Genomic DNA, 72,089 nt, shown 5'->3' on the forward strand with positions numbered 1-72,089 from the left:
GAATGAGCAAATACTGTTACAAGTTTAAATTATGATTACGATCAGCCAGGCAACTTTACCTGCAAAACAATACCACAGCTTGGAAACGATTGTGCATCTGCTATTGCACTTTTGTGGTTGTTTTTTCGATTTGCTACAATCTCTTCGCCTTTCTCCCCCCTGTCCTCTCGTAACACTGTTTACCGCTGCATAACTGCCTTCTCCCTCACCACTCTACCCTGAGCAAATGGATAGGCGGCCGGCCGTTCATGTTCGACCAGGCTGTGTGCTAGTCAGAGGTGTAAATCTTGTACTTGGTCCTCATGCACTTCGAGACTACCGGCCGTGCTGGTCAGAACTCCTCTTACAATGGGGTGATGTGCTGCTTTACAATACATGCCCACGAGGGGTGTTACTCATGCAGTATTTGGGCTAATCCCTTATATCCAGAATTATAATTTGTATTTAGATTGGGGAAATCCGATGAGCTATGAAGCTCTTTTTCACAGATGTCCAGGTTTTCACAGGGTTTGACAGATGTCCAGTAGGCCAAGGTATAAAGGTTCAGATGATTGAAAAACATGTTTCGGATTAATCCTAAAATGTGCTACCACTTCCGTGCTTTTCCATTCACATGTAATCACCTTGGTAAAAAAAAACATATTTACATATCATTAATTTGTTTACTGATGCGAATTTATGGAAGAAAATAAAATGGTTACAATAAAATATTTACAAAATTTAATGTAGTGTATAAAAAAATGAAAAGACTTAGTATGTGTTACAAATTTAATCAGAAAATATAAAAATCCGAATTTAGGACAACAAATCTGAAAATCGAATAACCAAAACGTATCCCCAATGTATAAAGTATTTCAGTACAGTACTGTACTATGGTAGGATTGGCATTTCATTGTTTTGAATTATGCTGCCACCTTGTGGAAAACACCTGCCATTTAAAACCACAGTAACACGTTCCCAAAATGTGCAGTAGTGACAAAAAAAAACTTCATAAAAAATATGACCAAATTATTTTAATTTTACAAATAAGTTTCACATTTTTTCATGAAAGCAATGTTGAATTTGAAAAAGAACACTTTGTGAAAACAATGATTTACAAGTACAGTACATAAAACATAATTGGATATAGTGACGTCAAATTTTGACTTTAAACTTTTGAGACTACAGGAATTCATATTCTTTGGTTCTTTCGGTAAAGTCACGTAGATTGAAAAAAATAATAACTTGAATGAAAATAATAAAAAATAAAATAAAAACAAAAACCACGTTTCCATCGCAACACAAGCAGTCGTGATGACGCCCGGTCGTGATGACGACCGCTTGTGTTGCAATCGAAACGTCATGGTTTTTGTTTTCATTTAATTTGTATTCACTTTATTTTTTATAATTTCTCTATCTACGTGACTTTACCGAAACAACCAAAGAATAAGTAACTTCAAACATACAAGGTTTTTTTTGCGAAGAAAATTTTACGGTACATTACAGAGTCTTCAAATATTAATTTGGTGAATGCTAACCTTCACCCACATTGTAACAAATTAGTGTGTTAATAAAGCTATCTTTTATAGTACGACAGTTTTTTTCCCAGCATAAAACTGTTAACTTGCCAGATGTGAAGACAACCACAAAACTGTTCGCTACAACTGCACGAGGGCCAATGGGCCAGAGGGACCCAGGCGCTGGGCTACAATGAGAAGAAAATTGGACATGGGGCTCAATTTAATTCCTTGCACCATGGCCCATGCCAACCATGCTATGCCACTGATTTACTCTATGTACCCAAAGTTGGAAATGTCACGAAAGTAAACAAATGTTATCTTGTAAATTACTATTGGGTTCATGTTATATATTGCAAGGTTAAAACATTGAGAAGTATATTAAGTGCACCATTCAAATCAAGTTTTTCCACTTTCCATTGTAACAATGAGCAACTGATTGCAACACAGAAACATCTCACTCTGTAACTGACATTTTCACAATTTCAGCATCTGTTCTGAAGCAGCCAAATGAAATAGGAAGTTTTCTGTTGCTGGTGGAAATCGGCGTTCCCGCAGTGCGTCCATGGTTATCCTTGGCTTTCCACCTTCATCAGTTGGGGCAGCTAGTGATGTCAGATGAGCCAGAAGTTCCTTTGTTTTTTGTGCAATTTCCTAAGGATAAATAAAACAATTAAAGTAGTGTTATTAAAATTTTGATTTAAAGCTTTCGTGACTGCAGGGATTCATATTCTTAGTTATTTCGGTAAAGTCACGTAGAAGGGAAATAATAAAATAATACAAATATAAAACAATAAAAATTCTCACGACGTTTCGACTGCAACACAAGCACGTAGTGAGAATTTTTATTGTTTAATATTTTTATTATTTTATTATTTCCCTTCTACGTGACTTTACCGAAAGAACCAAGAATATAGTCACCATAGGAACATCATTTGCCAGTAAAAATATGATAATTGTTTTTTTACCCTTCTATCTGGCAACAAAACTGACACCTTTTTACAAGGAATCATGTTTGCATAGACCGCAATACCTACAGTCATAACGCCATCTGGTCCAACCCATGTGAGACTAGGCTCTAAGGAAAGCTGTCTCGGGTGTGGACCAATCAACTTCAAGGACAGTGCACATTATCAGTTATGTCTTTTGTTTGTATGACTGCAGGTATTGCGGTCTATGCAAACATGACTCCTTGTAAAAAGGTGTCAGTTTTGTTGCCAGATAGAAGGGTAAAAAACCAATTATCAAGAATATAGTGTTGTTTACTTTTGGCATGTAGATGTATATACACATCAACGTATGAAACTGATCATATTATTTTGTTAAAATGATTGCGGAGCATAGGCCCGAAGACTCAAGAAGCCTAATAGGGTTTTTCCCCTATTAGTATATTTTGGTACTGGCAAAAGAGGTCCCATGATGTAGCTGCTCAAGAAGCCAGCAACAACCAGCACTATAGCAATATAAAAAAGAGCATTTGTTTAATGTTGGCAACACTGACTGGTGTATGATTGATCCATGTGTGCATGCACATTTAAATCCCTGTCCTCATTTTGAATATTTAAAACATTATTTTATTAATATTTGAAATAAGTTATGAATTACAACATATGTAATAACTTTTTTCCAAAAGACGTTGAATATATGTGTACACCATATTTGAGGCAAGTAGCCATTGCCACAAACAAAACCACTCTGAATTATTTCTCATTTGGGAGTTTTAGGAAATGTATAATCACGTTTTACTTCATACGATGTCTTGTGATACTCACATTTGTCCATAAAACTACACTTTTAACAGTTACTAGCTTTTTTGCCTGTCCAAGGACGGGTGTATATTGCAGTAAATATGAAATATCCAATAGAAAAATTGTTCAGCTCATGATTATTAATTAAGGGGGGGGTTTCGCCATGTGGAGTGACGTCACCCATTAATGGATATTGTGGAGGGGTTTGGCATGTGGAGTGACTTCACCCACTCATGATTATTAATGAGGGGAGGGGTGCGGCATGTGGAGTGCGCGACCTTCTTGTGCGTTAGTCTAAATTTCCACGCGGGCATGAATATTAATGAAGGGGGGGAGGCCTCTTTTGCAGTGACGTCATGCACGGATGTATCACTGTGCTGCGTACATTTATTTTTTGCCATCACTTTCTGTAAAGAAACGTCATATTTGCAGCTACTTTGCATAATAAATTATTTAATTCAGCTCCACCTTCCTCTGCGTTAGTGTAAAAATCTACTCATGAATATTAATGAGGGGGGTGGGCCTCATGTGGTGTGACGTCACGCGGGGGTGGGCCTCATGTGGAGTGACGTCACACGCAGGACACACACCAGAGGTCGCAAACGGGTTTTGATTCCTTACCCGTACCCGGCCGCACCAGGGTTGCAAACGGGTACCTGTACCCGTACCCGGCCGTACCCGTACCCTACCCGTACCCGGCCGGGTACGGGTAGGGTACGGGTATCGGGTACCTGATTGCGACCTCTGGGATGAAGCCATGTTGCAGGTGCGGGTGGGTTGATTCTAGGAACTTGAATTGTGAGAAGAGACAAGACGTTGGGAAATGAGTGACAAACAGTTACTCACCAGTGACTCACGGCCTACCCGTACCCGGCCGCACCAGGGTCGAAAACGGGTACCCGTACCCGTACCTGGCCGGGTACGGGTAGCCGGGTATCGGGTAGGGTACGGGTATCGGGTACCCGGTTGCGACCTCTGACACACACACATTCTTGGCTCATATTCATAATGATCAAAACATTACCGATCACATATTGTTTCCTCTTTAGGGAAGTGTTATGGACAATAAACCATTAACCATGACACCTATATTGATGAATTACAAAGCTCACACATCTATGATTCAAGAGGTTTTAAGGAGCAGCTAGTTAGTCCCAAGCATACCTTCACTACTTGTGCATCACATTTTTCTGGGTCTTCTGCAGACTGCACGATAAGCAGCCCGATGTCTTTGTGCAGCTTTCCCATTGCCATGGATTCTGACATTACAAAAAGATATCAGAGTTAATTTATCACCAACAAATATGAAAACTTTTACATAATTTATCATGTTACAAAAGCCACACATCACCTTTGGCATGTTGTTCCACCAATATCTCAGTCTCTGGAAGATTGATGAAAACATCAAATAGTTCTGTCCGGTTCTCAATCTCCACCTCCAGAAACCCTGCCACATACCCTGTAAAAACACAATTGTTTTCCACAATTTATCTCGCTACAATATTTATTATTTATTACGGTTAAAATAATTAAGTATTTAGAAAATATCAACAAATATGCACACCTGGACACATTTTAAGAGCTTGTAGCTCATCTTCCTGCAAGTGAACACATGGGTAGAGAATGGACCAGTCTTGTCTGTGCCAAACCAAAGTTGGCAGTGTTCTGAGAAAACAACACAGAATAGGTCACAAACATCTTTTCAAGGCACAGACCTCTTTCTCAGCTTAAATCTTAATGAGGTCAGTGAAGGCCCCATAAAGTATGGTGTGCCTAAAGGGTAGAAAGCTTTACTTATTGTTTACAGCACCTGGTAAATTCCTGCAGCACTTGAAGCTGAGGGTGGTAAACAGCCACACGCTTCCGAAGCATCAGTGCGGTGTAGATAATGATTGTTTCCAACCCAAACTGCCGCACCACCTCTAGTGAAACATGAAAGACTTAATTAATGCAGATAAATCGTGAAACATTTTATAGGACCAGTCCACTCAACATTGGTGAAATAGATATGTATCTGGGGAATGCTTTAAGGAGCAAGATGAATTAAGTAATGTCATAAACATAAATCACATTAAAAATTTGCTTTATCGGATACACACATACCCTTAATTGATCCTGCTAAATACGTCTTTTTGGCCTGGTAATCCTGAACCAGGAAAGATCCATTCTCCTCCGTTTGACACAATCCTTTGGTAATCACAGAGAGGTATGCTTCCATCATGCTGGCAGGGCTACCATATTTGCAATATAACCTGAAAAATAAAAGGATATTATTTAAATGATATATATTTGGACATACATACACGCATACAGCGAAACTTTAGAAATGTGTTGAAATTCAAGGTGGCAAAGTGAATCAGGGTATTAAGCAATGATTGCTGATCCCAGCCGCCACCTGCTTAAAATTAGTTCTCAAGTGAACTTGATGGTCTCTGTTCTTGGTTTTTTCGGTAAAGTCACGTAGAAGGGATATAATCTTATTATGTGTTATTTTTATTATTTAATTATTTCCCTTCTACATGACTTTACCGAAAGAACCAAAAACATGAATCCACGCAGTCACCAAAGCTTTAAATCGAAATTTGATGGTCTCTGTCCATTAATTCGATAAAATAACAGCTTATAAAATTAAAAATACAACAAAGATTATGCTGAAGCGGGGCAGGAGGGAAGGTGTTGCCCCCTAGTGTAAATGTCGATAAGAGGTCACTTGAAGGAACCTCAGGTAGTTTGTAACATTTGGTTGGGTGATCCATTCTCTAAGATGGGAGGAGGGGGGAGAAGATGTAATTGCTTTACAAAGAGTTCCAAATAGATTGTTTATCTCATGGCATGATGTCAATAGCACAATCATGATGAAATTTGGAAATAATACAATATATTTTAAATAAAATATGACGTTGCAATATTACTTGCCTGCTGAGAATACGACTCAAAGCAGCGTACTTTTCTGGGTTAAAGTCTTTGGAGGTGAGCACAAGGCTGTACTGTCGAACCTGTTGAGTGAAAAATAACAGTGTCTTCCAATGAAATGCTTAAACTGTTTTCATTTTAGTAACAGCAGTCTTAAAGAATGCTCTACGAACACATTGCCTGCAATGACAACAGTGTGACATGTTTACTGGCCAAGTGATATATAGCGACATTAAACCTTATTGCACTGCAGTGAAAGAAAAGTATTTTTACTGCATTGTCAAAAGAGAAAAACGAGACTAACCAACCAAAAGTAGAGGCAATTTGTTCCACAAAATAGTTCTATTTACACATACAAACTCTGGAAACGTGCTCATCTAACAATTTACTGTACAAATCATATTATAGAAAATTGTAATATTCTCCTGAGCAATGATGAGAAAATGTTTTTAACCATTTTGTCATCTTGATTATGGCCGTACTTTGTTCATAGTTTGCATGGTACGCATCTTTACGTGTAGTGTTGGTTAAAAACAGGGTCCACAGACGTACCTTGGGCAGAACGTCTGGGATTGTGACATCTCCAGAGGTGATGTAGTACCAAACGCGGCGGTGTTGGCCAAATATAAAAGGGTCGCGTATCTTCCCGTCTGCCGAGAGTGGACATTTCCTAAGAAGCAATGTTCGGAGTTCGCTGCTCACAGACGGGAAACACCACACCCAGAGAACATCTCCGCTGCGGTCCTTTTCTGCACGTGACAAAAGAAAATACATACTCAACATGTGCTACATTTAGTCAGCAAAATTTTACGATTTCATTCTGCACGAGTTCGGTTCAACGTGTTACATTATTAACTTTTTTTATAGAGTTTCAATGACATTCCTGATCTGAAACAAGATAATCTGCAGTTGAGAACATTCAACAGACATTGTAGAATTTACTACTATAATGAGCCAAGAATGTCTGTTTCGCGCGTGACGTCACTCCACGTCTACCAGCCCCCCTCATTAATAACCATGAACAGGTGACGTCCTCCAAGTGGACACCCCCCCTCCATTAATGATAATTAGCGGGTGACGTCACTCCACATGAGGGGGCGAGGCGCCTCCTTCCCCCTCCTCAGCGTCAACTTACAACCCTCACTACAAAGGCAGAACCCTCACGTCACGCGATCTCCGTAACGCTGTCATGATGAACAAGGAATTATAACCTTAAAATGAAATTGGTCTGTGTCACCACGGCCTTACAAATTGCACACGAATTGATGCAATGAATATCACGTCGCGGTCTGCTTTTCGCTTGCAAGTTTCAGATTTACTGCAATAGACCCGTCGTCCTTGGACGGGCAAAAGGCTCGTGGCATAGGTTTAGAGAGTTTTAAGTCTCAGCTTGAGTCCTCCAACATCCATACATTGGCCAGTACTGAATACGATGATTTGTGTAATTAGAAATTACTCCTCTCCTGCCTCTTCAGCAGCACATTTTTGGCTGCGCTTAAATCCAATTATATTGCACGTTCACGAATTACACTAGTCTATACCCAAAATGCTTCCAAAATAAATGTATGAGAATAGGTTTTCCTCTTTTTTTGGCAACAAAACAGGTGTTAAGATGTAAAAACACCAAACTGAAACCTTTTGCAAGGAATCATATCTGCATTTACCACATAAATTTGCGGTCAAAATGCAAACAAAAAACATACTCTGATAGTATATGCATTGACTTTGAAACTGATTGGTCCAACCCAGAAACAGCTTTCTTTTAGACTGTCTCAATGGGCAATTTCTATAACGTGGTACAATGCAGTTCAATTCAACTTGCCACTCACTGCATTGTATCGGCAGGCTTGATTCTGCTGGTGAAACCCTAAAAAATTAAACCGGTCTATAGTCTGTGCTTGATTAAACCCTTCTGGATAAACATTGGTCCAAGAAAGCCTGTAGACTGATCATACTAAAATGCTTTTTTATATATATGTTAAATCACAATCGTCCCTTCGCACCGTTTCAAAGTCAGCGGGCAAAACAGAAGGCTGGACCACTGACACATGAACTGGCGTAAATGAACGCTAAATCACTGTCAAAATTAAACAACATGCTATGACAAAATCACACGTAATGCGCCCGATCCTTTCCAACATCAGAAGCTTTGCAAAATTTAGCCTGGATCGTGCTTGTTGTTTGTGTTACCACCAGAAATAAATCACGTGGAGCAGGCGTAAACTGCAGTAGAGGGCACAGATCGTTCGACACCTATCTAGGCCTCCTCACCAAGCCACACCGACCGGAGAGGCGAAGTATTATGGTCAAATAACCCTCATCGCCCGTATGTCCTGGAGAAGCCCTCTTCTGGATGCACTTGTGCATGTTCATATACCAAAGTCAGTGATGTCACACTCAAACATGCAGCACGTCCCTAACTTCCTACATACAGCCCTAAGCCTGCAGGAGCTATTCGACATTCCCATGACGGAGGGGGTATTTATCATCAAAACTGATAACGATAACACAACAAGTGCCTTTTGCCACAAAATGGTACAAATTTTAATCAACCCGGCCAAAGTGCTAAATTGAGGAGGGGGGGGAAGGGGGGTTCCTGCTGGTTTGCGTGCCCGCATGCTCTCACCACTTGCACCACAGCATATCGTTATGAGCAACAACACTAATTGTAACAACAACAATAACTATGATAAAGGCAATGACTTGAATTAAATGAATAAACGGCACCGACCAATGAGCCCCGCCGACAGCACCAGCTGCACTTCCGACACCGCCATTGCACGTGACTGGCGGGGCGGGGCGAGAAGGGGAGGGGCGGGAAGGGGAGGGGCGGGGCGGGAAGGGGAGGGGCGAGAAGGGGAGGGGCGGGAAGAGGAGGGGCGGGGCGGGAGGGGAGGGACGAGAAGGGGAGGGGCGGGGCGGCCCTAACCCCTCACCACGTGACCCCCATAACCTTTTATCCCCCCCACACCCACCCCCAATTTTTTTTAAAAAAAATAATTTTTCACAAACCAACTTCAGCAGACTACTTCAAAACCAAAGCGCTTAAAGTGACCGTATTGAATATTAGAAAAAAAAAATGTTAAATGGAACCCACCTCGTATCGAGGGCGCGTCACGTGGTGCGAGCGCCGCGCCATCTTGAGATCGCCGCTGTCCTCGCGTCTCGCCGCCGCCGCCGCCTCCTCCGCCCGCGATCGTCGTGCGCTCGCTCCCCGCATTAAAGCCGCGCTCGTCGATGTCTGTTCGCTACCGCACGTGGTGACAAGCCGACATCAGCAAACATGCCGGTGTATTTTCAAAGGCCGGAGAATGCCCTCAAGCGGGCCAACGGTGAGGAGGAGGATGCGGTGGCGGCATCGTGGTCTAGCTTAGGCTGCGGCCTGGCTTCTCTCCCTCCTCTCCACTCCTCTTCAGCTCCACATTTCCCCTTCGCTCGCTTTCGAGTGCAACACGATGCGCTGTTTTTTTATTCGGACAAGTTTAATTTGCACGCACATACCCTTTAAGTGCAACGTTTAAAAGGGATCGCCAGACTCGGGAGTCTGAAGGCTCCGGCCTGTGGTTCCCTCCACTCTCCGCCCATCCCCCTCGCTCACCTTTCCCTCTCTATCTCAAAAGATGAACTGCTGATTTGCTTTATACGCGCGAGAAACGTACGTAACAATGTTTAAATGAGCCCCCCCCCCAGCCTTCTGGTGGTTTGTGCATGCAGCAAGCGGTGTCCGCGTGTTCCATATGGGAGCAGTGAAAGTGCCCCCTTGTTCCCTTTGCTGGCAGCCACGTTCACTCCGTGGCGTGAAATGAAAACCTTTGCAATGTGAACCGCAGTCAAGAGACTTGACGTGTAGGCGGTGTTGCTTGTGCCATGTCAATCATTCCTAGTAGCGCATATACTGGACGTTACCCGTTACTATGGCCGGGCGCGAGTAAATCCGTCGTGTAATCATTGATTTGCCACAAATTGGTAATGGTACAATCCTGAAAAATAATTCTAAACAGCGTGAAATGCAACAGCATTTAAAAATGCTTTGTAGAAACGGTATGAATGTATTTGAGGCGTTTTACCATAGGTGTGAATTCGAGACATTGGTGACAGCAGATGAAAATGATCAATCCCGGAATAAAGGGCTTCTCTAATTCACGTGATTTAAAATAAGTAGGCGTCGGTAGGATAAAACATGACCAAAGAATGTTATTGTTTGGGTGCGTTCATCGAGCGATGCCATGGATTAGAAACATTTGACACTGAAAAGTATCACATGGAACAAAAGGCAGGATTCGTAAAGCTTGTCGAAATGATGTATTGTACAACTCATGGCCAATCCACTGCTGGATGAAGGCCTAACTACGCCGTCTCGGTACTAGGTTTGACCATACTTGACGATAATTTGTGCAGGTTGGTGAAGGGAGGAGGTAGCCAAGCCCGTTTATTAAACTGATTATTTGGAATCGAGCAAGGGTTCTTAGTTGACTGCATTATCCGCCATTGCCGCTCCACCCCACGCGCACATGGAACCACATTGAGAGTTATAGAAACACGTAGGGGAGTCTTCCAATTAGCACGGTTGGCTACGTACGGTGCGAAAGAAGTTTAACGTACAAGTCGGGCTTGTGCAGTACTGTACAGATTGCTAAGAGGGAATATGCACACACTAGTCATGGAATGGCAGCCAAAGGGAAAAGACTACGCCTGATAACAAACATTGTGAACATGGCTCATGCAGGAGTTGGATTGTGACATCTCTGGACCATAAGGGATGGTAATAACGTGGGAAGGTTATCCAGCGGTGGATAGATCATGACTGTTCTTAACAGGGTGGAGAGCCCTTGATTCAATAGTGGCTAAACTATGGTTGTTGGTGCTCCCCAACATCTGGGTGTTTGTGTTGCCCATCTTTCCACGGTGTCCAGACTTAACGGTTATAAAAATTGCACAACCAACCATGGCAGTTGATTGTGAATCGAGTGCCATATGCAATGATTGACATTTTTGGACCATTTTAATACTTTTGAGCTGAAATTGTTTTACTGTTTGCAGAACCGTTTTGTGCTCACACCTTGATGTAATGTTGATTTTTATAGCAATGGTATTGGTGAGTTAAGCCTGCTACATTATTTGGTGGTCATATGTACATTTAAACCTACACTTTACATACCAATTATTGACAACTTAACTCGGTGTTGTATTACTCTGTTGGTACATTCACAAATCATGGTACAAATCAAATATTTGTGTGTCCTTTTCCTTTTACTGCTGTACAGAGTTTTTGGAGGTGGGAAAGAGGCAGCCTGCTTTGGATGTCCTGTATGATGTGATAAAGAGCAAAAAGCATCGAACATGGCAAAAGATCCACGAGCCCATCATGCTGAAGTACCTGGAGTTGTGTGTGGACCTGCGCAAGAGTCACCTGGCCAAAGAGGGACTCTACCAGTACAAGAACATCTGTCAGCAGGTATTAAAAAAAAGCATTCGAATAAATGTTTAATCATGCATGACACAGTGTAGGTTTACCATATATTAAACAGATATTTCCATATTTTATCGATGTAGGTTAACATCAAGTCTCTGGAGGATGTGGTGAGAGCATATCTAAAGTTGGCAGAAGAGAAGACCGAAGCTGCAAAGGAGGAATCTCAGCAGATGGTGCTGGATATTGAAGATCTTGATCAGATTCAAACCCCTGAAAGGTACCTTATTCAATATTCGCATGATAAGACCTGTGCAGAATTGTAATGCATTTCCTTGCAAGTGAATATAAATTTTAAGGAAGAAAGAAATGCATATTTTTGAATATAACCCCCTCTAAAGAGCTTTTGGTCAAACACTTGAGTAAATATTGCGTGTGTGGTGCAGCGTTTTGTTGAGTGCTGTCAGTGGTGAAGACACCCAAGATCGAACGGATCGTCTCCTGCTTACGCCATGGGTCAAGTTTCTGTGGGAATCGTACCGCCAGTGCCTGGATCTCTTGCGAAACAACTCGCGCGTGGAACGTCTCTACCAGGACATTGCCCAACAGGGTATTTTGATTAACTTGACTTTTTATGCAAACGGCAAGATACCTGTAAAATAACTGTTGAAATCACGTTTGTAGTACTTGCCAACATAAATTAATGTTGATCTTGTTTCCTTATCTCATCAGCTTTCAGATTCTGCCTGCAGTACACACGAAAAGCAGAATTCCGTAAATTATGCGACAACTTGCGTATGCACCTCAGCCAGATTCAGCGCCACCATAACCAGAGCACAGCCATCAATCTGAACAACCCGGAGAGCCAGGCCATGCACCTGGAGACAAGGCTGGTGCAGCTGGATAGTGCCATCAGCATGGAGCTGTGGCAGGTATGCTAATATCTGTATTTTTCCCAATGCAAGATGAATAACATTGTGTTTACATTTGTTTTGAAGTACCACAGATAACATTTTTGCCAGTATTACAATATGTATAATTTGATTGTATTGTCTTGTCTTGATTATGCAGGAAGCATTTAAGGCCGTTGAAGATATCCATGGGCTCTTCTCACTGTCCAAGAAACCCCCGAAGCCCCAACTAATGGCCAACTATTACCAGAAAGTTTCTATGGTGTTCTGGAAGTCTGGCAATGCTCTCTTTCATGCTTGCACACTCCACCGTCTTTTTCATCTCTCCCGTGAGATGCGAAAGAATCTCACTCAAGACGAAATGCAAAGGTCAGGCATCAAACATATAAATATATTTACCAAGCTATTGTCAATGCAGTATATTTTTTTAGTTGGTGCCATTAAACCATGTTTGCCATGTTCGTTATTCCCAACAGAATGGCCACCCGTGTGCTGCTAGCCACACTCTCCATTCCTCTTACTCCCGAGCGCACAGACATTGCTCGCCTGTTAGACATGGATGGGATCATCGTTGAAAAGCAGCGTCGCCTTTCAAGTCTATTGGGACTTCAGAGTCCTCCCACTCGTCAGTCCCTCATTAATGACATGGTATGCAACATACCACCCACCCGTACGACCTACATGTGCAACCCTCTTGTCAATTACCTGTGAATTTAAGCCCCCCCCCCCCACACACTTCTGAGGATCATGAGTGTTACGACTATTTCTTAGCATGCTGACCAATGCAGGATTCTGAAGGCAGGGGAGCTTAGAAGTATAGTACAATAAAATATTTTTTCAGCTGTCTTCTGCTGACCACCACATAGATCTGCAGCCACTTATGACAACCCTGGTTTGTGCATGGTGGTCACCCTTACAAGCACTATCGAGTCGCAATCAAACCTGCTCAGCTTTCAAAATATGAAACTGGGTACATGTCGGGTAATTTTGTCATACGCTGTACATGTGCATTGCAAATAAGTTAAGAACTTGATCATATTTATTGTTTTTATATATGTTGGCATTTACCCTGGCATATGCACATTTTATTCTCATGCTCTTAGTACTCTTGGGAGCCATGATATATCTTTTGTGCAAGATCAATAACGTTGGTAAATTAACAGCCTAGCTTTGTTCACTAGCTAGAGCTGTCAGTCACCTTCGGATAATATTTAGTAATTTTATTGTCGTCATGAGAGGACTTTAACATAGTAAAAATGGTGCTTTCAATTCAGATGGAAAGTGATCAAATGGTGCATTTACATAATTATCTTGAAATGTTCTATGTTAATGTTCTTCCGCAGGTGCGATTCAATGTGATTCAGTACGTTGTGCCAGAAGTGAAAGACTTGTACAACTGGTTGGAGGTTGACTTTCACCCGCTGAAACTATCTGGGCGTGTCACAAAGGTTTGACAGCTTGATTTTTTTAAATCCTTTATATTAAGTTCACTTGCTTGCTTGCGCGCTTACGACCGTGCAAATCTTTCGGTCGTTTTTTAACCCACTTCCCGTGATCCAATCGAGCTGACATTTTCCACACAGACTCGTGCGTGACAATTTATTTTCGTGAAAATTTTTTTCCAAAATTTTACACTTTTTAGGAAAAAATAATGGTATGACTGTGTGTGTGGGGGGGGGGGGTCTGTTTGTATGTATGTGCGTGCAAGTCTTCATCCTGGTTCTGGTTGTATGTGCTTGCGTGTGTGAGTGCGTGAGACGAGGTGGCCGAGTGGTTAAGGCGATGGACTGCTAATCCATTGTGCTCTGCACGCGTGGGTTCGAATCCCACCTTCGTCGCGATTTTCTTTTTTAATCCTTTATATTAAGTTCGCTTGCTTGCGCGCTTACGACCGTGCAAATCTTTCGGTCGTTTTTTTACCCACTTCCCGTGATCCAATCGAGCTGACATTTTGCATACAGACTCGTTGTGCGTGACAATTAATTTTCGTGAATATTTTTCCAAAATTTTACACTTTTTAGGAAAAAAAAATTATATATAATTACCAATTGCTTAATGGTGGCAGGCAATCATCTGACCCATAGGTGGCAGCCATCTCAAGCCAGAGGACGAGAGGACTCTAGCCGCCACGCATATAAAGGATTTATAGTGAAAAACTTTATTTTTACGGGTTAATTTTTCACAGTCAAAAACATACCCTAGCGTAGCATGTATATACACTCTCAAATACGATCAAAAGAGTTCCAAACACGTGTTATTTTAGGTCAATTTTACATTTCTGTGTTTCTCTTATTTTACAAATGATAAACACCTTACAAAGTATACTCCACACAATAAATTTTGCTTCACAGTAATAGCACATATCATTGTCCTGCTCCCTCAATGTGGGAGTAGCGATATTTCTAATGTGCTAGAGAAAATTTGTTGGTTAATTAACAGCTTGGTTAATTTTTTATGATCAATGCTGTCAGTCACCTTCATACACTTCCCACATTTAAAAGAAAAATATTGAAAACCATACCAATATATTAAAATGAAATTCAGGGTTTCAGATTTAATTGAGGGATAAATCGTTTTTTTTCCTGACCATATTTTTTAGAACTATTATTTTCTTGATGGTTTCCTCATTTCATTAGTAAAACTCCCTAACAGCATATCATTTGCATAGTAGCAAGTAACAATATTAAACATTTAAATGCACATGTTTTTTCAAAATCCATCTTAATGAGTTTGCATGCCTTGTGTTCATACAATTTGTCATGTTTGTATTTAAAGGTGCTAAACTGGCTTAAAGATCAGTCGGAGAAAGAACAAGAACTGCAGCATTATGTCAATCTCCTTCAAAACAACACGATCCTCCGCTTACTCCAGCAGGTTGGTTGTCAAAGAACTGCTACATGTTAACTTAGGAACCGTTTATAAAATGTAGTTATTGATACAAGTTCTTTTGGTCTTTCGGTAAAGTCACGTAGATAGGTTCAAATGAATAAAAATAAACAAAAAACTACGACGTTTCGATCACAGGCGGTCGTCAACAGGAGGCTTTCTTTCTCCTGATGACGATCGCTTGTGTTATGATCGAAACGTCGTCGTTTTTTGTTTCGTTTTTATTAATTTGAACCTATGTATGTGACTTTCCCGAAAGACCCAAAGAATATGAATTCCTGCAGTCACGAATGCTTTAAGTCAAGATTTATTGATACAAGCTTAACGTTTGCTATTCTTACAGGTGGCCCAAGTGTATCAGGGCATTGAGTTCAGTCGGCTGGCATCTCTTGTGCCCTTCATTGACCCTTTTTCACTTGAGAGAATCATCGTTGATGCTGCCCGCCACTGTGATCTGCAGGTAAATATTTTCACCACACGATTGAACAATTGCTTGAACAATGTAGATGTGTGGAAAGAGACTAATGGGTCTAATTCTCGTAATCACTCTCCCTTTAGGAACAGAAGAATGAGGCATTTCATGATTTGAGCTATTTAAGTAGTGTATAATTTTTTATAAATGTTTCTGAATTTGAACTTATACTAATACTTTTTTATTTAGCAGGTAAGGCCTCTGGCTGCCTCATTCTAGCTCAGGCCTTCTGAAAGGCTCTTATAATTTAGTTGACGGCAAACAAAACGCCGGGCTTTTATAATAGAAGTGATCTGGCCACAAATGATAGCTGAACTAAGTGTCTTATGTGGAAATTTATAGTAGCCAAATACTCTAAACGCACATTTCTAAATGTGGAGGGAAAAACGGAGGACTTGGATAAAAATCCACGCAACCACGGGTAGAACATGCAAACTCCAAATGCATAGACTTCAGGGTCTGGAACGAACTGACGTCTTCCTGTATACAAGGCGAGGTAGTTAACATCTCTTCACTTTGGCACCCAACCAACAGCAGCCACAGTTATCCCTTCTGGTCTGGCAACATTGCCATTTTTCCTGCTGCTTAAAGTGTGGCATATGGAATTTCCTCATATATATGGTAAGGTTTTATCCAGAAGATGATTTATATTGGCTGTTGGTAATGCGCGTGGTTTGCTACTCTTAGGTGCGCTTGGACCACAGTAAACGAACACTGAGCTTCGGATCGGACCTCAACTACTCTCCAAGAGATGATGCCCCCACAGGCCCATACTTGCAACCCATGCCATCGGACCAGATTCGAAATCAACTGACTGCAATGTCCTCCTGCTTGACCCGTGCTCTTGACATTATCAAACCTCCTAACATTCTGGTAAGTGTGCCAAAAACCGAGTCGGCATATTATTGTAAATGCATATATGGCAATTGAGACACAGATAATCTTAAACTGGAACGATTTCTTCATTCTGCATATATGTATAAATAAGTGATTTACTTGCAGCTGTCAAGATTGGCGTTTGTTTGCACTCTAGTTTTGTTTGTTAATCAACATTGTCTTACATTAGACCGAGAAAGAAGAGCAGAAGCAGCAGGCTGTGATGGCATATCTCAAGAATTCCAAAAAGGAGCACCTGCGGATCCTAGGGCGGCGACAGACTATCGAAGAGCGCAAGGAACGCCTGGAGAGCTTGAACGTGGCCCGGGAGCGCAAGGAGCAGGAGCAACGCGAGGCGGTGTTGCAGAAGATACGGCAGGAGGAAGAGGAGCGACTCAAGAAGGAAGCGCGTGAACGAGAGAACCAGCGCATTATGCAGGAGCACGAGAGCATCAAGCGCAAACATGTTCGGGAGCGTCTGGAGCAGATCAAGAAGACTGAACTTGGAGCCAAAGCCCTCAAAGACCTTGATATTGAGGTGTGTGTGTGTGCAATGAATTCGAATAATCACTTGTGTATGTCTATTTTGTAGTACTCTGTAAGTCTGCAGTTTACTTTATAGGCTGTTTCTTATAAAATTTTAATGTGTTATCCCTATGCTTTTGTTCAGAATCTTGATGAACTTGATCCTGACTTCATTATGGCCAAGCAAGTTGAGCAGCTTGAAAAGGAAAAGAAAGAGCTTCAAGAGCGTTTGAAAAATCAAGAGAAAAAGGTACAGTTAATCGAAGGCAACTAAATCTGATGTTTTTTTGTTAATTTAACACTTAGTTGTTCGTTCATGTCAAGCTCACTATTTGTACATTATAATATTTAATTTCTTTCCCTGATTAGATTGACTATTTTGAGAGAGCCAAACGTGTCGAGGAGGTTCCATTGCTGAAGAAGGCTTTTGAAGAGCAGCGCATTAAGGACATGGAGTTCTGGGAGCAGCAAGAAGATGAGAGGGTGAATATATGAGTTATTCCTTTGTTATTGCCGAATTAAAAATGTTGCTCATGTGAATGCACAATCTAAATAATGATGTTTATTTTTTAAGATTTCAACTGTGAAATTGGAGCGAGAAAATGCGCTGGAGAACAAGAATAGGATGATTCGCATGCAAGAGGACAAGGATTCATTCTTGTCAGGCTTGAAATCCTCACGCCGTGCCATCTACTTGGTATGCACTATACATGCTTTGTCAGCTGATGTAAATGTGAAGCCGTGCCTAAATACTCTGGCAAATGCCAACTATGATATCATTTGTTTTGGAGTTGCATTATGTTTAAAACATATGGGTTGGCGGTAAAAGCCTGTTTTGAAGTGGAGAGAAAAATCAAGCATTACATTTCTGACTAATTTATTTGTTCATACTCCAGGCCAAATTTAAGGTGTTTGAAGAGCGCATGGAAGAAGAGCGGACAAAACGCCTTGCTGAACGAAAAGTGCAAAGGAAGGAAGATCGCAGACTCAAATTTCACCGGGAAAGAGAAGAAGAAGCACAGAGAATTCACGATGAGCAACTTAAAAAAGGTGTCCGTTTTGCTCTGCACTCGGAGGGGGCAGCATCTCGGCATGTCGTCGTTCATGAAATGTAATTAATTATTTGAAATGAGAACTGGCTTGGGCTTACATATTAAAACAAAGCAAAACTTTAACTTTTCACGTGGACATTTTTGCAGAGCGAGATGAGGCAGAAAGGATTGAGCGTGAGAAGCGCGAGGAAGAGGAGCGCGAGTACCAAGAGCAGATTCAAAAACTGGAGGAGCAAGCGAGAAAGCGGAGACAGAAAGAATTAGAAATCGAAGAGCGGGAGCGGAAACGAGAGATGGGAGAATCAAAACGGGTACCCGTGAGTTTTTAAATAATTACAAGCAACATGAATCCTTTTGTGGAAGAGACGAGCTTTAAGAGCTTTAACGTGTTTGTTTTTCATGTGCAGGATGGAGATGGAGGTCGATGGGGTGAGAGAGATTCGGAATGGCGACGTGATATTCCTGCAGACCGTGATGATTTACCCAAGCGTCCAGTTGATGATGGGTCAGTAAGCTCTTACTAAATATATCATTCTAAATAGAAGGCACTTGGCATTTTGGTGATGGTTATGTGGGAATGTGATGAAGTTAGAACAATATGTTGTTGCTTTTATTTGAAACGAGCTTCATAAGATATAATCTCAACTTAGTAGTTTCTCTTATTTTTGTGAAAAATATACAGTTGCATAGCGGAATGATTTCACTTATTATTGGTCCTGCGTACAGTGAGAGGGATTGGCGTCCCCGTGGTGGCGACGATGACCGTTCATTCCGCCGCCGGGACGAAGAACGCATGCCCCCTCGGCGAGATTTTGAGAAGCCGATAAGGCGCGATCTGGAAGATAGGTCTATGAGGCGTGATGCCGATGAAAAACCGCCACCGCCCCTTCGTCGTGATGGTGAGGACAAGCCGCCAGCTCGCTGGGGTCGCAACGATGATGAGCGCCCCGCTCCGTCATCGCGTTGGGAGGATGAGAAGCCAGCGCCGCGTCGTGTCGAGTCTCCGTTCCGCCAGGACGAAGAGAGGGCACCGCGAGGATGGAATGAGGATGCCAAGGGTGAATCTGATAAACCTCTCTCTGCCTGGAAACCTGCTGTCAAGCCGGGTGAGGACTTTTTCCCGATGGCAACATTTTGTGAATTATTAGTATTGATAAGATGTGATATGTATTTTGGGGGGTATGTTCGTTAGTATTTATACAAATTGTAATGAGCAGCAACCCAAATTGTAATGCACCTTAATGGCAGAGGTGTATACATTTCTGTTTGTCCTTGCATTGGCCAGGTGGGTGGCGTGACCGTGAGAAAGCGCGTGATGAGGTGTGGAAGCCCCCTCGCGAGGGGTCACAGTCGGCGGAGGGTGATGGAGAAGAACCGGCTGAACGCGAAGAGGGCGAGGAAGACAAATTCGGTGACCATGAAGCAAAAACCAAGGACCGCGATCACTTTGCGGACCGCGAACGAGCACCGCCCGAACGTGCACCCGAACGAGCCCCCGAACGTGCCCCCGAACGAGCCCCCGAACGTGTGCCTGAACGTGCGCCAGAACGAGCGCCTGAACGAGCCCCAGAACGAGCCCCTGAACGTGCGCCCGAACGAGCGCCCGAACGAGCCTCAGAACGTGCCCCAGAACGTGCCCCAGAACGTGCCCCAGAACGTGCCCCAGAACGTGCCCCAGAACGTGCCCCAGAACGTGCCCCAGAACGAGCCCCAGAACGTGCCCCAGAACGAGCGCCAGAACGAGACCGCTTTGGGGACCGAGATCGCTTTGGGGACCGCGACCGCTTCGGGGACCGCGACCGCTTCGGGGACCGCGACCGCTTTGGCGACAGAGACCGCTTTGGCGACAGAGACCGCTTCGGGGACCGAGACCGCCGTCCACCAAGGTATGCATTTTCATTTCCATATTGGTGACTAGTTGTGTACCCGTTGTATTTTCCACTTAGCTCACTTATAGTATAGCAACTCATAGTGCGCATCTTAATAAAATGGTATTCATATTATGTTTAGCTTCGCAATGTAGCTGCATCGGTTATTAAATGTGAGTTTACAAGTCATGATTTATTTCAAGTAACAACATGATTAGATCACCAGCACTCAGCCATGGCAGGTTTTGAAAGCTTTTATTTTTTCATCTGCTGTGATTTAGCAATCATTGGTTGCCTGCAGGTAGGGAATGTGGTGGTGGTTAGCAATTTGGTGTTGGTGTGCTGTGACAGCCTTATTACCCAGCTCCAGATCGCATTCCAGTAATTAATCCGAGCTGCTGCTAATGAGATTCTCATTTGCTTGTCCTGGCTTGTGATGCACTTCCTTTGCATTGCAATCATTGGACCTCATTGAGGGAAGGTATTTTTCAAGATGTGGTACAATTGCACTTGGGGTGATTTATATTTTAAAATACTGATGAACATTCGGACGATCCAATGAACATACTCTCTGTAATAGTTGCAGTCGCAATGTTTTTATAGCACTATGAAAAATGCTCTTTTAGTACCCTGGCCAAGCCAAATGTACTGCATAAACTAGTTTTTATCCCCATTTGACTAGGATTTAGCAAAACGTGTGTTTATATTATAGAAAATTTGTATCTTTGTTTAAGCAAATTCATATTTAACCAACTTTGCATAGATGAACATGCTGCATAAGTATTGTATGGCATTGATACCCATCACATTACACTGATTGCTTAAATGTTTTCTTAATTAATAGCCATGACTTATCCATATTTTTTCTCCCTGGTTTCTGTTCTGTTTTTACATTTTACATTTCATGTACGTTATGAAACATGAAGGAAATGTTGTAAGCTCTACATGTGGCTGCTTAATTTTGTGCCAGCTTACATAAAATATCAACTCGTTTGTCCTATGGGGGTTGTTTGAAAACTCTCAAACTCGGTCAACCTTGAAAGCTGCACTGATGGGAGATAAGGGAAAATAAATACTTGGACAGTCAATTGATAAAACCCACATGTTATGCTCTGCTTGTCCAACCAAGCTAAATAAGGTCACTTTAGCTCTCATGAATTTGATAAGATAGTTGAAACCTTCAAACTTATCTTTGTGTTAAGGCTTTTACAGAAACGATTACACAATTACATAAATATAAATCTTGCATTTGTACGTAAGACGTGCCGTGCCATCTTGGGATCTTTGCGGGAAATGTCAACTTTGCATGAACAAACTATGACTTACTGATGACGACTAATACTTCACTTTAATGTCTTGTGATTAAAATATACAGAGAGGAAGGAGGAGGAAGTGTATGGCGGAGGCCTGGTACAGAGGATTCTCAGGCTTCCGCCGGTTGGAGGGACCTTCCAAAGCGTGACGATGGTGAGAGAGATCGGGATATTCCACGTCGGGAGCCACTTGACAGGGAGAGGCGTGGCCCACCACCAGTCCGAGGGGGAGACTGGGAAGACCAAAGGGGTGCACCGCCACCCAGAGCAGATCGCGATGAAGGTGAGCAGAACCATAAAATATTGTTGGCATTTGGTGGTATTCGTACATAAGCTTTGGGATCACCTTTGAGAATGGTGTGTGTACATGGCTGCCCTTTGATATACAATACTTGGTCAGAAGTGTCGAATTTCATGCTTAATTCCAAAATTGGCACTAGGAATGCAGAGTACATATGACATTTTAATTTAATGCCAACTAACACCCAAAGCATTTTAGCAGTACAGTTTCAATTGGCTTGACCAGAAACACAAATGCGGGTGATGAAACAGTGGTCGTGTGATCCTCGGGCCCGTGAGAGGCCATTAGGTAATAAACTCCTTTAAAAAGTTTTTTTAAACAACGGTTTTATTTTAAAGTACGCTAAAAAGTAAATAACTCGATTGGACAACGGGAAGTGGATGACATCTTGATGACAAGAAACACGCGGGGCTTGCTTTTTGTGCGAACCGATTCCACACTTTAGGGACCACGGCGTTTTTCACCTACACAAAAATATATAATTAATATGCCGTCCATTAAAAAATTGTAATTGCTTGAAAGGAGGCAATTAATTGATGACTTGATGCCGATTTTAATACAGGCGTGCATTGTCACCGGATCTGAGTACGTGTGCAAAATTTGGAATTGATTGGACAACAGAAAGTAGACTAACTTTTGATTTCAAGATTTGACCGACACAGGAGTCAAGTTAAGTAAAACCGTTGAAAAAAGTTTATTTGTTTCTTTTGTAACTCAGTATTTTCATACAATACAATGTTATATTGAAATAATATAAAAGCTAGTTAATGCCTACCTCTAAAGGTAGTTTGTCGACATATCAGGATATATCGAATTTAATAATGATTTTTAATTAATGTTGCATTTTATTACCTGAAAATAGATTTTCTCACTTGGTGTCAAAATTGGTTGCTTAAATTACTCAAATGCTAAAACATCTTTTGTGGCGTTAATAAGCACCATTGTTGTGTAATCATATACTTTTCATACAATGCAATTTGTATGATCATATGAGGGCCTTGGATCCAAATAATGGGTCAAATATATTGGTACCTGCTCCATAGCACTCCTTCCCCTGTAACCCACTTCTCACGTCTTCATGTTTCAAGGCGTGTGGCGGCGGTCCGAAGACCGGCGTGAAGACGGGGATAGGGATGCCCCCCGCCGAGCGCCTTTCGTGGGCCGAGATGGTGACCGGGATCGTGAGCGCGTTGAAAGGGAGAAGCCTGCACCACGCAAAGAGCTTCGCGAGGTTCCGGCCTCTGCTGCTCCTGCAGCTGCTGCTGCTGCACCTCCGAAGCGCCCAGTCCGCAATGAGACCGATGACGATGGCTGGACAACTGTCCGCCGCTAAAGCCACATTTCCACACAACCGTATAATTGGTTTTTGTTTTGAGTTGTGAGATTTCTTTATCCAAAGCATGCACAGAAATGTTTTTGGACAACGTCCAATGTAATACTAAATTCCAAAATTGGCCCCATACACTTCAAAAAAGATTACATTGTTTTGTTTAAAATCTGTTGTTTTTCTGAATTTGATAGAAGAAAATTATTGCAGCCTCAGAATTAATCAAATGGAGTATATGCTTTGCTTGTGAAAGGCACAAAATGCATAAATATAAAATCTGCATGCACCTCAACAGTGTGATTTGTGTTTTTGCCATGCAATTATATCAGGCTGCCTATCCATTGTGATTATAGGCTTCATTTTAGATATTTATTCAAACTGAAGCTTTTGAAAATGTAACAAGATATAGCTGTGTTTACAGGATTTTAGACTGATAAAATGGCTTAAGTTTGAAAATAGTACCATTCATTCTGGGGATTGACTATTGAAAAGCTGGTCAAACAGGATAAAACCTGGCCCTTAACCCAATGTCTTTCAATTTTAAGCTTAACATTTTCCTCAAGCATAAGTAGCGTATCAACCATTTGTAAGAATTGCAGATTATCATGTTGAAGTATGGCTTTATTATTTTTGAGTAATTAAAGCCAAATTAAATTTAAGATTGGAAAATTAGCTTGCAAGGTTAAATGTATTCAATATTATGTGCATTTAACAATTATAATCTTTGCCCTGTTATTTCTGATGCATTAAGTTAAAATGTATTCTCGTGGAAAACTTGGCTTTGTTGGTTATAAACACAGTCGTGTGGATTGGAAGCACAGAGCATTTTCATGATTTAATCTCCTTAGTTGTGTGGAAGTTTAATACTAAAACCAATAAAAACAAAGGTCTTGAGCAATAGCCTTTAGTGTTTTCATTTTTCTGTTGTGCTGCAGCTTCACAGTGTGAAGATAAAAGACGACTGATTATTCTATGGATCGAGTTAATGTACTCTGGCTCAAGTTTACATAACACTCGTGGGTTATTTGCCAAATCACATGCTTATCTGGTTTTGTGGCTGTGTTTCATATCAAGACTTGCCGACATTTAGCAGACAGGTGTGCCTTTCTTAATAGATGGGAAGATGTGGTTTGTTAGGCATGAGAGTTGCCAAATCTTCAAGCCCTAGTGTGCCTGCATTGGCCTAGTTAAAATTGTATGACATTGGTGTGTGTGCACCAATAAATTGCATAATGCTAACGCTTCCCACATTTGGAAAGGCCTAATTTCCTTAGTAACCAATGTCTTGCAGGTTAACAGCTTGAGTTTACATTAAGTAAACATCCCAAGTTGAGATCGCAGTTATATTGCAATTTCAAAATTTCCAAAAATTAGTATGGCCAAATTGCTGTTTGAGATGCATTAATCCAAGTTGTGTTTAGTGTTTGTACATTTGTCAATTCCATATGCTGCCAACTATAGTCATCTGATTTGTCATGGTGAAAATGTCATGTTAATTACCAGCCACAGAATATTGTACAATGTGGCTGGTAATGTGGCCAATTTCAGTACTGTATGCTGAATCCTATTAAGATGCACTTCTGCGACTGCCTGGATATTAGGAAGCCACTTGAGCTATGCGTTTTTAAATCTCGGTTGAGGACTCATTTCCTTGTAACTGCCTTCTTGTACACCTGAACGTCTTGTACGTTGCGAAAGAAGTTCATTAGATACATGACTTTCATTTAGTTACCTTGAAGATTGTGATTTGCTTATTAAACAATTTAGGAGTAACTTTTTTAGAGTACATCACAGCTGGCAAATTGCATAAAGCAAAACATGAGCATTTGCAGTGGTGCACATGCACAACTAATATACCATGACTTTAAATGATACGTTGTATGGATAATTAGTTTCACTGTAAACATGCAATGTCCAATAAACAACATTAAATTCATCACTTTAAAAGGGCCTTCTGTTTAACTTCTTTAAATGCATATAGTGCTCGAGTTAAACTACATTATTTGAGATGGGAAGCATTGAGTTGTGCCAAGTATCGAAGCCATCCTTGCTGCCATTCGGCGAAGGTGGGCTGGCATGTTCAAATGCATGACACTGCTGAAAGCAGTCTTGTATGGAGAGCTGTCCCAAGGAAAATGCCATGGAGGACGGTGCTACAGCTTGGCGAATGTGCTCAAGCGACATCTGAAAGTTATACATATTTCTGTGGACAAATGGGATAGGCTGGCCTTGGCACTTGTGTGCCAAGCATCGACAAATACCCCAGAAATATTTGAGATTACAATTCCGAGAAAATGTCTACCCACCTAAAATTACGCGTAGTTTACTCAACATCTATTAAATAAGTCACACTTATGTTGTATAAACATGTTTATTAAGCAAAGTGTATATGTACTTTTTAGTACTTCATCGTCATACAAGATGCCGGTATAAGGTATTTCACATTCTGCGCCGCAGTCTAAATTCTTTTACTCAAAGCACTGGCAATACCTCAAATGTGCGATTTACAATTGAAATCAAAAACACACTTACTTTTGTTAATTACTGCAATACCAATAAATCAACATGGACCGATCAATAAACTCAAATATAAACAGCAAATAGATACATTTTTTAAATTCCATTCAGTATTTGAAATATTTACATTGTCATTTAGGCTACTTTAGTATTATGCATTTTAACATTTAAATTACAGCTACAAATCATCACATACAAAAACATCAAAAACCTATAAAAAGCTTCCGTAAAGGCAGTGTAACAGTAATCAGTCAATGAAATCTATTTTTTATTTATTAATAAAATATTCTGATCATTTGCACCAGCATAGAAGGCCTTTACAAACCTCCAATATTGATGAAAATATTTCAAAATACACCATTTACATCATATATTCTTTGGTCAATAACAAAAATACAGTAAACAAAAATTGCTACATTCATTGGAAAAAAGCATACAATTTCATATACAGTGCTGAACTCACTGGGGAATTTGTGGCTTCAGGCAACGGGGTTACACTGGGTCCCATTTGTAGCAGGGCTTGTAATGCCTATTGCGCGATACTGAAACCATAGTGCTTCAGGGACTTAAGATCGTACATAAATCTAAACACAAGGCCATTTACAGCCTTGTTCAAGTTTGCAAACGTACCAATGTACTTTAGCAAAAATACACTTTAATTTTTTTAGACACCAGCTACATGGGTACATTTGTTTTAAATTAAACAGTGCTTGAAAGGTGTAGGTCATTAAAATGTAAATTTTCCAATATATAAATGCTATATATAAAAGGTTATTTTTTTTCTTTTAATGTACTTTAAATTTTACTTCTATGCAATATTTGGAACAATTTTTTCGTAATTTAAATGCAGACCTTGTGTAATATTCAGAAAATAAATTGATACAGTAAATATTTGTTTCCCTTTCATATGTAATACTGGGGGTTTTATGCAGGTTAAATTATAAGCACCCCACAAAATACTACGCAAATTTGTTTGATCACTAAACACTTTAAGTTAAAAACATTGTAAAATTATATTTTACAAACGGAGCATTTTAGATTGTGGCAAAATAAGGTACATTCTATTGGCATATTAATGGTATAGTTAAACCCAAATTCTTCAGTAGCAAACGTGATACAGCACAAAAGTCATTAAAATGCATAACGTATGAAGTTTAAAAGTGTAACGCACCAAGAAATCCAGGAATTAGTATTAAACAAATACAAGGGCAGCTTAACACAACAGTCCCTTCTGGCGGGCCATATATGTAAAACAGTTTTCAAACAGCAAATATTACTATTACATATAGTACAAGGTACATCAAGGTGTAACTACTGCAGAATACTTATCCAGGCCAGGAATACAAAAAAAAACATCACCAGCACTTTTAATGTGCTATAATAAAATTTTCATTGGCTGATTTTAATAGGAATTGTGCAACATGGAGGCTATGCGTACTAGGGGAAATGAAGCTGAAAAAAATTTACAACCGTTATAAATCAGAGAAATAACCCTACATCATTTAAGGTTCTAATTTAAAAAGTGTTCAGAATTAAATAAAACATTCCACAATTATTCCATATTGATCAGACAATGCTTTTAAGCGCTATTTCTGAATTGTAATTTCCATTTAATTGTCAAGTGCAGTGTGTGGTCTTTTGTGACCTTAATTCTAACAGCACAATTACATCTCATAACTTTAAAGTAGATGACGTTTGTTCAGTAATCAACAATATATTTAGGAGACAATTGTATTGTGACTACTTCCGTAACTATAATGTATATAAAGCAGCAAGAGTAATTCCCCTGTTATTGACCATTTTGAACACAAAATGCTCCCTTTTAGGAGAACAAATGTTGTGTAATGCCCTTTACATATAAACACTGAATTTCTAGTAGTTATCCAATCGAATTGGCATCTAATAAAATGCGTCAAATATTGACTTGTGTCTGAAATTGACTTTGTTTTACCTAGTTTTGGAGTTGATTTGGCCATGGAATGTTTTGAATAAGTGCCAGCAACATACAAATAAGGGGCTTTCTGGTTGGTATTAAGGGACAGGGGACAAGGGCAGAAACAAGATTTCAAGCAGTGGGTGAAATCACCCTCCAGCCCCCACCCCGATCCAACTCTACCAATTAAGGTTGCACAACTCATGATATTTTCATGGAAAGTTACATTATTGACTGAATGTGAAGAGAACATGGTAAGAAAAAACTGTATTATGCTATGCCTGATACTTGAAACCACGCTGAGATGGAATATAGAAATTGCTTAACCAGCTGATTCATTTTTCCCCACAAGATATGTCCAAACGTGCAGAAAATTGGAGTGTGGGATAATGGAGACCTACCTTTGCTTGGGCAAAGTGCAACTTTTTCAAATGGAACAGTCATTGACCCAACTATAGATTAACAATACTTTTTTTTCAACGTGCATTGGCCCCTGTTTAATTTGTGGGAAAGTGCTATTTTAAACGAGGGCAATCAGTGGGCCTCGAAATGAGCTCTGAAATGTTTTATTCCCTCAGGTGAAAGGGCTATCCCTTCCACCGAGCCTTGACACGAAGATTGACAGGGCTACTCAATCTTGCCTACCCAGTGTACCAATTTAACATGCGTTTCTCTCTGTCATGAGGATCCTTGCTTCACAACCATAGTACTTGTTTAATAAAGTTGTATAGTAAAGCACACAAAATAATGTTAATACATTGGTGAGTATGTATTGCTTAAATGTGGTTAATGTACAATGTTTGCGTTTCAGCATAAGGTAAAATGAAAATGAGAAATTAAGTTGAAATATGACCAGCAGTACTGTCAATTTAGTGCTTTGTCCAAAATCGTTTGATCACGAGAAATGAAAAAGTAGCTGATATAAAAAAATGCAGAACTGAAAATAATGATAGTGTATGAAACAACGGCAAACACAATGCCCAGCCAGAGCCTATGATTAACCAAATACCACAACCAAATTAAGCGACTGTTAAATAGCCATAATGAAATGCACCAAGTACTCCTTTGGAGATATACTGCACATTAATCAGTCCCTCTGAAAGAAGGACAAGATTGTACCAATAATAATATGAATACACCTACTGCGTTAGGATCAGTGGCAAAACACTCCAGAACTAGGCACATGTTGGTCCATGTTCGCACGGCAACTCGTGAAGTGATTTCTCTAGCTCCCCCCTTCACGCCCTTCGCAAAACGCGAATGCAGTTTCCACGTGGCAGATATTAACTGCCTTCCATAGTTGATGTGGTGGCGTCCACAGTCAACATTAGTGTAACTATTATATATTTTTTTACAAATTAAAACAACAATATTATGCAGCGTACCAGGACTTCGATGGGTGTGGGGTGGATGGACGGGGACTGGATAATTACTGGGAAGTATTTGCCGCTGCATTTGGGTTAATTAATATCCACGAAAATTAAATTTCTACTTTTTTTGTATCAAATTCCCATAATTTGTACTCGTTAACGTGGTCATCACTGTCATCGCTGTCATCGTCGTCGTCACAGAACATCATCATTACGCTACCACCACCAATCATCAAACCCACCCAAACCATCACTGGTCATCATCATGACCCAATCCCCATCAGATAATCCTGCGCCTCGCTTGCAGTGCTGGGGCTCCGGCGGTTGGGGTCGCCGTCACAGCGGCAGCGGCAGCAGCCGCCGCAGCCGCAGCAGCCGCAGCTGCGCGCAGCTTGCGTGGTGGTGGCGGGTCCCCACGAGCGTCCCGGGACAGGGGGCAATACTTGATGGTGTGAGCCCGGTCGCCGTTCACGCCGCACAGCGGGCACGTGTAGGCGCGCAGGCGCGGGCACAGCACGCGGCCGTCGGGCGCCTTGAGCACGTGGCCCGCGTACACCGCCTCCGCCTCGCCGTTGTTGCGGCAGAAGACGCACACGCGCGGCGGCTCCGCGCATTTACCACGGACCTGCGGGTGGGAAGGGGGTGGGAAGACGACCATCCACGACGATAATATTAATAACTAGCCTTTTGCCCGTCCAAGGACGACGGGTGTATTGCAGTAAATTTGAAGCTTGCAAGCGAAAATCAGAGCGCGACGTGATATTCATTGCATCGATTTGTGTGCAATTTGTAAGGGCGCGGTGACAGAGACTTATTTTATTTAAAGGTTATAAATTCCTTGTTCATCATGACGTCCTTTTTACTTCGATGTCTCAACAGCGTTACGGAGATCGCGTGACGTGAGGGTTCTAAGTTGACGCTGAGGAGGGGAGGGGGGGGAGCCCCCCCATGTGGAGTGACGTCAGCCGCTAATTATTATTGATGTTGGGGGGGGGTGTCCATTGGAAAGACGTCACCTCTTCATGATTATTAATGTGGGGGGCTGTTCGATGTGGAGTGACGTCACCTGCTCATGATTATTAATGAGGGAGGGGGTGCTACATGTGGAGGACGTCACCTGTTCATTATTATTATTGTGGGGGGCTGGCTCATCATTATCGTAGTAAATGTTGTCGAGTTGTACTTCTGCACTGCATAAACGTTTTGTTTCTGCGTTTGTGCTGTCACGCACCCCCATGGGGGTGCGAGATGCCCTGAGAACCAACGTGCGCAGGCTAAAAACCATTGCCCTATGATGCACGTGGCTTTGGGTTGTGCAGCGTGCTGTTTGTAATTATGTGCGACCAAGGTGACTTGTGTTGCCTCCGAGACGTCGTGATTTAATTTAGTTTTTTTTTATTACCTACGTGACTTTACCGAAAAACCTAAGAGTATGGACCAAGGATTCATTTCAAAAATGCAGCCGCAGACGTCCGCAGCTGAGCTCCGGAATACATTCACCCCTCCTCCGCCTTCCCAGGCGCGCATGGAAGGGGTTGGGGGGGGTGGCCTGGTAAATATTTTAATTAAGCCGTGTCCGACGTTTCGAGAAACTTCTGACATGATGTTGGGCGTGTTTCCCAGTTATATTATTGTTATTTTTATATGTAGCGACGTTAGAATTGTAGCGATGAAAATAGACAAAGTATGGAAAATACCGTGTTAAAAAGGTCTATGTTTGAACCGCATTTTAACATGGCATGGAAGAGGTGGTGTTATTTAATACGCACCTAATTTACCCCCTACATGGTGTCGAAGTGGTTAACAATATAATCATTTAATTGTATAAAGCGCCCTTATAGCACACTGAATTCTATTAACTTGGCTATAAAATATCGATTCCCGATCACGGCTAATTTCAGTGACGAATTATAACATGGATACGTCTCCCGCCATCCCTCTTCACCAAACAACCGACATGGCGTGGTGTGGCGTTCAATACAGCAGTGGCTTCACAATAGGAATGAATGCCCTACTTAACAATGCGAGTGCTGGTTAGCCCATGCCTACGTGACTCGTAACGTTCATCGTTCTCGCGTACGCAGCACGCAACTTGCACACGACATCACCACTACACGACATCACCATTATCACCACTACACGACATCACCACCACTACCATCACCACCACCACACGACATCGCCACTACGCAGCACAAAAGCGCTTCGTGGTTCACGGAGTGAAACTGGCTGCGAAATGGATCGACAGTAACGGTGACATCACCGGTTCACCCAGACACAATCGAGTGTCGTATGTGCATGATCAAACATGAGTTACGAATTAAAATCGCCTAACAACCATGCCAACAAGCAACTGCATAAAAGTTATACCAAATACAGCACGAGGTATTGGATCACTGAAATTTTTTTTTAATGTTCTAAACCTTAACTGGATTCTGTCGCCTACCAACGTGCACAAACATATTGTGCAATCCACTGCTGAATCAAGACCTCATTCAGTGCGGGGTCATGGGGGTTACTTGACCATACTTCACCACCCTGGCTCGTGTACGTATCAAGGATTGCGTCGCACCGAGATAATTAGCACCCAGTCATATTAGACACGCTTGAGGCACGCCACAACACATTCAACAGTCTCGACAAAATGTCAAATGTGTAGTCCAGCTGCCCTGCCGCATAGCAGGAATTTCAATGGCCGGAAGAGTTCGCAGCTGCCAATGTTTACGTAATGGAAACAAAAAAAAACCCGATGCAGACAATTACAGGGAAATATTCCGTGCTCATCAAAGGCACGTAATTGTGCTTGGATTAAAAACAACAAAAATAACTTTATGTCAACGCAGCAGGCATCATACGGGTTACAACCTCCATTGTCTAATTGGTTACCCGTGCTAATTTACGCACGGAATGCAAACACCTGTTCACGCGACCCAACAAAAGATGGCTTTAAAAACTGCGTTTGTCCTGCCTCAATTAATTATCACAGCCTCATTGATGAGTGTCCGTGCCGAGGTGTAATTGTTTTAAATAATTCCCCCGTCTCCAAAGCGGACACCCCCCCCCAAAAAAAAAACTAAACCTGCGGTGGATTAACTTCTCGTTTGTTCCATTGACATAAATCATCATTAAGTAAGCGTCGTCATTTCGTGAAGAAAGAGACAATGGGGGAGGCGGTGGTGCCTATTAGGCAAGTGCGCCACACAAAGGAGCGCTCCGCTTGCCTTCTTCGAACGCACCACAAAACGCAATCGTCTCTTTCGCATCGCCCTCGTCCCGAAACCCGACACGCGTTTCATGTCCATGAAGATGCTGCCGAGCAAATCCCAATCGTCAACAATTCCTTGTGCCATGAACGCGCATTCAAACGGGTGACGAGAGCATTGATGAATTCCGCCGTGGAAACACACAACGCGCAACTCGTGTGCGTGCGGAACAGACTGAATGACGTTACGAGAATATTGAAGACGATGAGATGTGCTGTATAGATCATTGATGATCACACTGCGCGCCATGCACATCCTCAACCCCGCGGCTATGGCAGCCCAGGCTTTAATGTGTGCATGTGCGCATGTTGTTTACTGCACGCAATCACGCACGCACGCACGAGATGTTTACCTTTCGGTTCCTCCGCTCCGCTTCGAAGAAGGGCGATGGGAACGATTCGGGTTCGGAGTCGACAAACCAAGGATCCTGGTCCCCTATGGTTCCGATCCGTCCTCCTCCTCCTCCACCTCCTCCTCCACCGCCACCTCCTCCACCAGCGCCGCCGAAGAGGCTCAGCACCGAGAATCTCTCCTCGAGCTCGGCCATGAAGGCGACCCTGTCCTCGCTGACCCCTCCTTCCTCCAGCTCCTCACGGGGACTCGAGTGCGGCGGGGATTCGGAATAGCAGCTGCTGCCCAGGCTGTCCGAGTCGGCGCCGCGGTGGGGTGGCAGCTCCAGCCCCGAGGGGGGTCCCAGGGCGCTCAAACCCAGCGGGGAGCCGCGCATGGCGATGGGGGCCCCGCGACGCTCGTGCGGCGGCGGGTACGAGGCGCCGTGGTGCCCCGCGCCGATGACGGCGACGGGCAGCGGGGAGCTGGCAGGGAGGTCGAGCCCCAGGGTGGCTCGAAGAGCCTCGCAGATGGACGGCGGGGCTGGCTCCGGTGTCGCCACCACCTTCTCCTTCTTGGTGACCAGCGTGCTGAGCCCCAGGTAGTCGTTCCACGAGTTGAAGGTGTGCTCGTACGACTCGCGTAGGTAATTGCAATTTAAATAGTCCATATTGGCGTGCATTTAAGTGGTCGGTCTGTTATTTTCCACGGCGCGAATGACTTATCTCGCTTTGCGCCTGGACGTGGGCCACGAATGTGATTGACGGCGTTAATGTTGATTGCAAGGACAACAATGATAATGACGACGAGGAAAAACGAAGAAGATGGCAGTCGGTGGACACCTCTCAACAGGTTCTCTCGCTCTCTCTCTCGCGTTTATTGTTGATTCGGCTTTTCCATGTCGCACAACGCGCTGGAAATGTCTGCTCTTTATTGCATGCGAGGGAGGCGAGGCGCACGCTTTTATGGTTGTGTTCGGGGGCGGTGGGCGGGAGCTCGCAGGCGAAGAAGGATGCCCGCTCCTCTCCCCGCTTCCATTGGTGCGCGCCGCGCGCTCCCAGTGCACTGATGTCAACGGGAGGCGCGCCATGGTTACTCCGCGTGACACGCGCACACCCCACACTACTCACGCACACTACTCACTACTCACGCACACTACTCACTACTCACGCACACTACTCACGCACACTACTCACTACTCACGCACACCCCACACTACTCACGCACCCCACTACTCACGCACTACTCACTCACACCCCCCACTACTCACGCACTCCACACAACTCACGCACACCCACAATTCACTACTCACGCACACCCCACAACTCACTACTCACGCACTCCCCACTACTCACGCACTCCCCACAACTCACTCCCCACTACTCACTGACTCCACACTACTCACGCACACCCCACTACTCACGCACTCCACACAACTCACCCAATCCCCACAACTCATGCACTCCCACAACTCACGCACCCCCCACAACTCATGCACTCCCACAACTCACGCACCCCCCACAACTCACGCACCCCCACAACTCACTCCCCACAACTCACGCACTCACCACACTCCCCACAACTCACGCACTCCCCACAACTCACGCACCCCCACAACTCACTCCCCACAACTCACGCACACCCCACACTCCCCACAACTCACGCACTCTCCCCACAACTCACGCGCCCCCCACAACTCACTCACTCCCCACAACTCACGCACCCCCCACAACTCACGCACCCCCCACAACTCACGCACCCCCCACAACTCACTCCCCACAACTCACGCACCCCCCACAACTCACGCACACCCCACACTCCCCACAACTCACTCTACACAACTCACGCACCCCCCACAACTCACGCACCCCCCACAACTCACGCACCCCCCACAACTCACTCCCCACTACTCACGCACACCCCACTACTCACGCACACCCACAACTCACGCACCCCCCACAACTCACGCACCCCCCACAACTCACTCCCCACAACTCACGCACCCCCCACAACTCACGCACACCCCACACTCCCCACAACTCACGCACCCCCCACAACTCACGCACCCCCCACAACTCACGCACCCCCCACAACTCACGCACTCCCCACAACTCACTCACTCCCCACCACTCACGCACCATCCCCACAACTCACGCACACCCACAACTCACGCACCATCCCCACAACTCACGCACCATCCCCACAACTCACGCACACCCACAACTCACGCACGCACTCCCCACTACTCACGCACTCGCACTCCCACAACTCACTCACTCCCCACAACTCACGCACCATCCCCACAACTCACGCACACCCACAACTCACGCACCCCCCACAACTCCGCACAACTCACGCACATCCCACAACTCACGCACCATCCCTACACTCCCCACAAATCACGCACCCCCCACACCTCCACACAACTCACACACACCCCACACCTCCACACAACTCACGCACCCCCCACAACTCACGCACCCCCCACAACTCACGCACCCCCCACAACTCACGCACACCCCACAACTCACGCACCCCCCACAACTCCGCACAACTCACGCACCCCCCACAACTCACGCACCATCCCCACAACTCACGCACACCCCACAACTCACGCACCCCCTACAACTCCGCACAACTCACGCACATCCCACAACTCACGCACCATCCCCACACTCCCCACAAATCACGCACCCCCCACACCTCCACACAACTCACGCACCCCCACACCTCCACACAACTCACGCACCCCCCACAACTCACGCACCCCCACACTCCGCACAACTCACGCACCCCCCACAACTCACGCACCCCCCACACTCCGCACAACTCACGCACTCCCCACAACTCCGCACAACTCACGCACCCCCCACAACTCACGCACACCCCACAACTCCGCACAACTCACGCACCCCCACAACTCACGCACAACTCACGCACCCCCACACTCCACACAACTCACGCACCCCCACAACTCACGCACGCACTGGCACGCACGATGAGACAAGCGAGCATGCACATCACGTGGAGCCGTGCATGCACACGGACACGCACGGACGGACAGAGAGAGAGACACACTTGGACGACTCACGAGCGCACATTCACAGCAACAACACAATAACACATCTCCCTTGTAGACTGTTGGGGGCAGGCGGTGTTAGCCAGCATCTCACGACGGCCCGCACGGCATACGAGGGGGTGGGTCGCCAGCAAACCACGCTGGGCCGCCTTTGTCTCCCGAGTGTCGATTGTTACACATCGCACCCAGTTACTCAGTTGAGGCTGAGTCGACCTAGGGGGGGGGGCGGCTAGGACCGGTTCAGATCATTGTCGCTCGTGGTTGCCGTGAACGATGAATCGAACTAAAGTCGCCGGGTTCGTAGCGCAGCGCGCTAACCGCTACACTATCGCTTCCTACGGACACAAGCACACGGGCACACAGACACACACACGGACACAAGCACACACACGCACGCACACACAGACACAAGCACACACAGACACAAGCACACAGACACAAGCACACACACACGGACACAAGCACACACGCACACAAGCACACACGCACACACAGACACACACACACGGACACAAGCACACCCACGGACACAAGCACACACACACAGACACAAGCACACACACACGGACACAAGCACACACACAGACACAAGCACACAAACAGACACGTTAATGGTAACGTACACAAAGCCATGCGCGCATAGTCCAGATCGACACGCACAGACGGACACGGACAGATCGACATGTACGAAGAGACAAGAACTCACAGATGCGTATGGACATCCACATGTAGGAAGACACCGCCACACTCACACGGACAAACCAGCCGTGCAGTAATAATACTTCGTAAACGCACGGACTGACGTGTCAAAAGACAAGCACAGGACCCGCAAGCCGTCGTATAAGCTGCTACTGTTGCTGTATCCTTTATCGAACCTTTTGTCTCGGTGTAATAAACTCATTGAGACGCATGACACATCACTCGCCACATTTTTACAAGGGCGACCTGGTTTACATCAAGAACACACGGACAAGACGTGCAGGAATCGACGGATACGCGGACGAACGAGCGCACATACACAAGGGAGATATTGCCATGTACGAATGGACAAACACTCACACGCATTGACATATGTGCCACAGATACCCGTGCAGATATGGATAGAGCATGTGGCAATAGACGGGACACTCGCTGGCTATTACGCACGTACGGACGGATTACCATGTACGACAAACAAAAATAAGCACCCATGGACATCCACAGACACGCACGCTCATATGGGCGAACATACGTGCAGGGATGAATAAGCAGACAGACAGATGGACGTGAAGGGATAGACACTCGGGACAAACGAGGACACATGCCCTGACGCACGTACACACACACACTGACCCACGTTAACCCCTGGGGTTGACGTGCCCAACGTGTGGGCTGCATGCAATGCTCATGCGAGGTCTGCAGGTGGCGAATTGTTTTACTTGAGATTTATTTTTGTAAATCTCCCCAAACTACTCACAATTCTGAAAATAGATCCCCCCACAATGGTGCTGTATGTATACAATTACAGCAAGAGCATGTGCGGTGCAACTTTTTGGACGTGATTTTTGGGAGGAGCATAATGGTCGCTGTCATTTAATATCTTTGTTTCCAAGGTTGTACATTTGATATCTGCTCTGCAATGATTACGACAAAAATATCTGGGAACATTGTGCTGTCGCTGCTGCCCGGTTCCCTTTGTAAGATTACACACTCGCCCCAGAGGACGCTAAAGAAAACATAGCTGTAACGTATAAATTGTAATGTTTACTTAATGAGTAATTCAAACAAAGCATGGAAGTGCTGTGTTGGACGACTCCCATATAGCTTGTGTAATGCGTTTACTGTACCAATGCGTTTTTTCTAATTTAGGGGCAAATCATTTAATATACTGTACACAATTCTGCAGTGAATATTGTCATGTGTGGAAATTGTCCGTCCTGTCGTATGTTCTTCAGCAGAGCAAATATATATTCTACGCTTGCACAATATATATGGCAACATGTTCTGGCGTTAAAAGCCAATGCCAAGGTCTGCTGGCCACGAGAGGGCTTTAGGAGAGAATTCTAGATTTGAAGCTTTCGTGACTGCAAGGATTCATACTCTTTGATTTTTTCAGTAAAGTCACGTAGGTATAGTTTTACTATACCTATAGTTTACCTACTATACCTACGTTGAAGTGAATACATATACGGTATACAGCCCTTGCCAATCCACTGCTGGATGAAGCCCTCTCAATGTCATGTTGGTCATGGAAAAAAATGTTTTCTACCATATTTCACGCATGTCAATGTGGGTTGGTGAAGGTGAGCAATAGGGGCTAGCTAAGAGGACATACGCACGAGAGTCCATAAATTGATAGCTGTTTTCTACTAAAAAACATTGATGACATGATGGTCTCGATTTAAAGCTTTCGTGACTGCAGGGATTCGTCTTCTTGGTTCTTTCGGTAAAATCACGTAGAATGGAAATAATAAAATAATAAAAATAAAACATAATAAAATTATTCTCACGACGTTTTGGCCACAACGCAAGCAGCCGTCCTCAGGTGAAGAACAGGTCTGTCGAGAAGACAGACTCTGTCGTGAGAATTATTTTATTATGTTTTATTTTTATTATTTTATTATTTCCATTCTACGTAACTTTACCGAAAGAACCAAGAAGACATGATGGTCGTATACTACAGGTCGTCTATGCCAGACCTGATTTTCAATGTTTCTTATTTTGTTGTAAACCAATCGTATTCATGCACAGTGCTGCATGTGGAAATATTCTTCCCTGGTGAATGCCAACTGATCGAGCAATATGCATTGCATGCTTGACGTAGATAAACTTTGATCTGTGTTTAGAGGACGTCAGTGTGGCGTGACAAATTCCATTTGAGGAGGCAGTCATGGAGACTGGACAGGCGCGACGAGGCGTACAGTTTCTACAGTACTGTATATTTTTGCACGAGAAAACCTGCAATTAGTGTATAATACAAAAAAACTACGTACAGTCGAGCACTTTTTGTAAATATAATGCTATAACAATGCATGCCCATGCAATATGTGAATTGGTGAAGGATGGGAGCCCAGCATTGGCTCTGATATCACTTGCCACTAATGTTAGCCATGCCTGGGAATCGAACTCAGATTGCCGAGTTCACAGCACAGTGTGCTAACCACTGCGCCACCATTCCACCCTTCATTTGATGTGTGGGGATACAACTTTAGGCAGGTAGGTGGATGCATTCCCCATTGCCCTCCCTTTGTGCACACTTTCAGGTACTGGATGTTGGCAGCTGGACTGTGATGGGCCCCCGAGGCTGACGTTGGGAACCAGAGAACATGAACCATTGTGAATTAATTTCCACATTGATTGTAAAGCGGAAATTCCCATGGCAAGGGTGCAACCACAGAAGGTGGACACACCAGGGCAGGCCTCGCAATCATTTCCAGTGCTCTTGGCTAAAATGTTTCCTGATATAAATGGCGATGCACATTTTATACATCCTGCATTTTACGACATCAAAGTGTCCTACACTGTACCCAATTTATATTTTTATCGCGATTTGTGATTGTCCAAACCTAAATTGGATAAAGCATTCATTGGCACATCTGGAAATTATGCCTGCAAATCAGGCCTCATTAAGACTGCTATCCAAGTTCAATATGCTGCTTTATTACATCTAAAATCACGTACAGTAATTGTTAGGTATATATCACTTACAATAATTGGTATGTACAGATGTATACGAATATCGCCAATCATTATGTGCAGCGCTATCCTCAAATTGACTCCACTTATCCATGGGGAAAAAAATCTGACAATAAGAATAGGGCCCCAATAATAGTTGTTGCGAACCCTACAGCTCCCACAGATAATAATAGTCGTAGGTAAGAGGATCGCAGACGAGAATTCTCCTACACCTTACAGTCGGTAATATTTCAGGCAATCTGTTCATTCAAATAATGTATTGAATGGTGTTTGGAAAAGGTGTTTTGTAGAGTAATTCCATGTGGTTATGAAATGGAAGTCCTGGTTTTTTTTTTAACACAAGGTATATTTGCTTGTTTTGACAACTGAATTTATCTTGAAGGATATTCTGCACTATACTCTTGCATAGTTGCATAGCTTTCACTTCAATTATATGCCTTAATTAAGTGCCCATAATCAGCAAGGACAGCTGTGGTAATTGTAGACACTAAAATTTTACAATACAGAACTGTAGTAGTTACAGCATTGTAATGGAGGAGCAGTGGCACAGTGGTCAGCGCATTATGCTATAATAACCAGCAAAGTGAGTTTAATCCCCAGCCACAGCTAACATCAGTGGTGAATGATGTCTAAACTGGTTCTAGCTGTCCCCTTCCACTCCACCAACGTGGCAAAGTATGATCGAATACCCATCATGACCATAATGGCATGGGGATCCTCCATCGAGTAGTGGATTGACCAAGAGCAAATTAAACTTATCTATAGTCCAAACTCCACTTCCATTCTGGATGTGGCCGATGGGAAGCATAATAAAAGTGCAAGCCCCCTAGTGTAGAACTAACTACACCTAGAGGTTGAGGAGTATCAGAGAAAATGGCACTCCGAGCAGGGTAGTGGGACCCTGGGTAAATCTGTTCATTACTAAATTGAGATGAGCCTCAAGTAGGCCCATCCACCACACCATGGGCAAAGAGGTTTGGTGGCATCAATGGCTTTGGCTATGGTGACTTGATGTTGATCAAGTTTTCCCAACTGATTCTACTGTTGTGCAATACTTTGTTCAGCAGGCGAATCTAACAACAAGCTAATCAAACAATGATCAGAACTTTATCTGATAAGTTTCAGGTGTTGAAAAAATATATAACAGTACCTCTATACAAGGCTAAAATTATCGATGTGTTGGTGGATTACTGATGTATGTATGAACAGTTGGTGAAAGTAAAACGAATGGTTTACCAGTCGAAAACAATACTGTAAAAGGCTGAGAAAAGATAAAGGGATATCTCTTGCTCATGCCACTGCTTGCCAGTAGGGCCTCCACTAGAGGGACCTCCCGAGAGCCCCTCTAGAGCGTGTTTGGCCAACTCTTCCACTCTCATTTTAAGACTGATGCAATTGTAAGTTGTGTTTGTTTGCTTGGCCTGAATTGTACATTTTACACTGATGCAGTAATACAGTAGAGCCTACAGGAGTGTGTTAGACAACACCCGTTTCAAACGCATACCATTCCTGTTGCCAGTGGCCTGTCTGGCAGACGTGCAATCTATCTGGCAGCACAGCAAGGTCAGCAGGTGTCTGGTACTGTAGAGCTGAACGAATACAGAGGGCCCAAGATGTGAACACAAAAATGTCTGTGTACACTCCTGTGCATACCATGGAAGGTGTTTGTTAATGTTCACTTCATCACTGTTGCCGTATTCTCTGGAGTATAAGATACACCGGAAAGTAAGATGTATACCAAACTTGTGCCAAGTGACAATTAAGTGATACAAATCTGGTCACACAAACACACTTGCCAGATTATAAGACCCAACTTTTACCTTAAAATACAAGGGGAAAGTGTCTCATAATCTGGAGAGAGGGTAACAAAAACCCTTGCCCTGCCAACTTTGAATTAATTTTACATTTGAATACTATCTGTCAATGTCGTCCAATAACAAAAAGGTTGGGCATGTCAATTCACTAATGGATGAGGGTCTCCCTACACCGTGTGGGTCATAAGGGTTATCTTAACCATACTTCACAATGCTGATCAGTGCGAGTTGGGGAAGTTGGTAGAACATAGACGTTGAAGTGTAGAGGTGGAGAACAAAAATAAATTTCCCTACACAAAAGGGTTGTAGGATAACCTAATATGGATTCAATGTTATGTTTGATATACAGTACCAACCATGCTGTTGCGTATATAGCTATTCACAACCCGGTTACCAAACATGTCTGCCAGAAACAAATGGACACAATGTACGACCAATAAAACTCTTCTATCCGCTACCCTATTACCCACAACTCCTCATATCTGTGGAAGCTGTAGGGTCTGTGCTCCTATTATCAATATCCCTGATTATGTTATCCGTATATTCTTCTCAGATAGTAGGATCCACGATGTTCGTGTTTCAAATCTCTGCAGACAAGAGGAGTTCAACTGCATTTTCGTGGCTTGCCTGTGTAACAGACAAAACATCTCAAATTGACAAACAGGGCCTCTGCTGGGCAGATGACCCAGAGACAGGGCAAGGCTAGGCAGCAGTGAATGGAACAGCATCCAAAGCACTTCTCAGCTGTCCCACAGTACAGTACAGAAATGCTGTCATGAAATGCAAGAAGCATTTTGGAAATAATTTCTCAAGGTGAATCTTAAAATCCACTCGACTATTGGCTTATTCTTACGCTATCCATAGTGCACACGCAAAATGAGACCTGTTTTGTTGTAAGGTTGTGCGCACGAACGGCTACAGCTACGTAAGCCAGAAAGGCTACATGTATCCTGAAGTGTCATTTTCCAAAGGGGAACACCCACATGGCTATTGTATAGCCATTCATAAAGCTGTCACACCCTTAAAAATTACACCTCAGTACTTTATAGCACCTCACATGGGTGCGACCTGCTTTATTTTTTTTCAACAAAGTCTGAAAAAACAAAGGATCAACGACACATTGTATGAATAGTGTACTTGTAAATTAATTACACAACAGTTAAAATACTGAAAATGTGTATTGCATAAAAACGATGTGATATTTTTCATTAGTACTTTCATGGATCTGTACAGGACTGTATTAAATACATGGTCTTCTTTCAAATGTGCACTATATATTACTTTTATAGTATCAAAGTGATGCAAGTTTAAAAGTTAATCTCGTGCTTCTCAATAGTCTAAACATTGGCACCATAACTGAAGCCATATTTGAAAGCACACACATGCTCACATGAGACTAAAAATCAAACTTATCTCATCCTAAAAAAAATACGTCTGGATAGAATAAAGTCTATGCTTTGATCCTGAAAGCCTTGGCATTCTTAGATTCGAGAGTTTTCTTGTGAGATCGACATAATAACTTATTAAAGTAAATACTGTGCACTAAAATCCCATGAAAGTAGAATTGACTAAAGGAAATAAATAAGGACACATACTGTAACTGAATTCGATCAGTTCAGCATGTTGCCACCACTTATGCTTACAAACATTCTAGCATAGAGCAACATGATCAATAGGCTAAGTAAGAATCATGCGAAATTTAACTTCACTTTATGCCACCTGAGCCCACACCATTTTTTTTGCTTTGATAATTTTTTTAAATGATGTGATCCACAGCAAGTGTAGTGCCGATGCTTCTCCTTATATAATTCTGGCACACATGTGCTTTACGGCTGGGCAGGTATGTGCACTTGCTGCATTTGTACTCGAGTGTGTGCCAATCTAAACTAAGGTGCATTTTTCTGGGGTAATGAGAGGGCAGTGTAGTGTTGCATCCAAATCCAGACTTACTTTGGGCAGGAGGAAAAAAATGTTGGTCTAATTAATGCAATACTCAGGAATGCTCTGGAGTGCTGTCGACTAAGCCACTGCATAGGCGTGCATGAGGATGAGACTCTTGGCTTGTATAAACAATGCTGAATCCATGTTTATGGAAATACATGTTGAAATGGGTCATGTGAATGCAAATTGTGCACTGCATACTTATGAATAATAAGAAGGCCGTGCATCTGAGGACGTCCTTTTGTTTATTGCACATCAACAATTTATTCGGGTTTAAGATGTATACCAAACGCTATATACACATGTGTATGCATATACTGTTCCTACATTACATATAACACTCCTCAATAATCCATGTCAGTGTCTATCTTGTAAATATTAAAATAAGTTCCTGTGTAATGGAAATAAAGGGTGATATATTGTTAGCCATAACTGAATAGTTTATATTTTTTGCATACAATTACAATCATTAAATACGTTCAGATATTTATTGAATGTATATTTTACATTGATTGTGGTTACTATATAATATGTTGTGAAAATACAGCAAGAAAGAGTGAATTCCTTTGAAGTAAACCCATCTTTTGTTGTGGTATTCATTCACAGACCATGCAAAGAAACTAGAGTAAATGTGCAGAGTAAATTACAGTTTTCCATTGATTACAGGCTGCTGTAACGGAAGTGATCACACTGCTGTGTAATGCATATTGTAGGAAGGGCTTGGTGGTAATAAGAGGCTGAAATCACTGTGTCTTGTTTCCATAGTTTTAAGTAAATAAACACAGCCTAAGGTCACTGCATTGCTGGGCTCTTTTAAACAATTATAAATCCATAGCAATGCGCAATAATGACTTGTTTTCTTGCAGCTTTTGAGTGCTTGGCATTGAAACTATTCCCTTCATTTTGAAAACACACCCATTTGTTTACATTTCAACTGGGAAAACAGTGTCGGATTTCAAAATGGTTCCACTGCAACCTTTAGGAATCTCTGGGAATTGTAAAAAAATCACGCTCAATTACTTATAATAATGAATACAAAACTAAGGACAAATTAGAATGGACACAATTACATTATGTTATAATTAAACATGGTACACTGCGTGAACATATATAAGTATACATTCTATAGAAGAACTGCAGACGGTATTTGTGTCGTGGGAGCAGCAGGCCTATGTCACTTCACAATGAACCCATATCTCTACCTTCTCATCCTCCTACAGCTGACTACGTTGCAAGTGATTGAACATTTCTGACGTGAGGAACCACTGCCGAAATGCCAAGATCCCACAAGCAAATCAAAACACGGGGCCCGAAAGGGTAAAGGTCAGCCGTTGGGGCATGGTCCCCATGACTTTGCGACTGTGCAGTAACAGGAGAAACTGCACCTGTACTCCTTCTCTTGATGATCGCATTTATATGTACAGAACGTATCTGAAAGGTTATAGCCCATATTGCGGCACTGTACTGTTCCATAAAATACAACCTAGGACTGGTGCACATTGCACATATGGAACGGCATGGCATTCATGTTTGTAATATACAAATTATGGTAGGTACATTATTATAGTATCTTTCAATATTCCTCATTTGCAGCGCACAATTTATGCTGAAGATCTATAAAACACATCGTAATAAAATCATTAACAGACTTAAAATTTCAGGGTCAGTAATAGAGGGAAGGATGAAAGGCCCACTACAAATGAAACCTCTTATATCTGCCCTCATTTCGGGGCTATCAGTGACTAAACTAAAACTAAACTATTTTATATCTTCCCAGGAAAGGGCCACTGAGCTGTATAGCTTCTTTTCAGAAGCGACCTCGCCACAAATGATAGCTCAACGAAGTGACTTTATAGCAGCCAAACACTCTTAAGGTATGTTGATTCTAAATTTGGAGTGAAAACCCCAGAGGACCTGAAGAAAAATCCACGCGACCACGGGGATCCTATTAAACCGTGCTTATCCATGCAAGCTGTTTTGCCCATGCGGATAAATGTGAATAGAACTTAAGTTTCTCCGCTGCCATGTTACTGCTATTACCTGCGCATTCACAGATAATAGTAAGAAAGTTCCCAGTGTCCAGGTGACTCATACTTGGAAAGGTACAGGATAATAGGACGAATTTCCCACCACTTCTATGTTACTCTTATCCACATTTCCATGCATTAACACTCAGCGATTTGGGAGTACAGACAAAAGGAATACCGTTAGGAGATAAGACTGATCCTGACTGTTTGTTACTCTGGCGTCAATAAATAAAATCTGGGTGAAACACAGCCTGGTATATCAAAGTACTGTACAATCTATTTTTGTGAATAAAAATTTCATATTTTTTATATAGGATGCAATTTGATTCTAAAATTGTCATCATAAATACCTCTGTATAGTGATTACTGGTGTAAACGGTACTTGTATATTGCTAGGTACTTGCATATTCACTGATGGATCCTGCTGTTCAACAACTTGGATACAAATCCCCTAAGACCTGCCATAATGATGTATGACGTGCATTTGTCTGATGTACGGCATTGCTCAGTGATAATATATCTACCTCCAACATCTGACATCAACATGTAATAGTATAATATATTTATTGCCACTAAGAATTTGGCTATTATAGATGACCATAATACATTAACTAAGAAATATGATAATGTAATCAATTATGAAGTTTAATTCATTTCAAATAGAGTATTTAAGTACTCTACAGTATAATTTATTAAGTCGGTTATATGTGTAATAATGGACAATGATTGCCGATCGTCAAGAATAATAATGGAGCGGCAGCCAAGGAATTAATCGCATTCAGGAGGATTTCCACTAAGAAGATGGAGGAATGAAATACGCTTGTGTACAGGTGCTAGATGGATTATTACATTGCATGAGACCATGAGAGTGTGATGGCTTAGGGAGCCTTCATCCAGCAGTGGAATGACCATGGCTGCTGATGATACGTCTAATACATTCCCCTGGCCGGTTTTGGTGTGCTGCAGTGGCGGCGCAAGCTTGTACCTTTTTCAACTTTTCTGTCAATCCCTATACATTTGGGCTCCATTGGACAGATGTCTGGGAAATGAATAAGAGGCCTGGATTGTTATTGCTGGCTTGGTTACGAGGGGGCTTTGATCACATTCCAGCAGCAACCTCCGTTTGTGCGCAGTGGGGGCTCCATTTTGGGGGAGGTTTTCGCTCTTCAATGCTCGCATTGTGCGTGTGGCCCACGATGATCTGGGAGGCGGATCCTATAATAAAGTATTATTTTAGTTTTTCTCGTGCAGATGGTTGATTTTAAGTATTCCCCAGTGGGACATGTGCTGTCCCAGGGGGATCTAATGGTAAAGTGCATGGCGGCTGTTGCTGCCTTTCTATGTGTACCAATGTAGGAAAGTACAAGTATCTGTGGACTTCATTCAATTACGGGCATGTGGTAAGGATGTGGGGGTAGAGGTACCCTATCTACCTTTAGATCCCTACATACCCACAGTGCAAACGCTAATAGAGTAACATAAAAAAAACACTTTTATTTTTTTTACCTCATTGTCTACTGCTGCCTTGAATTCTCTCCATCTCAGTCTTGGCAGCCTATACATGTATTGACGAATGAGGCAGTTCATTATTTGTCCATGCAGTCCTTTGACTGCGAAAACTTAACATTGTTCCCACTGGGTCTAGACCAACCGCATCTGAAACTGCCAACTATAACAAATGAGTTGGCCTCCAGCAAGATGGAGCTTCATAAATTATAGTATGCTTTTATGTATGTATCTTGTCGTATGATTGAGAAATCAAAGGTGTATTACAATTCATAGTTTATGTTTTCTATGAAGACTTGGTTTATATATCTATAAAAACAATTATTTGTTATATACTTGATTGCATGTTGAACTAATTGCGCACCTTACGTCGCCAACTGAGTTTATCAATGTCAAGAATGTAATTTCAGTGTTTTGTTTTTGAGACAAATATGTAGGCATCCTGCTGATAAGTTAAGCTATAAGGCTTGAAAAATGATCTGTTCCATTAAATAGCTGTTAAATGTCACAATGTTGACTGGCCAAAGCACACAGAAGAGGGCATTCGTTTTATTTTGCACTTGGGCATATTGCAGTCTGTTATGAAAGGATGCAGCAGATTATTGAGGCACAGGCTTACATTTGATGTGCCATGTTAAGCTGGAGTAATCATGTAGCAGAGTGCTCGAGTGGACGGGCCCATGAGATTATCGGGGCAGGGGCCGAGATGAGATTTGCGCTTGTGTTGTTTCAGTGCTGCGAACACTCGGCGCACGTGCTGATACAGCCGATCGCCCTGTGCTCTGCAGCAGCCAGCAATCTGAAGGCCATGTTTATTTCAGCACACCGAGGAGAGAAGCAACGCCAGATTAGATGTAAATAAACCTGCGTCACAACACTTCGATGTAATTTGCAGATAGCTAAAAATTATAGAAAATCCTGTTGTGCTTATTGGGTGCACAAGTGTGCCCCTGCTGAAGGTATTAATACTTTGCAGGATTTATACCTGGTGTGTGTGTTATTAAGGCTGTTAATAGTTCCAGTTTGTTACATCGAAACGTGTTGGCAGATACAGGGTGCTAAATGTGAAATGCAACACAATACTGTGGGGTATTTGTCTTCAAAACTAAATGCAGTATTACTGGATTAAAAAATATACTGCAAGGTATGCTGCTGTGTTTGATGCTTACCCAATAATAATCCGACAAAATGTATTATTTGCAAGGAAGCGTGAATATATTATTTATTACAGTTTTTCAAACATTCATGTTTTTGCAGGATATTGGGAGACATTAAGCCATGCTGGGTTTATACCCAAATGTCCACAGTCACTGTTAGAGTAAATAAATTAATCATAAAAAAAACTATTACTCTGGACAGGAGAGAGTGAAAAATTAAGCTTGGTCCTCCCTAGCGGGTGCAGCCATGATGTAATGGTTAGCACATTGGATTTGCAATCCAGAGATCACCGATTCGATCTCCTGGCGCGGCAGTTGAAACAATGGTACAATTTTCTTAAATCTTCCATCTTTGGTCAATGATAACGCAGCGCGCAAACCAACGTACCACCATACACACTCCACTAATGACTTCTTGGATAACAACTACATTGATGTAAACTATCGCTGCAGATTCTAAATGATTTTTAATTGCATATAAATAATAGATAAATAATTCAGTTTTGATAAAGTTAACCCCGTGTTGTGTGAATAAAGCGTTCCCATGTCTACTGCTTGTAGTGGGGCAAGACCTGTCAGATGGTGGTGGGATTTAGATCATATCGCTCGTGAGCTCTTTTTCCTCTGTGGCTCTGGTCCATTTGGGCTTCACAAAGAGGCTCACTTTTTTTAAGAGGCTTCTTTCCATCGCACGTAATTTTGCTTTCAGGCCAGGTCTCACTGTGATGCTGTTGACAGCTTGTACTCAAGTCTGAGATCAACATACATGCTTGTGTGCACTGTAATCGCAGACTATATACCGTATTGTGCTCACATTAAAAAAAACAATGAAAACAGTGTTTCCATTCACACAAGTGATCATTCCATATGTGTGACAATATCAGTAAGTATTGTTTTACTTAACTGTACGTGTGCATGTGTTTCAATAACCGCATAAACTGTACAGTACTTTTAGTTATTATGTAGCCTATGTCAGTGCAATTTTGGTACAATTTTTTTTATTATAAAATAGTTATAACAGTTTCTCCAAATGACTATAAGCTCATCAGACAGAGTGTGTGCAGGCTGGAAAAAAAAATAAGGCCGAGTGCATTATACTGCATGGTGATGTTACGTGACGTGCATGGCATGATGGGAGGACGGATCTTATGGTGACGGTCATGCCTTTTGCTGCCTAGAAATCACCCTCTTTTTACAGATTTTGCAATATAATTAAAAACACGGTTTCGCCATTGCACAACTGCACACGAAAAAACCATCTGTTCTAATATATATGTCCTCTGAAGATGTAAATATGTTGACGATGTTATGAATTGTGGCAACGTTGCATATAAGTAGAATAGCTGCATATAAATACAAAAGCATTGCCTTAATATAGGAATCTAGCCAATAATGCACACCAAACATAGATACAGTTTGCTTTATGGTCTTCAGTTCAGATTTTTGGCACCAAATTGAAAGAAAAAAAACATCACAGAAATTCAACGTTGAGGATTATTGTATGAACTGTTCCCACACTTCTCCTGATGGCTGCTGATATGTGTTTTAACCCTTTCCCATTCCGAGATGTCTGCAAATTGCAGGGTGGGTCCCGTTCACCGCTAATTCTCGGAACGCGCAAGCGGTTAGCGTAAATTTTATTTAGAAGCGTAGCGCCATTGTTTTTAAAGACATTGTACTCACCGCAGAGAACTGTAGCAACACGACCAGACTCCATGATAGCTAGCGTCAAACTGTGCCACATGCCCTCCCGCTTGGCCTTGTTGGAACCTCGGTTCCAATACAATTATTTTAGTTTAGTTTTTATTACCATTAAGTATAACTCCACCTCTCAAAATAGGCGACATTGGCTGGATTTAATGCATCACTTGGCCTGCCACTTTTGTGAACATCAAAATCATACTCATGTCCTCATTAGAGCCGTGTGACCCATTTGTAAATGTTGCCACAATTAATACAGCTCACCGTATTGCAGCTTCATTCATCAAAAAGTGTTTGTCTATATCCTCAGAGGACAAACATAACTATAAGAGCTCACTGATCTTCTAATGTGAAATTGTGCAAGGGTGCCACCACACTTGATGACATTTAATATGTTATCTAACAGCAACATTTGTATAGGAAAAAAATTACATTATTAACAAATTACTCTCTATTCATCATACAATTATTTACAAAAATCGCACTGACATAGGTTATAGAATGATTGAATGTATGCAACTCATTGATACAACCTCACAGTACTGTACATATCGTATACAGGGCACTGTCATAATGGTATTACAATGGCAAAACAGATTGCCTATATTTATCAGGGGGAGCTGGCATTATCGTTGTATCAAAGGGCCCATAATAAGTAAATATCTGGCTTGCCGTTTGCCCATTGGGGGTGGGTTGCATTTTACAAATAAAATTAACTCTGGCCTTGTAATCATCACGAGTCGCCAAGACTTAGGTCAACAATGACCAACATGATACAGTTAATCTTAAATCCTATAAAATAGTGACGTAAACAAATATGCTAATTGACGTAAACATTAATTTATATTCAATGGATAGGCAGTTTTTTTTTTAAAAGAAAGGATTATTTTTAAATCGAAATACGGTAAATATTGTAATCTGTAATTTTAATACGAAATGAAAAAAAGTTTAAATAAAACATCCCATTTCCCATGTAAGAATAATACGTAAGGTGCGCAATGTTCAACATACTTTACATACACGATACTTGTTGCTGTACCATTTGTAAATGAAATATGCAGTGTGTTGTAGAGGTCTGTTTGCAACTATTTATTTTACATTGCCCACACATGATCAAGTCACGCGGAATGTGCCTTACCTCATCACATATATCCGAAGCTAAGCAGAATTGAGTCTGGATAGCGCTCGAATGTAACCACCGTGCATAACATATGTTGTGGGCTGCTGCGCAGATATGTTTCCAGCAGAGGGCAGTGTAGCCAACTCCATTGTTGTACTGCACTATGGGTCCCCTGTCTTCACCAACCTGCACTCACCTAAGTGGTAAGGTTATACTGGTAGGAACCACCTGGTTCCACCAGCCTACAGGGGATTATTGTGTCCGTCCGTCGTGCATCCAAAAATGGGAGGGGTGGGGCTGGGTGGAGAGGGGAGGGTGGGGAGGGGCTGGGTGGGGAGGGGAGGGTGGGGAGGGGCTGGGTGGGGAGGGTGGGGCTGGGTGGGGAGGGGCTGGTAACCCCGTGGTGCCCTTATAAAACTCAACGTTTAACCTACTCACGCCGGCTTGTGCCTGCCCTCACAGTCGGCCATATTTGCGGAATACACCACGCCGCCGTTGACCCTGGCCATTGACCGAGCAACCCAACGTTCCTACCAGCTCCCTCCGCAGGAATGTGTTTGACAAATAACCATCATGAGCCAAGCGGAATTGGGGAAACCCTCACCCAGCAGTGGATTGATGGAAAAAAAGTAAAAATAAGATGTGCTGACATAACTTTCGATGTGCACTGTAATACTTATTGTAGAAACCTTGGAATAATATGCATAGATATTGGGATTGTATTTCATAATTACGATGAAACTATATTTTGTGATAACTGTAGTATTAGTAACATATGGCACAATAATTCAATAGGTACTTTATAAATCCCAAGAGAAAAATATTGTTACAAAACACAATTATATCATGTATTTTAATAGTGTCTGTTGAAATACAGAGCAGTATTGCAAAACAAAAATGTTCCACGTTTATTTTTAGGTATCGCTAAAAATGTATTTTGAATACATTCCTGACATGGTTTTCATGTGTATTTCGTATACATTTTAATAACATCTCCAATACACAATTGTCAAATACGGCAGTTATCTTAGTATTGCTTTAGCATAAATGTTTATAACTATAATCTGAAAACAGATTTTGCATAATGCATGAGGGAGGCTGTGTTATCAGTCAAATCCAACACTCAAGTTAAGCTTGGCAAGAAAATTGCTTTTAATGATTTTTGCCTTTTGTTTAGTTAGGTCGGGAGATGAAGGAGACTGCCGAGATCAAAGCACCCAAAAGGGCTCATTTTTTAATCAGCATACTGAATGGACCATCACATTTCCCTGAAATTGTTGACAGCGGAAAGTGTACCCAAGCTTGTCGTACAATAGCAGCAGAAAAGACCACGCATTTTTTTTATCGAACATGCGATGGGGTTATCTCGCCCTCGTATGTCATGCATATTGAGCAGCTACAATTTAGACAACCCGTGCAAAAGCCACTCAACTGGTGTGTGGCGGACACACACACAACACAAACACACCCCTTGCTTCATAATTCGAGTTTGAATACAGGCTGAGCCGGACAACAGGCTGCCAGGCTGGTGTGTATGTGTGTTTTTTAAGTACTACTGTAATGGACAATTTGGCGGCAGACGGGGTCGGTGTTCATCGTACACCGGCGAACATGATCCCCCCCCCCACATTCGCAGGTGGTGAAGAGGGGTTTTGTGTGTGTGTGTGCGACTGAACGCTTTTCATTCCAAGCTCGTATTCTCGCACTGTATAGCGCTTTGGCTTTGATACGATTTCATTTGTATTCATAAAGCTCTGGGCACGAAAAGCTGAGCGATTATCACGCAGGCCTGCTGAAATGTAACTCGTCTCACCTGCACACTTCCCATCAATCTCTGTATAGAGGGCGGGCAGGGTTGGGCGAGATGAAGGTACCACCGCGTATGAAGCCATCTCTTGTAAACTGGGCCCCTTTTGCGTGGTGCCACCCATCAGCGCTATTTGCAAATTGGTGGTGGCGGTGGCTCATGGTTGGGTCCAAAGTCAGAGGAGTGGCGTGGACAGACGATGAGCGCATCCTCGTACGAATAAGCACTGGATTTTGCCCACAGTTTATCTTGCGTTTCATTTAGGTGTCACATGTAAAAGACGAAGCGCTCTCTTTTGCACAGTAATCATGTGTATGTGAAATGAAAGGTTTTTTTTGGCTTCTTCACACTAAAGATTTTGGACGGGACATCATTTCATAAGGGAGGGAATTAAAACATTTTTTTACAACTATTGGGAGGGGACTCGGAATTTGTGGCCAACGCACGGGCTTATTTTAGAACTCTTACAAGCCGAGAGGAATTTGAAGATAACGCATTACCAGGATGTGCGCATGGGCACGGCTATTCAAACACAAGCTTTCCGCATGCTCAACATCCATTACCGCGAGTAATTACTGTGTGTCAGCCTGTGTGTAACCAACATGGCAGAGGGAGACAGAGGGATTGTAACAAAGAGGTGGCAGTATCCTGGGCCATTCCCGGAAGAAATCAATCGTCGTCAGGTTATAAACCCATTCAGCTTGCCGGACAGATGCAAGGCAGCGCTGCAAATATACTACAGCCTTGCACATTGATTCTGGAGGGGGATAGGTGTACATGAAGATGGATTGCTGCCTAGAAGCGTCATCTCTGAATGTTTATGAGGGTCGTAGGGTTAGAGCAATATTTTTGCTGCTTCCACTCAGTAAAGGGCAACTGTATAGCTTGACTGCCGCAGTTTTATGCCTATGTAACTGCCCCGCCTCTGTTATTTATATGCAGAATGTATATGGTATTGCAAAAATATCATTATTTATATTACCCCAGGGTTAGAGTTGTATTGTGTTTATGCAAGAGGCGTGGTCAAAATTTGTTTCAGAATGAGTTGTGCTGATCTCATGCTTACAGTAAAGTCACTTTTGTGTGTGTATATATATTATTACAGTGCATTCATGTAAGGAATTACTTTATATTTGTTTTGCACAGTGTGTGTTTAATCTATGCAAAGCTATAACACAGCACGTCATCACATACATCAGCGGTTCCCATCCCATGGCCTGGAGGCTCCGCAAGGCCGTGGGAAGTGGTCTGCAGAACTGTTGCAGCAGATACAATATTTTTTTCACAACACATTTTTTATTTCCACGGTGGTTCATGAAAAATGTTGGATTGTTAAAATTGGTCTGCTGACTCACAATGTCAGAGAACCATTGCTCGAAATCCTTTGTCTTCCAAAGGTGAAAAACAGGCAAAGGAATCTGCCCAAATGAAAATTGAGACAGTGCTCACCTCCTGTTTACAACTCTAAGCCTGTGAATATTTCACATTCCTATGGCTTTGACGAGTCTATCCATAGGACGACCACTGTTGACTTATACTGCTGCAGTGAATATACAGAGGGGGGGTCTGTTCAGGCAAGTTGTTGTATGTTAGCTGTGGCTCTGTGGCCAAAGGGGATTTTTGTTTACCTGGAGTAGATGCCCAGGTATCTGCTGGAATGCAAACCTGGCATCTAGAGAACAATTTCAGCTCAGCTCATCCTTACAGATCACACTCGGCATTGATTTATGGTGTTGGTAATTCCATTGATGACGAGCGCATGTTGCAGTTTTCAGTCTGGAAATAAATAAAATACTTTAATGAAATTCAGCAGTAGATGGATATTGAATGGACCAACATTCATAGCTGTGAAGTATAATGACATTTGATTTAAATTATGTGTTTTACAAATAGTAAAGTAGGCCTCTTGAGTTGCATGTTTTTAAAATTAATATACAGTATTTGGCGTGGAATGTGTTCACTTGACGCCTGCAGGCACTAGAGGCCACTACATTTATTACAATGTAAAGAAATTAATATTTTATCGAATTGTGACCCTGAATTATGGAACTTCATCGAATCACTCAGGGAGTGAATTGTTACACCCCTACAAATAATACCTCAGGTCCATTTTTATCCAAATGGTAATGTATTATCATTCTACATCTATACATACAGTGGACATTAAAAACCTATATATTTACAAAGACCTTCCATACTTTTATTTGTTGTGAACACATATAGCACAATCAATTTCCAGTTTATATATGTTCTATGCTATTTCCAGTAAAATAAAAATGTTCTTAATTTCTGACTACACAAAACCATATCATTCCTGTGGTGTTGAGAAAAAGTGTACCACTTTGTGGAAAATCAGCAGTGGTCATCCTATGAAGAGACTGACCCCCACCATGGGAATAAGGAGTTTCCATCCCAGGCTTGAAGCCACCATTGAAGATGAGCACAAGTATATTACTTGCTAGAGTAGGGAGACAATTTGCCTTTTGACTGCACCTATTTCCTCATGCTGTATGTTTAGGCAATGCTAAAAACACATGGCCTTTATGACAATGTCATGAACCGCAAAACATGTTTAAACAAGAATTATACCCATCTCCTAATAATACTTCCAATTCACAACCGAAATGTGAGTTCTAATATAGTAGCTGTTTTCATGATTTCTTTGCCTGTTTTATAAATTAGAAATTCAGAGGGCTGCAGTGCCTGTGGAAACTCTTTTGTCATTGTAATGTCATTCCTTTCTTTATTAACACAGTGGTGGTTTCTAAGCAAAAAAAGGCATCATTAGCACACAGAAAACTGCATGGTGTCAAAATTTAATTTAGAGCTTCATAAAACACAGAGTAGAAAATGTGGACCTGCTTTACATTTTTTCCAAGTTTTTTTAATCGTATTGAATGTACGTCAACTGCTTGCCTTTTGGATCTAAAAATACCTTCATGAGATCACCCAAAGGCAATTTTGGGGCCACAGAAGGGTGGCATCTGCTAACAACTGGAAATTAATTAGATTTTTTAGTGAAATTACATCTCCAGATAATGTATTGATTTCGTGGGTGTAGCATAATGGCTTGATTTTAGTACAAAGAAATTATGTTTTTGTGTCCGCATTCTATTTGGAAGGCATTGATTTTTTTTCAGGCCTCGGGGAACTGCTCTTTAGAAGGGGTGAAGTTCAAGGCCAAATGTTCTCAAACTTATGAGCTTATAGACCTCTTAATGTGAGAACATTTACTGCAATGAGGTTTTTGTCTAACGTGATAATTTTTCTATTCAGATCGTTCTACAAAATGTCCTCCATCCTGAGCATATGCAGTAAATGTCATAATTATAGAAAATGCACTTCAAACAATACAGTTGCTGCTTTCGGTTAAAATATATTATGCAGTCACAAATTAACATGTAAAGGTGTGCATGTACATCATTTCTGTCAATCCTCTGCTGGATGAAGGCCTCCCCGAGCTTTGCAAACCACAGGCGGGGGTTATTTTGACCACACTTTACCACGCCGCTCAGTGCAAGGTTGTGAAGGTGGGGATCATAGATGTTGGGAGCATATTACAGTACAAAAATCGAAAATGTATTTTGTTACACTGCCCTCTTGACAATGTAGCCCAGTGACAGCCTACAACACTTGGTATGCAAGGTGGTCACCCATGCACGCACTATCCAGGCTCAACACTGGGTCCATTTTGGGTGATTTGGTCATATGGACATTAAATTACTTACACATGCTGACTGATGACGTATTGGCTTATTTACTCTTCCAACTATTTTTAAACAAGACCGTAGTAAAAAATTACCAACCTTTACTCAACGCTCGCCTAAACTTGTGGAACCACCTCCTGCTTTGTTATCCTTTACATAAACATGACATGCTAGTGCGGTCAGTTGGAAAAGGTCAGTTGGAAAAAACTCGTGTATTCGTTCTTTTTTCGCAAGTGCAGTATTTTTTTGCTAACATCACTAATTTACACTGTATTGCATGGCATGTTTTTCTTGTCTTTTTGACACGATACAATTATTTCGGACTTTCCACAGCTGTCCTTCATCTGTTGCTCATAAGGAACATGCCAACCTAAAACTGCTTTGTCATAAGGCGCAGGTAAAAAAAAGATCAGTGGAGTGTGTGTATTTTAAACGGTCTTTTAGCTGGCAAGGGTTCCATTGCTGAGGACTTTAGGAGAGGGCCTTTTAAATGCTACACTGTTTGTACCGTAGTTTGTGCTGTTGGCAACAGAATGGGTTTTGACACGGATGGAGTTGGGGCGAGATTGTTATTGCAAATGCACGTTATTAAATGTCTGTTTGCTGGCACAAGGTATGGTTTGTTACGTCATTGCAGTGCTGTATGTATAAGAAACATTAACTGTAATGAGAACCACGTTTGCTTAATCAAATATGTGCCAGTTTTTATGAAAATGCTATGTATTTTTTTATCGAAAGTGAACTGAAAATTTTCCTGATGACCTATTTTTTCAAATGCTGCACTTTAATGGTTTTCATGTAGTTTTTCAGGGTGCAAATGTAGCCCCCCTCGTGATTTTGTTATGTCAGCTGTCACACGGAGGGAATGATGTAAAATCTAAACAGTGACAGCCAACAAAACTTGAGGTTAACTCCCTTCACGGGGGAGTTGTGCATATTAACCTAATTTCAACTTGCCATGGTTTCACCGTGCATTGTTCTCTTAGCCTTGCTTTTGTGTATCGCCTCACAAAGCTCCTAACACCTTAACAAACACCATTCGTGAAAGAAGCCCGTCGAGTCACTTTCCCTCATCAACATTTTTTTTGTCATCCTCAAATAACGAGGCCTAATTGTAAACACGCTGTCCTTGGATAACCCACGGCAGCTCGTATAAAGATCTTCAATAAAAATCAGAGCCTCTCTCTCTCGCTGGCTTGGTCCTGCACAAAATAGATTCTTGAGATAAAACGCAAAAGCGTTCTATTTAGAGCGGCGCTCTGATTGGCCCCGGCTGCTTTGTGACCCTCATCCCTCCCAATGCAAGGGCCTTGTTGCCATGGCGACACGGGAGGCAGCCCAGCAGCCAATGGGTGTGAGGCGGCACTTATCCCTGAGCTTGGTGGTTAAAATATATATGTATACACACTTACAAAAAAAAACAACAAGAGGATATATATATTGCATGTGCAGAATTTTGTAACATTATTACAGCAACACAATCTTAATACCCTTTTTATGGCAGTAGTATAAACAGGTATGATGCATTATTTGCAGTTTAATAAGAATACGATTTGCTTACCCAATCAAATCGTGTGTAAACACAGCCCTGCTTATTAATCTGACATCATCAGCACGTGTGTATAATTTTTTTTTTATAAACATCACGGTGTGCCTCTGTAGGTCAATTTGTTAAGCTTAAAGAAGAACGAATCCCACAGTTAATTTAACTCCTTCGACTCGTTTTTTTTATCCAGGTATTCATGAAATCTTAAATATTCATAATCAAATCGAACACATGTCACACACTGGTATGAGGGTGCGGCTATGATTAACCTCAATTGGGCGTCGTTAATGCTTTATTTTGTCCCACATGCCCACACCCACATGCTTGATCCCTCACCTATTATAACAGTTCTTGGACCTTTCACTGATCTTGTCTCACCTCTTATGCTCCCTGCGGGCCCATTTTCCTTCCACCCCACTCACTTGTCCTTCCGATCTGCCTGCCCCATTCACGGGAGGTGGCCGCTAACATGAAGATCATAGGGATCCGCAGTGGCCCTTACACGTCCTGCCGAAAGGGGGAGTAGGTGGTGTAATGAGGGACAACATTAGCATGGTGAATATTCCTTGGTTTACTCCATATGACTGACTGTCATAGCTGTCATTTTTAATTGTTTTACTTTGTTTTTCTGTATCTCTTTTGATGTTTTGAAGTGAACAGATGGCGCAGTGTGAGCATTCACATTAATTAGTGCACAATTTTGAATTTCAATGTTTGGTGTTGTATTGTTGGGTGATTCCTTCCGAATGATATAATGGAGAAGTATTTGTTAATTAATACACCCAGGCTTGTGTAATATAATTAAAATTACATATAAAACCTACTTTATAAACCGATATCACTACACTTGATGGAGTTGGGGAAACTAGGAAGTGTGTGCTTGAGCTGATAATAATTTTGTTATTTTTAATTATTTTGTTTCTCAGAACTGAAAATTATTTCACACCGTGACTTGCAATTTCACACAATTTTTGAAAATACACCACTACAGGTAAGGTTCAATGATTTCAATCGCCACACGTGGCTTTGAAAATTGATTTGTAGCAAATAATTGGGTCTCCTGTGAGTCACTTCATAAGGGCAAGGTGCCAGAACTCAGAAATTGGGGTCAGAGTCAAGCAATAAAAATCTGATGGATACCAGCAAGTACTGCCCAGAAATTTTCTACTGAAATGAAGACAAAAACATTGCTAAGTTTTTATTCTTTGATATTTTTCAAGAATCATTTGGAGACACTTGTGGCACTCACATCCATCTGGCTGCACTGATATCTCTCCAGGAAAGAGTATCAACTGGTATGATGCCTGTTCATGTGAATTTACAAAGATAGTCTCATGTACTCTATTCTTAAGTTTTTGTGCATTCTGGAATTTTCACTTGGAAACAGTATGAACTTGTATCAGGTCTGTGTATTTTAATTTACAAATATAATCTCATGTGCATTTGAATGAAGTGCTAAGTGTGAACATTCAGGAGTATGTTATCGCAGTGTTTGCCACATTCTAGTTCCGGGATGTCTGCACGTGGATTAACACCATTTCTTGAGAGATAACAAACACGCCGAGTTGTTTTGTTCCCTTGGGGTTGAAAACCGGGTACACCCACAAACTCTGGCATAGGTCTTTTGCACCCTGCCCTTGTCCCTAGCTGCTGTAATTGGTGTGAGTTGGTGGGGTCGAGTGAGGGATGGAGTGAGGATATAGTAAATTGGCTTATTTTACCCCTGAGGCTATGACAGGAGGGGCCCAATGGCTCTCCGGAGATGTACAGTCGGAGAAAATGACATGCCAGCACTCGTTGCTTGGGCTTCAAATGAGTGATTTGTATGCCGATTTTCTGGCATTTGACAGATTACAAGAGCATGTGCTGTTTTTTTTTATTTTGGGCTGATAGAAATAACATGGTGATTTAAAAAAATGCACAGATGAAAAGATACTTCCATGGTGTCATTATTATCACACTGGACTTGTAATCCAGAGATTGACATTTTTACACCCAGCATGGTAGTTAAATCAGTGGGCAAGTTTCTTAGTTCTCCCACCCTCCCCATCACCTCTGTCCACCCATAAGTATAAATGGTTACACCATAGTTGCGCGTGGTGGGGAAAACTGTGAGTACTCCAACCCTGCACCTCCGATTAGCATGGTTGCCTACGTATGGTGCGAAAGTAGTTCAACATACATACAATACTTATGGCCAGCGTAGAAGAGCAGGCCGATATGTGGAAGAGCAGGCTAGAGAGGCTCTCTAGAGCTGCTTGTATTGGAGAATATTCCGTCAACAGTGATTTCAGTAAGTAACGGCAGGGTCCCTGCTTTATCTTCAAACAAATTAAGCTGCAGTCATCTTATATATAAGTGCTTGAGATTGCAAAAAGTTGAAGATTGATTTCAGGGAGCATGAAAAAAATATAACTTGTTGTCTCAGCCTCACTGTGCGCTGCATTGCACCACTATCCGAGTAGTTAACCTCGCATTCAATAAACTTTCAGAGCCAGGATGAACATCCGACTTAAAATTATTTAATGAATGAAACGAGGTAAAACTGATGGTAAAACACAGCACAAAATACAGCATCTGTTAATAATACTTGCAATATCAATACAATGAATGAAGTGCAGCATCATAACATTGTCTTAGATAACATCAATCTCAACAATAGGTCCTGGATGGACCAGGCAGCTACGTTAGCACTGAATAGCTATACAACAAGAGAATAAGCTACTGTGTGAAATAAGGTCACTTTGTGTAATCACCATACTGCAGCCTAAATGTACAGTGCTGCATATAACACTGAACTGTGGATGAGATACTTCTTCTCCCTTGCTCTCAAGATCGCGTGAAAGTTACATGGGCATAAGTCTGGCTCGACTTCTCCAACTACAAATAACTTTCACAATAATGCAAGTAGTAGGCTTCATTGTTAACTAGGCCCCATTTTCATCGTAACAATTTAACAGCATTATAAAAGCATTTACATAATTATAACGGCAATCCTAACATTATAACAACATTCTCAGTATTATAAGAACATAAACGAACTTGCAGACAATGCTTCTTAAAGTCCCACACCCGTCTTCACCGAGACGCTAATTGTGCCTCCATTTTGTACTCTGTGTAATGGCTGACACCCCCGCCTGGCCTCGTGACTTCGAGACCCTTAACTCGTCACTTCCTGGTCACGTGACCAAACTCAACACCATCATGTCAGGAAGTTCCTGTGTAAACACACCCCCATATCTGGGGAAGAACACTTGTGGATACTTTTTAGATCATTGGTATACAAAATTCTAACAATTTCTACGCATAATTTCGACACAATCCTTGTTATTTCAGTCGGCTATTTTTAAAAAATCCAAGTAGAGTAATTAGTTTCATTGATTAAAATATATTGCACATATAATGTGCTCTATTGCTAGTCTCCAGTGGTTAAAACATACTCAAACAAAGGCCGTTTTACCAACAATTATTGTACAGGTCTTTGACCCAATGCGAAAAAAACACATTATCGTACAACTTCATACACATGTATTACAGCTATATTTCACAGCATCGACATCGGAATCATTACTTGTGAGCAATGTTATTTAAAAGCCCCCTACTATCAGCCTGTTTTGTCACACTTTTTGCTGCCTATGCAAACAATGATTTTATCTTGCACCAGGTCGGAATGTGTGCAAGCCGTAAAAACCAAACATTCTCAAGTGATTTACACTTTGCTTTCTTTGTACTGGCATACCCGCACTATTTGTAGTCCCCATTTATTACTTGGCCGTGATAATTCTGCGGCCTGATTCGCAAATAAAATAACCAGCAACAGGGGGAAGAATGGCTAACATTGTTTGCAAACGAGCTCTCTGAATTTAGATGAAAATTACCTGTTTCTGTTTGCATAAAACCGTAAAAAGGAGAAACAAACATGTATTGTCATCAATGGTCTGGGGAGAGGGGAGGATACAAAAAACGACTGCTCTACTTGCAGTTGAATCTCTCCAGAATGCTATTCTGCTGCATCAATCTATTTTCAAGGAAAGTCACGTGAGTATAATAATTATTAAATTTACTCTACACGTTTGTAATGTGTATTGATGAGCACAATATCATGAGGGTCAATACACGTGCTGGCAATAAATAAATCACAAGAGACATGTCAATTGTGGTTTTTCAATATTTAACTCTTCCATTTAGTATGGATAATACACACAAAAGTCAAAACGGCATGCACCGTATGAGGAATATAAAATAACTGTACAGTTGTATGTATTCTCCTATTCACAGGGGGTTAAATAAAGCAACTGGATATGCTCACATGGTTAATGGAAGATGTGTTATAAACCAATTATATTAGCTTGTGTCCGACAAGGCACTCGTGTAATAAAACTGCAAGACCATTTCAGCATAGCATGGATCAGCAGCAGCAAGTTAATTACTGGGCCCAGCTCTTGCAGAGCCACCTCTCATTTTAAAATAGCTGTTGTCATTTTCTAATGTTAATGAATGAGCCAGCTCTAAAAGGAGAGAGCTCGACAAAGTCACATCCAATAAATCACAATGGTAATTATTTTTGATGCCTCAATGTGATGCGAATATGAATTAATTAAGGGAATAAAGTGATGTAAAATCTGTGCATAGGAGAATGAATGTCATTGAGTAGAAATGGATGTATCACTTTGCTGGTCATTGAAGGAAAAAATGCTTAAAGATATAGCCTATATGATCTTCTGTAATGTAATGAGCATATTGGTATGACACTACTTTTTATTAATTTCTCCATAGTTCTGCCAACATTGGTTCAAATTAGTTAGCCTTGTTTTGTGTGTAAAATACTGTTCTGAATAACGGTTGGTGTCATAAAGCTTACTATCCTTGTTACAGAAATAAATCCTCATCATTCGTGATTCTGTCGATGTCCTTTGTAATGAGGTCAGTAGCGAGTATTCTTATTTTATTATGTAATGTTTGAGTGAAGAATAAGATTAGAAAAACAGTACAAGGCATTCATTGAGAATGTAGGAACGATGAAAACAAAACCCACAACATGGCACAGTCTATGTATTTCTGTGGAAAATAAAATGACCAGTTTTGACTGCTTCCTAGTGCAATCATAGGACACATTATGCTGGTCCACTTTATTTTAGACTACAATGGTTCATGATTTGTTGGTGGACATGTTCTGATGCAATCTTGTTTTTACATTTACCAATAAACAGATTCGTGTGATGCATTTGATCTAATTATCATGTGGCTGAGGGAGATTATTGGACATGTGAAATATAGTATGCTGATGTTGCAACCTATGCACTGGAGCTTGAGGAACGCTGTTATAGATGATTAAATAGGGCCCTTTAAAGGTAACATTATTAAAAACCCAAACCTGAGGATAAGATGATGCTGATTGCTCATTTAAACCTATCTTGTGCATTCCGCAAATAAAATACGATGAAGTGTAATGCGATTTTAATACTGTACAGTAATTACATTTTAGAAAATATTTCAGACAAAATTAATGCTTGTCAGGTTCAATAAAAATGAATTATCTATGTTGCTCGTGACAACACTTAAATAATGAAAATATTTAAATATCAGATAATTTAGCCTATCTGTCATTATAGTTACCTAGACTACGCATCCTAATACTACATTTAATATGGGACTTGTTTCAGAAGCTTTTTTGGATGGATAAAGCCTTCATATGGTTACAATTTTTGCCAATTGAACATCGCTAGTATAGTGTGCGATGCCAATCATTGGTTTTCTGTGAAATTGCCTATAACCTGTAGAAGTACGACTCAACCGTGGAATTGAAAAATGCCATTAAAAGTCTTGGTGTGGGTTATATTGCATGTATAAAATAATATATTGTATTTTGTCTTGAGTGATGAAGAATGTAATTTCAGTTCTTAAACAGGACTCGGGTTATACCTTAGCAGAAACACAACTCTTTTTCAATTCTGCCTTTAGATTGATATGTTTTCCATGATGTAGAAAAATGAGTTTTCCACCAAAAATGCATCTTAATTATTATTGAGATAAGAGTATTTGTAATGCTGCATATACTACAAACAAGAAAAAAATCCACTCGCAGGCGGTCAAAAACACATTTTTACACAATTTGACATTGTGTGGTTGACATCGGTCTTTTTTCAAGGAATAAAATGGGGCCTCCTCTCTTATTTCCATCCTCTATGTAACCTGGTGCCTGGGCCCCACCTGCCCATCGGACCCCAATGCAGTGGCACCGCCTGCACACTCAATAACTACCCAACTGTGTACACAGTGGTAATAAACAATTACATTAAGAACTTTAAATAATTACAAACGTCGAGTGTTTCTCCTTCGCGATGTATATGTGGATAGCTTGGGGTTAAGTTTGGTGGAGTTCTGAGACTAAGTAGGGGTTTAACCCCTTGGAATTTCACGAATTCGGAGCCCCTGCGGGTTTTATTCTGCGTGGGGTTCTGGGAGAGTTGAAAACATTGCGCTCGGGTGATCCTGCTGAGCCTGGCTGGCAGTTGGGGGCGGGGTGGTAGGGATAGTGGCGTTTGAGAAGGGGCAGTGGGGGTCAGGGCTATTGGGGTGGAAGGGAAGGATTGGCGGTAGCCTGGTAGGCGCAAAAATCCACCACCAGGATTAATAGGTGCGCTCCACAGTCCGCTGGGCATGAACAATGGCGGTGTCCTATCGTGGCCCCTTTAGCTCCGCAGCAGGCTGCACTCGCAGGCGGTCACGGCTGAGTTCATGCACATTGTTTTGCCTTCGCCACCACCGGTTTTCCTCCACCACAAACCACGACCTTCATTTTAAGCCAACCCTTTATCCTCTTCCCCACACAACACTTGTAAAACAATGTGCCAGCTGCAGTGACTTTTTTTCATTTCAAGTTTTCATTTCTAATTTTTTTTTTACTGGTAGAAATTGAAGTCCACTTGATTCATATTGAATTTTGTTCAGTTTTTTTTTATGAGCTACTTTTCAAATGTCCAGTAAGAGATGGTTGCTCAATACTTTATAACACCGTCATATGCGAACACTATGCCATTACTATTGCACATTCAATCTCAAAATCCTGTTTGTACTGAGGTGATCTCATTCTTCGTATGCCTCTTGAGAATACTTGGACGTGACAGGAGCACAGATGGAAATTCATGAATTCGAGGTCTGCATACGTTTCCTATCCACAACTTTTAAATCAATACATGGTCAGTATATTATGCCTACGTTGGTTTGTTTCGAAATACAATACCGAATCTGCACTGCCCTACACATCTTCCATACATGTTTTTTTTAGAATATGATTGCCACATCTGAGTGCTGTATTATACAGTTGACAAAATATTGGACATTAATGTCCCTGGAAAGGCCTGTAGATTTCCCAGGATAGCTACCTCAAAAAGAGGACGATCCTGGGAAAACCAGGGCAGGTGGCAACCCTAGTGTAGAAACTACACCCCTGCATTACGATATGGTAGCTTGTCATAAAGGCTTGTTATTTAAATTATCCATGTGTAATATTCAAGAATGTACATAGGTGTTTAACTTTGTGCCTTTATTTACACGATGTTTAAATGCGTGATTGGGAAAAATATTGCTAGCCACATGGCATCATGAGAAACTCTGCAATGCTTTGAACCAGTCCTCCATTTTACTGTGCTTTATCGTTTCAAGATTTAAAATGGACACCCCTTTAGCTTTTCAAGATCTGTTGTGAACTAATACTGCATGTGATTTCCTTTACCTTGCCAAACACTGTAATTTCCCTCAATCCATTAACTACAAAAAGTTATGGTGAAGGAAAGGCACTAATCATGGGTATTAACCCAAAACATTTATAAAGTATCAACATATTTACTTTAGCTGGTTCTATTGGAAACATAATCCATAAAAGGACATGCTTCTTTTTATGTTTTATACTGCGCAGTAATACCCCAGTTGAGACATTAAAGCAATTTATGTCCAAAAATCACATTTTATGGAAAACTACTGGTTATATTATTACAAGTACAGTGGAATATTTATATATGCTATAGTTTAAAAATAATTTAAGTATGGGGCCTATATATACCGTGAATGTTGTATAGAATGAATTAGCTATAAAGGCAAGTAGTTTTTCTCCTATTTCCCAGCATTTGTATAAACTTCATAATATTTATTTTTGCATAAGAAACCATATTGCGCACGAGACAACTTGCATACGTTTTTATAGGTATAAGTAAAGGTGCAGCTCTATAAAAAATGTTCTCATTTCACTCCTGGTGGAACGGCTCTGTCAGAGGAAGCTCTAGAGAGCCCCTATAGCAAGCATACTTGGTCTACTCTTCTGGACGTCTTGGAAAATGTGGGGGCACCTATACGAACTATGGTGTGCCTATTTATGCATGTGGGTGGACAGAGGAGCAGGGATGTGATAAACTTGCGCATTCTTCAAGGGCCTCATTGGGAGATCCAACTGGTGACCTCTGGATATATTTTTTATACATATCAAATTTACTGCTGCTTGTGATTGACTATCTGATGCTCACTTTTTCAATCAGTGCTAGTTTGATGGTTTGTTAATCATACTGGCATTTATTACAAAACATATAATGTAGGATGTACTTTTTTGAGAGGGGGAGGGGTATGATATTAAAATGCAAATATGTCCTCGAGGAAATGCTAAAGAATCATAAAAGAGATGAATATTGTGTGGGGATGTCAGATGTGTACATTGCTTTGGTAAACATTTATAATGAACTTAACCCTTACATCCTCATACATTGTGATGTACAAGATTAAATTAAATGATTTGTTTTAATTACAATTCCAAAAATGTTTATTTCAGTCTGAAATCTTGCATGTATACCCTGCACTATATTGAGACACTAATAAAGTAATGTGATTGTATGTGAAGATTTAAAAAAATCATAAAGGAACATTGCTGTGCATCAAGCCAAGGCTGCAAGGTGCCCTCCTGGTTTTAAGAAGTTCACGTTGCCAATGTGAAACCAAACGTGCATAACTTAAAGAGGTTATTAAAATGTGTTACAGATATGGCATATTAAGTGTGCAAAAACATTTTTCGTAGGTTATTGAACTTACCCATTGTAAATCATGATCTTAACTCGAAAAAACTATAATGGAGGATAACAAATATATTTTATTTTGTTGAAGCTCACAGCTGCTTAAACATGTACTGGTCTCAAAAATATTCTGAAAAACAGCTTTGCTCGAGAGCCCTTTTAATCCTTCTGAAAAACGGTGTCCATGCAGCAGAAAGGGCTCAACAATGAGAGGTGGCTCCATTGATTGCTGAATGATGGACAAGATGAAAGGCCTGTGTTCATCCACCCCATAATCTCCTTATTTGGTGCATTGGGTCTTTAGACTGATTTTTAAGGCATTATAACCGCTGAGATAGAACGCGTGTGCATTTCTGTGTGCATATATAGTATATACCGTATTGTATGGTAGAGTGTGGTTGTGTAGACTGTATTTACTTTACTGTATTATTTTTTTAAATGAAGCAATCTTTGCTTCCTTTTGACGAAAAAAACAGTATTGTGCTTTGTTTTGCAACACAACCTATTCTATCAGAAACATGGGAATTGAACAATGCTAAGTACTAAAATAGCGCTGACGAATTCAGCAAAGGTACTTTTGTATTGGTTCACAATGGATTTTGAGAATTCCTGCAATGAACATCCCAATTTTATGGATGCTTGTTCCTCTAAACACAATTTCTTATACATCTATTTGTGATACTTCATTCATGTCAATTTTATTATTTAACCTTTTTAACAGTTTGCTTTATATCACATTTAATTCCAAGACCCCAGAACCTGCCACTGCACACAGTTTAATTGTTGCTGATGATGCGGAAAAGGCTCAATGAGGAATTGGCAGACAGTTGACCCCTGACTTGAGCCTTGAAATGTATATCCGGCCATTTACCGATCTGATAAACACACACACGTATAAATAGAATCCAATCTCTCTTTGAAAAGAAACATATTGCTATACCCGTCTTGCAAAATTTACCACCGACAGCCAGGCATTAGTTTCGTGGCAAACATATAATAAAGAGTTGTTTGTTCATCCAGTTTCACTGAATAACAAAGATCAAGAATGTATACAAATTAGTTTTACCTCAAAAGCAGACATGACATTAGTGAAACGCATCCATGGATTTCTAAATATTTCACCGTTCAGCCTTTTAAGTCGTCATTCATGTGAGACTATTCTCTTTGCATAAAAATAGTCTTTTTGTGTTTAAAATACCCCAGGACCATGTGGTCCTTACAGTCCCCTCCACTAATTGACTTCTAACCTCGCCATTACTAAAGAGAGGAAACGATCATCACCTTTGGCCTAAAGGAGCTGCCTCGGGTCAGAAAGCAGTGGTGCTGTGTGTGTGGCATTTTTGTGAAGAAATCATTAGCATAAGTAAAAAGCCAGGGGGTGTTAGGTTGGCCATCCTTCCTCGCCTCCTGGGGCTTTTAAGATGCCTTGTTCCTCTCGGTAGACCTCTTTATGGGAATGATGTGTCTGCTTGGTGTGCATGTTTGTTCACTTGTTTACATGATTGCTCATGAAGCCTCCGGTGCTGTTATGGTTGCCCTCACTGGGGGGATTGCTATGTTTGGACATTTATGTGTCATAGACGTTCACTGCATATGAAGAGGTGAAATTACCCATAACTTAATAATGTTTCGTCATTCATTAGTCTATTTCGCTGCAAATTTACTTAACCCTCAGTTTGGCAAAGTTGGAATGGTCACAGGATTATTTAACTATGGAGGATTATAATTTTCCAGAGCTTACACTTGGGATATTTTATAAAGCAAGTAAGAAAGTCATGCAAAAGCATGAAGTTTTTCCAAGGCAGTATTTAATTTACCACTACATCATCATCAAAGTTATTATGAAAGTGCCTACCCCCACAATGAACTGATGATACCACGGGGCTCACTTGGCCCACACCTCAGCTGGCAGTCTCAGGATGCCAAGGTGGGTCATTTTAGAAGTGGTTTGGGCCTCTTAAGTTTTGCATAATCCTTTGGTAAATTTAGCCAGTTCCCAGTAAGATAGGTCCGCAAGAGCAACACAAATGAATACTTTTGATTTCAAACTTTTGTGACTGCAGGAATTCATATTCTTGGTTCTTTCGGTAAAGTTACGTAGATAGAACAAGATTCAGGACCTACTTAATGATGGTAGCTACACAAATTAGAAGAGATCACACCAACAGCCTCGTTACAAAAACGAACAGTATAATCACTGATTCAGCTTCATTAATTGAACAGACCAGATTTCCTTAAAACCTTTTGCTGCTAGACCACCCAGATTATATGGCTTACCAAATATCCATAAAGAAGATACACCACTTCATCCCATCGTCTCCACCATTGGCTCACCCACCTAAAAACTCACCCGATATCTGTCTGAGACCTTGCACCCATTCACTGATAAGACCACCTCTTCTGTACTTAACTCAGCTCACCTGGTATCGTCAATTACGGACATCTCACTGTGCCCAGGTGATTTGCTCGTTAGTTTCAATGTAGTTTCTTTGTTCACCAAAGTCCCTGTGCCCGATACCATTGCAATCATTGAAGATTTAGTCCAACAAGGATTGAATACTGATGTACTGGCCCTGGTGAGACACTGCCTCACCAATACATACTTCACCTGGAATGGAACATTCTACAAACAAACTGAAGGCACCCCAATGGGTTCTCCCTTGTCTCCAGTTGTAGCCAATATTTTAATGGAAAAATTTGAAATGGACGCCATCCAGGCATCCACTCTACGCCCGTCCTTGTGGAAGAGGTACGTGGATGACACGTTTGTCATCTGGCCACATGGCCGACTGGCTCTGAACCAATTTCTCAACCACGTCAATTCCATACACCCAGCCATCAAATTCACCATGGAGGTAGAACAGGATGGCATGCTACATTTCTTGGATGTCCTAATCAAAGAGACCAGATGGCTCAATGAGCCATTCTGTCTACAGGAAAGTAACCCATCCTGAAGCCTACCTAAAACCTCATTCCCACCACCATCCATTCCATAATAATTCCCTCATCAAAACGCTACACCATAGAGCTCAATATAACTCCGACCATGAACACCTAACCAGTAAACTCAAACACGTACACCAAGCTCTCAAGGCGAATGGATATTCTGACTACACAATCCCCAAAGCCATCACCCCAACTGTGAGGAAGGAGCCATCTGAGGATCCAATCACAACCATCACCTTGCCATACATAGCAGGGGTAACTAAAAAGATTTCCAAAATCATGAACAAACACAAGATCCAGGTCCGATTTAACACAGTACATTAAATTTGTGATCTCATCCCATCTGTGAAGGACAAGATTCCTGACATGCAATATCCCGGCGTCTACAAACTAAGCTGTATCTGCGGCAGCAGTTACATTGGGGAAACTAAGCTACATGTCTCGGACCTTGTTCATGACCATAAGGCAGATTTGAAACCACCGTAAGACCAATACTTCTGCCGTGGCTGATCATCTTAATGCGGCTGGCTCACGCGAAATTGATTTCTCTAAGACGATGGTACTTTGCAAGTCTACTGGCTATCAACAAAGATTCGTTCATGAAGCCATCCATATATACAGACACAACTTCAACCGAGAGGATGGTTATAAACTTAGCAATCATTAGAAAGATGTCAACCTCCACCGTCAGCAGTGTGGGTGTGTGGAACGAGGTACAATGATTGCCAAGTGGCCCTTTGATTGGTGGAGACCCGCCGCATGAGCCGTTGTTTTCTCCTACATTAACATTAGCTGCCCCGCCCATGCTGCTGACACACTTGGGCTACGCCCATCTCTAAATCTTTATAAACAGTTTGCCTTTAGAAACTAACCCCCCTTTTCCTGATGACGACTGCTTGTGTTGCGATGGAAACGTCGTGTTTTTCATTTTTTTTCCAATTTTTATTCTATCTACAAGAATACAAATGTTGATTTATTTAGTTCATATTGAATCATCTGTATGAGAGTTATAGTGCCCCGTTTTTATTGACAGATGGACAGAGATGGAAAAACACAGCTAATGCATAATGGTTTTAACCTTGGTTAGAAAGTGTGCTACAAATATTAAATGGGCTACCATTTATAATAACGTACATACGTTATACTGTGCAGAATATAATATTGTTTGGAAATGTATTACAATAATAAACTTAATACGCTGATGAAACACTTTCATCTTTGGCACATTGGTATGTTACATTGAAATATTAAGTTCAGTTTTCCAAAAGCTCCTCCAACCTGCTCTCAATCACCTTTTTTATTTTAACATTTAGATTCGATCTCCCTTCAATAAATTCCCTTGGTATGCATACAGTACTCTGCTGTGTTTTCCTGTATTGTTCCTCCAACAAGTATCGATCATTGTTTAGCATACTTGTTTTAAATCCGTGTAATTAGTGTAAGCAGTACAATTTGATGAATGTATGTTACCTGTTGACATATGGCTCAGAAACACCGATAAATAAAATGTAAAAGCTAAAATGTGCACAAAGAGACAGAGGTGATGCATGATTGGAGTTACACTGAGGAGGGGGGGGGGGAAATAACAATATGTGAACTAGAGAACAAGCACAAGTTAAATGCATAATAGTTACTTTTAATAAAAGTGGGCTTGGGAATGACATTTCATGAGAAAAAATGATGGCCAGTAGCCGAGACTAACAATAGAGTAACAGCCAAAGGCCAGAACACACCCAAGAGGATGTCCATGGAGAGATAAACCGATGGTGAGGTCATGTGCAGGTGTTACATGGGTTGTTGCATCGCAAGACCATGAGAAAAAGCAACGTCTTCAAAAGGCCTTAAGCCAACAGTGGACTGAGCATGGCTGATAAGTATGCAGGTTTTACAAGAATAACAGGTGGAATAGCAATTGAACTGCACACCCGTAAAAACATGCGAATTAAATTATACGTATGCATTTATTTTACATTCCCTAGTATTGATACACTAAACAAACCTTTACATGTTGAATATGAACATGTGATTAGTATTTGTAAGTTAACTTTTAGAAGATGTTATACCTATGATCATGGAAACTGGCCATCTTGTATTGTTTTGAGTCTATTATAAAAGCTGACGTTCCTCATTAGACATCTTCATGTTCATTAAAATGTTTCTGCCAACATGTGTTACGCAATGTTGTGAAGATTTGAGCATTCACTACCAAAATCCTGTAAGCAAACAATCCAGATGAAAGCAATATGCTGTCCCCAAGATATTTTCCTGGCAGCAAATGTATGGACATGTCTAAAAACTTAAATGCATAAGACTGATAATTATTACCAGATTGTACCCTTGTGATAGCTGTTAAAATTATTGACGTCATTTCCACACGCTGACACTGTTATGTGGAAAACAATGTCGCATTTTTGGACTCAAGAAAATAATAAGACAACAGCTGGAAACTTGCGAAGAAGAATGTTTGAATAACGTTAAGGGACAACTGAACACATG

At 41.7% G+C, this 72,089-nt stretch overlaps 3 protein-coding genes, 1 long non-coding RNA gene and 2 other non-coding genes across 8 annotated transcripts; 3 read left to right on the forward strand and 3 right to left on the reverse strand.

Moving 5' to 3' along the window:
* Window positions 1-1,419: 1,419 nt before the first annotated feature.
* DENND10 (DENN domain containing 10) lies at window positions 1,420-8,963 on the reverse strand. Its single transcript, XM_078599288.1, has 9 exons — window positions 8,889-8,963; window positions 6,710-6,906; window positions 6,161-6,240; window positions 5,348-5,496; window positions 5,055-5,166; window positions 4,809-4,909; window positions 4,596-4,703; window positions 4,409-4,503; window positions 1,420-2,150 (listed from the first exon to the last, which is right to left on the reverse strand). Exons 1-9 carry the CDS (start codon window positions 8,932-8,934, stop codon window positions 1,974-1,976), a joined length of 1,065 nt encoding a protein of 354 aa, XP_078455414.1. The 5' UTR covers window positions 8,935-8,963; the 3' UTR covers window positions 1,420-1,973.
* A 279-nt stretch (window positions 8,964-9,242) lies between these two features.
* On the forward strand, window positions 9,243-23,992 carry EIF3A (eukaryotic translation initiation factor 3 subunit A). 3 transcript variants are annotated; one of them, XM_078599285.1, is made up of 22 exons: window positions 9,243-9,489; window positions 11,422-11,612; window positions 11,711-11,847; window positions 12,014-12,177; window positions 12,300-12,499; window positions 12,639-12,847; window positions 12,955-13,126; window positions 13,822-13,926; window positions 15,254-15,352; window positions 15,708-15,824; window positions 16,524-16,709; window positions 16,903-17,250; window positions 17,383-17,487; window positions 17,607-17,720; window positions 17,812-17,934; window positions 18,134-18,287; window positions 18,437-18,606; window positions 18,697-18,794; window positions 19,016-19,395; window positions 19,575-20,175; window positions 21,533-21,753; window positions 22,860-23,992. In XM_078599285.1, the coding sequence occupies exons 1-22, from the start codon at window positions 9,441-9,443 to the stop codon at window positions 23,102-23,104; spliced, it is 4,188 nt and encodes a 1,395-aa protein (XP_078455411.1). In that variant the 5' UTR covers window positions 9,243-9,440; the 3' UTR covers window positions 23,105-23,992. The 3 variants fall into 3 exon arrangements, with proteins under 3 accessions (XP_078455411.1, XP_078455412.1, XP_078455413.1); XM_078599286.1 differs by having other exon boundaries at window positions 18,437-18,600; XM_078599287.1 differs by lacking the exon at window positions 22,860-23,992 and adding an exon at window positions 22,334-22,445.
* TRNAS-GCU (transfer RNA serine (anticodon GCU)) lies at window positions 14,235-14,316 on the forward strand. The gene has a single exon. It is a non-coding gene; the product is annotated as a tRNA-Ser (tRNA).
* Window positions 14,833-14,965, forward strand: LOC144721840 (small nucleolar RNA SNORA19). Its single transcript, XR_013585988.1, has one exon. It is a non-coding gene; the product is annotated as a small nucleolar RNA SNORA19 (small nucleolar RNA).
* A 5,075-nt stretch (window positions 23,993-29,067) lies between the features above and the next one.
* NANOS1 (nanos C2HC-type zinc finger 1) lies at window positions 29,068-33,331 on the reverse strand. Its single transcript, XM_078599289.1, has 2 exons — window positions 32,534-33,331; window positions 29,068-29,543 (listed from the first exon to the last, which is right to left on the reverse strand). The coding sequence occupies exons 1-2, from the start codon at window positions 33,191-33,193 to the stop codon at window positions 29,199-29,201; spliced, it is 1,005 nt and encodes a 334-aa protein (XP_078455415.1). The 5' UTR covers window positions 33,194-33,331; the 3' UTR covers window positions 29,068-29,198.
* An 18,039-nt stretch (window positions 33,332-51,370) lies between these two features.
* LOC144721570 (uncharacterized) lies at window positions 51,371-60,912 on the reverse strand. Its single transcript, XR_013585925.1, has 3 exons — window positions 60,634-60,912; window positions 57,970-58,098; window positions 51,371-54,114 (listed from the first exon to the last, which is right to left on the reverse strand). It is a non-coding gene; the product is annotated as an uncharacterized LOC144721570 (long non-coding RNA).
* Between the last annotated feature and the right edge of the window lie 11,177 nt (window positions 60,913-72,089).

Source organism: Lampetra planeri, chromosome 12 (assembly GCF_965212315.1).
Source record: "Lampetra planeri chromosome 12, kcLamPlan1.2.h2, whole genome shotgun sequence".
Lineage (NCBI taxonomy): Eukaryota > Metazoa > Chordata > Hyperoartia > Petromyzontiformes > Petromyzontidae > Lampetra > Lampetra planeri.

Excerpts from the sequence above, each read along its gene's own strand:
- DENND10 (XM_078599288.1), bottom strand. The coding sequence starts at position 8,934 with ATGGCGGTGTCGGAAGTGCAGCTGGTGCTGTCGGCGGGGCTCATTG. Across the intron at positions 4,910-5,054 it reads GTGCTGCAGGAATTTACCAG|AACACTGCCAACTTTGGTTT; the intron begins GTGCTGTAAACA and ends TTGTTTTCTCAG. Across the intron at positions 4,704-4,808 it reads AGCTCTTAAAATGTGTCCAG|GGTATGTGGCAGGGTTTCTG; the intron begins GTGTGCATATTT and ends GTGTTTTTACAG.
- NANOS1 (XM_078599289.1), bottom strand. The coding sequence starts at position 33,193 with ATGCACGCCAATATGGACTATTTAAATTGCAATTACCTACGCGAGTCG. Across the intron at positions 29,544-32,533 it reads CGGAGCGGAGGAACCGAAAG|GTCCGTGGTAAATGCGCGGA; the intron begins GTAAACATCTCG and ends TCCCACCCGCAG.
- EIF3A (XM_078599285.1), top strand. The coding sequence starts at position 9,441 with ATGCCGGTGTATTTTCAAAGGCCGGAGAATGCCCTCAAGCGGGCCAAC. Across the intron at positions 13,127-13,821 it reads AGTCCCTCATTAATGACATG|GTGCGATTCAATGTGATTCA; the intron begins GTATGCAACATA and ends GTTCTTCCGCAG. Across the intron at positions 15,825-16,523 it reads CCCGCCACTGTGATCTGCAG|GTGCGCTTGGACCACAGTAA; the intron begins GTAAATATTTTC and ends TGCTACTCTTAG.